At 64.7% G+C, this 50,496-nt stretch overlaps 12 pseudogenes; all 12 read right to left on the bottom strand.

Annotated features, from left to right (window-relative positions):
* Window positions 1-1,453: 1,453 nt before the first annotated feature.
* LOC147795202 (large subunit ribosomal RNA) lies at window positions 1,454-2,813 on the bottom strand (annotated as a pseudogene).
* Window positions 2,814-5,712: 2,899 nt separating this feature from the next.
* On the bottom strand, window positions 5,713-7,086 carry LOC147795201 (large subunit ribosomal RNA; annotated as a pseudogene).
* Window positions 7,087-9,998: 2,912 nt separating this feature from the next.
* LOC147795200 (large subunit ribosomal RNA) lies at window positions 9,999-11,356 on the bottom strand (annotated as a pseudogene).
* Window positions 11,357-14,218: 2,862 nt separating this feature from the next.
* On the bottom strand, window positions 14,219-15,584 carry LOC147795199 (large subunit ribosomal RNA; annotated as a pseudogene).
* Window positions 15,585-18,483: 2,899 nt separating this feature from the next.
* On the bottom strand, window positions 18,484-19,844 carry LOC147795198 (large subunit ribosomal RNA; annotated as a pseudogene).
* Window positions 19,845-22,741: 2,897 nt separating this feature from the next.
* Window positions 22,742-24,099, bottom strand: LOC147795197 (large subunit ribosomal RNA; annotated as a pseudogene).
* A 2,894-nt stretch (window positions 24,100-26,993) lies between these two features.
* On the bottom strand, window positions 26,994-28,353 carry LOC147795196 (large subunit ribosomal RNA; annotated as a pseudogene).
* A 2,897-nt stretch (window positions 28,354-31,250) lies between these two features.
* On the bottom strand, window positions 31,251-32,608 carry LOC147795195 (large subunit ribosomal RNA; annotated as a pseudogene).
* Window positions 32,609-35,431: 2,823 nt separating this feature from the next.
* On the bottom strand, window positions 35,432-36,786 carry LOC147795194 (large subunit ribosomal RNA; annotated as a pseudogene).
* A 2,892-nt stretch (window positions 36,787-39,678) lies between these two features.
* On the bottom strand, window positions 39,679-41,035 carry LOC147795193 (large subunit ribosomal RNA; annotated as a pseudogene).
* Window positions 41,036-43,917: 2,882 nt separating this feature from the next.
* Window positions 43,918-44,881, bottom strand: LOC147795192 (large subunit ribosomal RNA; annotated as a pseudogene; the record flags this gene model as incomplete).
* A 2,861-nt stretch (window positions 44,882-47,742) lies between these two features.
* Window positions 47,743-49,099, bottom strand: LOC147795191 (large subunit ribosomal RNA; annotated as a pseudogene).
* Window positions 49,100-50,496: the final 1,397 nt, after the last annotated feature.

Below are 50,496 nucleotides of genomic sequence, written 5' to 3'. Positions count from 1 at the left end.
TTTCTGGCAGCTGGAGCTGAGCTCCAGACCACCCTCCCCCTATAAATAGGCAAACCAGGGAGTGGGGGTTACGGTCCAAAACGCTCTCATTGAAATACGCACGTTTTGGGCCCAACTTGTCCCGGGGCAAAGCCCTCTCAGAGGCCTTGGGTGGGCCGGCGAGCCGATGGACGCCATGCCTGAAGCGCCCGGCCCGCTCTCCGCGGGCAACCCCGGACATCCGAACCTCTCGGACCAGGTTTTCCGAAAAAGGCGATTCACCACGCCGCACAACGCAACCCGCCGGCATGGAGCCGTTTTCGCCCGGGGAAGCATGTCGGAAATGCAGGGCTTTAGAGGGTCCGCGTGCGGCTGCGGCGGGTTTTTTTTTCCCAAGGACGGTAATTCGCCGGGCAGACACCCTCCCCCCTATAAAAAGGCAAACCAGGGAGTGGGGGTTAAGGTTCAAAACGCTCTCATTAAAATACGCACGTTTCGGGCCCAACATACCCCGACGAGAGACTCTCTCGAGAGCCGGGGTGCCTCGCCGACGCGTTTGGAAGTGGGGACGAGTCGGTTTTTGCGCCCGAGTCGGGTCGAAACCGGAGATCCGACCTTTCGTGCACCACCAAGTCCGGGGAAGAAATCTTCAGCGGGCGCCCACGCAATGCCGCCCGTCCGACACCCACAGCGGGACCGGCGCCGCCAGCTGCGAGACTCCGCCCTCGGGCCCGAGGCCCCGGTCCCTACCCGCCCGCTGGCACGTGGCGCCACTCCCATTAGAGCCCTCCTGCGGGGTGCACCTTCGGCCCCGGATTTCAAATCAGGTTTTGGGCGGCCGGATAAGCCTCGCGGCCCGGCAGCGTATCCCCGGCTCTCGCCGGTGGGGCCGAGTCAGTTTTTGCGCCCGAGTCGAAGCGTAACTGGAGATGAGCCCTTTCGCGGTCAAGGAAGTCCGAGGAAGAAATCTTTTGCGGGCACCCTCGTAACGCTCCCCGTCCGGCACCCACGGCGGGACCGACGCCGCCCGCTGCCAGATGCCGCACTTGGGCTGGAAGCCATGGTTCATCCGTGCCGAGCAGCTGATCGCACGATGGCATTGGGACCGACTTGGCAACTTCACGAGAGCCCTCCTGCGGGGTACACTATTAAACGTGGATTTCAAGTCAGTTTGGGGCGGCCGTGTCAGACATGCAGCCCAGCAGCCAATCCTCGGCCACAGGGGAAGCGCTCGTTCACTCTGCCGTCAGTTCCTCTGCCGAGTCCGAGTGCCGCCGGGCCCGCCGGTGGTCCTCCCCGGTCTCCTCCTCCAAGGCCGGTCCGCCCGAGGGCCACCGGGCGGCGCCGGCCGGCCCTCCGCGCTCGACCTCCTCCCCCGCTGCTGGACCCCACCTAGCCTCTCCCAGAAGCCGCTCCCACAGCAGCGACGTCGTCCGACCCTGCCCGCCAGGATAGGCCCGTCTGCGGCGCGGGCAAATCCCTCGGATCGAAAGCTTTAGTTTTAGCAGATCACAGCAAAGCGGCTGCTCTACTGGGCACGACACCCCAATCCATACCCAAGTCGTCTGCAAGTGATCTGGCGTCCCTCTCGAGACGGCGGTTCGGCTTGCGCCGGAGTTCCCGGCCCCCGGGCAGGGGCCGCGGGCGGAGTCGGCCCGGCCCCCCTTCCAGGCAAGAGCGGGTGGGCGCTGACGCGGGCCGCGCACCGGCAGAGATTTCGACTTAGAGGCTTTTAGCCGTAATCTCTCGGGTGGTAGTCTCGCACCACCGGCCTCTCGACCGAGCGCCTGAACCAGGGGTCCGAATCTGCGGTTACTCTCGTACTGAGCAGGATTGCCGTGACGGCGACCTCTCATCAGTAGGGTAAAACTACCTGTCTCACGGCGGTCCAAAGCCAGCTCACGTTCCCCATTGGTGGGTGAACAATCCAACGCTTCGCAATGATAGGAAGAGCCGACATCGAAGGATCAAACAGCAACATCGCTATGAACGCTTGGCTGCCACTACCCAGTTATCACTGTGGTAACATTTCTGATACCTCTCGCTTCAAACTGCGAAGCTCAAAAGGATCGATAGGCCACGCTTTCACGGTCTGTATTCATGCTGAAAATCAGATTCAAACGAGCTTTTGCCCTTTTGCTCCGCGCGAGGTTTCCGTCCTCGCTGAGCTCGCCTTAGGACACCTGCGTTACCCTTTGACAGATGTACCGCCCCAGTCAAAGCCCCCGACTGAAGCTGTCGCCGGAGCGGGTGGCGGCCGGCCGCGTAGCGCCGGAAGACTGGGCCAGCTCCCCGCCTCACCGGCTAAGTAAAGAAACCACGAGAGTAGTGGCATTTCAGCGTCGGGCCTGGGGCCCTCCCACCTATCCCACACCCCTCCGTGTCTCTTCACAAGGTCAGACTAGAGTCAAGCTGATTCTGCCAAGCCCGTTCCCTTGGCTGTGGTTTCGCTAGATAGATAGGGACAGTGGGAATCTCGTTAATCCATTCATGCACGTCATTAATTAGATGACGAGGCATTTGGCTACCTTAAAAGAGTCATAGTTACTCCCGCCGTTTCCCCGCACTTCGCTGAATTTCTTCACTTTGACATTCAGAGCACTGGGCAGAAATCACATCGCGTCAGCGCCCCGGCTGCAGACGTCGCGATGCTCTGTTTTTCATTAGACAGTCGGATTCCCCTGGTCCGTACCAGTTCTGAGCCGGCTGCCGGGCGCCGGCCGAAGCGGCCGCAGCGAGGACTGTCCACGAGGCGGGCCCCACGCCGGTCCGGGCTCGCCCAGCGCCCTAGCTCCGGACCAGCCGATTCCAGGGATCCCGCCCCTTAGCAAGAAAAGGAAACTCTTCCCGGGTCCCCGACCGGCGTCTGGGGGCCGCTTGCTTCGCAGGTCGGACCGCCAAGGAGGGACGGAGGGCTCCACCTGCGGGTTTGGGAATGTTTGACTCGATTCCGTTTCGCCCGGGGGGCGAGGCCCCGGCCCCCGCGAGGAGGGGGGGCGCCCGCCTCCGCTGGGAGCGGACCCTCCCTCGGGCTTAGGCTCGCCTGCCCCATGTACAACTGCTGATCGCATGCAAGCCTTCTCCGCCACTCGAGGATCTCACTCCAATATTTGCTACTACCACCAAGATCTGCGCCCGCGGCGGCTCCACGCGGCCTGGCGGCCGGCGCTTCGACGCCCACCGCGGCGGCCCTCCTACTCGTCGGGGCGTACCAACCGGCCGGCGGTCCCACTCGCTCTCTGCCCCGACGGCCAGGTGTGGGCGGCACTCTCAGTGCCATTCATTTTCAGGGCTAGTCGACTTCCATGGCCACCGGCCTGCTGCCCGTATTAAGCTACGCCTTTTCTGGGCTCTGATGAGCGTCGGCCCCAAATGCGGCGCCCCAACCCGGCGGGTCCTCTCGCCCGACCTGAGGTCGATGGGTTCGCAATAGGCCTCGGCCTCTCACTCTCTCTCTCGCCTCTCAGGGCCCGCCCGGCGCCTCGGCGGCTGCCAGGAAGGAGGGCTTCCCTCCGCGGCCCTCTCTTCTCTCTCTCGGCGCTGAGCGCCCGCTCCCTCTCCGGCGGTCCACTCGGAGATCTGACACGGGGCCGGCGGCACTCGGTCCCCGTTGGCCGGGTCCGGGCCTCCCCTTTTTCTTTCTCGGCCTGCCTGCCTGCCTGGCCTCCTTTCCGGCGCGCTCCCTCGAGGCCGCCTGTGTCTTTCTTGTTCGGTTTGGGGCCACGACCGGCGCTCGTTTGTGGGGCGGATACTCAGCGCCGACCCCCCCCCGGGGAACGACCCGCCCGGCCGGTGCCCCTCGCCTACCTGCCTGCCTTGCCCGCAGATCTCCCGTATCATCCTCGCCAGAGAGCGGGGGGAACCTGCGCCGCAACCTACCAGTCTCTTTGGAGTCCCCTTGTTGCCGCCTGCAGCCAGTGTCCTCGCTGGGGCCTCCCGGCGGGGCGGTGAGCTGCCACTTTTTCCGCACCTCCCGTCCCGGGGCTCTCCGGCAGGGCCGGCCGCGGCCCGGAAGCGGCCTTTCCGACACCTCTGGGCAAGGCCGGGCGGGCCGGCCGACGCTCTTCTGGGCATGAAGGGTCGGGCCGGCCGCGCAGAGAAACGCCGTTAACGGAGCGCCCGGAGGGCTTCCCGGCGGGACGGCGAGCAGCCACTTTCCTTGAGCTGCTCCAGAGCGGGGCTTGTCCAGACCCCAGGGGGAATCGCTCCGGAGGCTTGGGCTCCACCCTGCAGGAATTGCCGTATTGTATGGACAATATATGGCTGTACTGATTTCTGGCAGCTGGAGCTGAGCTCCAGACCACCCTCCCCCTATAAATAGGCAAACCAGGGAGTGGGGGTTACGGTCCAAAACGCTCTCATTGAAATACGCACGTTTTGGGCCCAACTTGTCCCGGGGCAAAGCCCTCTCAGAGGCCTTGGGTGGGCCGGCGAGCCGATGGACGCCATGCCTGAAGCGCCCGGCCCGCTCTCCGCGGGCAACCCCGGACATCCGAACCTCTCGGACCAGGTTTTCCGAAAAAGGCGATTCACCACGCCGCACAACGCAACCCGCCGGCATGGAGCCGTTTTCGCCCGGGGAAGCATGTCGGAAATGCAGGGCTTTAGAGGGTCCGCGTGCGGCTGCGGCGGGTTTTTTTTTCCCAAGGACGGTAATTCGCCGGGCAGACACCCTCCCCCCTATAAAAAGGCAAACCAGGGAGTGGGGGTTAAGGTTCAAAACGCTCTCATTAAAATACGCACGTTTCGGGCCCAACATACCCCGACGAGAGACTCTCTCGAGAGCTGGGGTGCCTCGCCGACGCGTTTGGAAGTGGGGACGAGTCGGTTTTTGCGCCCGAGTCGGTTCGAAACCGGACATCCGACCTTTCGTGCACCACCAAGTCCGGGGAAGAAATCTTCAGCGGGCGCCCACGCAATGCCGCCCGTCCGACACCCACAGCGGGACCGGCGCCGCCAGCTGCGAGACTCCGCCCTCGGGCCCGAGGCCCCGGTCCCTACCCGCCCGCTGGCACGTGGCGCCACTCCCATTAGAGCCCTCCTGCGGGGTGCACCTTCGGCCCCGGATTTCAAATCAGGTTTTGGGCGGCCGGATAAGCCTCGCGGCCCGGCAGCGTATCCCCGGCTCTCGCCGGTGGGGCCGAGTCAGTTTTTGCGCCCGAGTCGAAGCGTAACTGGAGATGAGCCCTTTCGCGGTCAACGAAGTCCGAGGAAGAAATCTTTTGCGGGCACCCTCGTAACGCTCCCCGTCCGGCACCCACGGCGGGACCGACGCCCGCCCGCTGCCAGATGCCGCACTTGGGCTGGAAGCCATGGTTCATCCGTGCCGAGCAGCTGATCGCACGATGGCATTGGGGACCGGACTTGGCAACTTCACGAGAGCCCTCCTGCGGGGTACACTATTAAACGTGGATTTCAAGTCAGTTTTGGGGCGGCCGTGTCAGACATGCAGCCCAGCAGCCAATCCTCGGCCACAGGGGAAGCGCTCGTTCACTCTGCCGTCAGTTCCTCTGCCGAGTCCGAGTGCCGCCGGGCCCGCCGGTGGTCCTCCCCCGGTCTCCTCCTCCAAGGCCGGTCCGCCCGAGGGCCACCGGGCGGCGCCGGCCGGCCCTCCGCGCTCGACCTCCTCCCCCGCTGCTGGACCCCACCCTAAGCTCTCCCAGAAGCCGCTCCCACAGCAGCGACGTCGTCCCGACCCTGCCCGCCAGGATAGGCCCGTCTGCGGGCGCGGGCAAATCCCTCGGATCGAAAGCTTTAGTTTTAGCAGATCACAGCAAAGCGGCTGCTCTACTGGGCACGACACCCCAATCCATACCCAAGTCGTCTGCAAGTGATCTGGCGTCCCTCTCGAGACGGCGGTTCGGCTTGCGCCGGAGTTCCCGGCCCCCGGGCAGGGGCCGCGGGCGGAGTCGGCCCGGCCCCCCTCCAGGCAAGAGCGGGTGGGCGCTGACGCGGGCCGCGCACCGGCAGAGATTTCGACTTAGAGGGCTTTTAGCCGTAATCTCTCGGGTGGTAGTCTCGCACCACCGGCCTCTCGACCGAGCGCCTGAACCAGGGGTCCGAATCTGCGGTTACCTCTCGTACTGAGCAGGATTGCCGTGACGGCGACCTCTCATCAGTAGGGTAAAAACTACCTGTCTCACGGCGGGTCCAAAGCCAGCTCACGTTCCCCCATTGGTGGGTGAACAATCCAACGCTTCGCAATGATAGGAAGAGCCCGACATCGAAGGACCAACCAGCAACATCGGTATGAACGCTTGCCTGCCACTACCCAGTTATCACTGTGGTAACATTTCTGATACCTCTCGCTTCAAACTGCGAAGCTCAAAAGGATCGATAGGCCACGCTTTTACGGTCTGTATTCATGCTGAAAATCAGATTCAACGAGGCTTTTGCCCTTTTGCTCCGCGCGAGGTTTCCGTCCTCGCTGAGCTCGCCTTAGGACACCTGCGTTACCCTTTGACAGATGTACCGCCCCAGTCAAAGCCCCCCGACTGAAGCTGTCGCCGGGAGCGGGTGGCGGCCGGCCCGCGTAGCGCCGGAAGACTGGGCCAGCTCCCCGCCTCACCGGCTAAGTAAAGAAACCACGAGAGTAGTGGCATTTCAGCGTCGGGCCTGGGCCCTCCCCACCTATCCCACACCCCTCCGTGTCTCTTCACAAGGTCAGACTAGAGTCAAGCTGATTCTGCCAAGCCCGTTCCCTTGGCTGTGGTTTCGCTAGATAGATAGGGACAGTGGGAATCTCGTTAATTCCCATTCATGCACGTCATTAATTAGATGACGAGGCATTTGGCTACCTTAAAAGAGTCATAGTTACTCCCGCCGTTTACCCGCACTTCGCTGAATTTCTTCACTTTGACATTCAGAGCACTGGGCAGAAATCACATCGCGTCAGCGCCCCGGCTGCAGACGTCGCGATGCTCTGTTTTTCATTAGACAGTCGGATTCCCCCTGGTCCGTACCAGTTCTGAGCCGGCTGCCGGGCGCCGGCCGAAGCGGCCGCAGCGAGGACTGTCCCACGAGGCGGGGCCCCCAGGCCGGTCCGGGCTCGCCCAGCGCCTTAGCTCCGGACCAGCCGATTCCAGGGATCCCGCCCCTTAGCAAGAAAAGGAAACTCTTCCCGGGTCCCCGACCGGCGTCTGGGGCTCGCTTGCTTCGCAGATCGGACCGCCAAGGAGGACGGAGGGCTCCACCTGCGGGTTTGGGAATATTGACCCGATTCCGTTTCGCCCGGGGGGCGAGGCCCCGGCCCCGCGAGGAGGGGGGCGCCCGCCTCCGCTGGGAGCGGAACCTCCCTGGGGCTTAGGATCGACTGACCCATGTACAACTGCTGATCGCATGCAAGCCTTCTCCGCCACTCGAGGATCTCACTCCAATATTTGCTACTACCACCAAGATCTGCGCCCGCGGCGGCTCCACGCGGCCTGGCAGCCGGCGCTTCGACGCCCACCGCGGCGGCCCTCCTACTCGTCGGGGCGTACCAACCGGCCGGCGGTCCCACTCGCTCTCTGCCCCGACGGCCAGGTGTGGGCGGCACTCTCAGTGCCATTCATTTTCAGGGCTAGTCGACTTCCATGGCCACCGGCCTGCTGCCCGTATTAAGCTACGCCTTTTCTGGGCTCTGATGAGCGTCGGCCCCCAAATGCGGCGCCCAAGCCGGGCGGGTCCTCTCGCCCCACCTGAGGTCGATGGGTTCGCAATAGGCCTCGGCCTCTCACTCTCTCTCTCGCCTCTCAGGGCCCGCCCGGCGCCTCGGCGGCTGCCAGGAAGGAGGGCTTCCCTCCCGCGGCCCTCCTCTTCTCTCTCTCGGCGCTGAGCGCCCGCTCCCTCTCCGGCGGTCCACTCGGAGATTCTGACACGGGGCCGGCGGCACTCGGTCCCCGTTGGCCGGGTCCGGGCCTCCCCTTTTTCTTTCTCGGCCCTGCCTGCCTGCCTGGCCCTCCTTTCCCGGCGCGCTCCCTCGAGGCCGCCTGTGTCTTTCTTGTTCGGTTTGGGGCCACGACCGGCGCTCGTTTGTGGGGCGGAGACTCAGCGCCGACCCCCCCCCGGGGCACGACCCGCCCGCCCGGTGCCCCCCCCCTACCTGCCTGCCTTTGCCCGCAGATCTCCCGTATCATCCTCGCCAGAGAGCGGGGGGAACCTGCGCCGCAACCTACCAGTCTCTTGGAGTCCCCTTGTTGCCGCCTGCAGCCAGTGTCCTCGCTGGGGCCTCCCGGCGGGGCGGTGCGCTGCCACTTTTTCCGCACCTCCCGTCCCGGGGCTCTCCGGCAGGGCCGGCCGCGGCCCGGAAGCGGCCTTTCCGACACCTCTGGGCAAGGCCGGGCGGGCCCGGCCGACGCTCTTCTGGGCATGAAGGGTCGGGCCGGCCCGCGCAGAGAAACGCCGTTAACGGAGCGCCCGGAGGGCTTCCCGGCGGGACGGCGAGCAGCCACTTTCCTTGAGCTGCTCCAGAGCGGGGCTTGTCCAGACCCCAGGGGGAATCGCTCCGGAGGCTTGGGCTCCACCCTGCAGGAATTGGCCGTATTGTATGGACAATATATGGCTGTACTGATTTCTGGCAGCTGGAGCTGAGCTCCAGACCACCCTCCCCCTATAAATAGGCAAACCAGGGAGTGGGGGTTACGGTCCAAAACGCTCTCATTGAAATACGCACGTTTTGGGGCCCAACTTGACCCGGGGCAAAGCCCTCTCAGAGGCCTTGGGTGGGGGCCGGCGAGCCGATGGACGCCATGCCTGAAGCGCCCGGCCCCGCTCTCCCGCGGGCAACCCCGGACATCCGAACCTCTCGGACCAGGTTTTCCGAAAAAGGCGATTCACCGCGCCGCACAACCGCAACCCCGCCGGCATGGAGCCGTTTTCGCCCCGCCCCGGGGAAGCATGTCGGAAATGCACGGCTTTAGAGGGTCCGCGTGCGGCTGCGGCGGGTTTTTTTTCCCAAGGACGGTAATTCCGCCGGGCAGACACCCTCCCCCCTATAAAAAGGCAAACCAGGGAGTGGGGGGTTAAGGTTCAAAACGCTCTCATTAAAATACGCACGTTTCGGGCCCAACATACCCCGACGAGAGACTCTCTCGAGAGCCGGGGTGCCTCGCCGACGCGATTGCAAGTGGGGACGAGTCGGTTTTTGCGCCCGAGTCGGGTCGAAACCGGAGATCCGACCTTTCGCGCACCACCAAGTCCGGGGAAGAAATCTTCAGCGGGCGCCCACGCAACGCCGCCCGTCCGACACCCACAGCGGGACCGGCGCCGCCAGCTGCGAGACTCCGCCCTCGGGCCCGAGGCCCCGGTCCCTACCCGCCCGCTGGCACGTGGCGCCACTCCCATTAGAGCCCTCCTGCGGGGTGCACCTTCGGCCTCGGATTTCAAATCAGGTTTTGGGCGGCCGGATAAGCCTCGCGGCCCGGCAGCGTATCCCCGGCTCTCGCCGGTGGGGCCGAGTCAGTTTTTGCGCCCGAGTCGAAGCATAACTGGAGATGAGCCCTTTCGCGGTCAACGAAGTCCGAGGAAGAAATCTTTTGCGGGCACCCTCGTAACGCTCCCCGTCCGGCACCCACGGCGGGACCGACGCCGCCCGCTGCCAGATGCCGCACTTGGGCTGGAAGCCATGGTTCATCCGTGCCGAGCAGCTGATCGCACGATGGCATTGGGACCGACTTGGCAACTCCCCGAGAGCCCTCCTGCGGGGTACACTATTAAACGTGGATTTCAAGTCAGTTTGGGGCGGCCGTGTCAGACATGCAGCCCAGCAGCCAATCCTCGGCCACAGGGGAAGCGCTCGTTCACTCTGCCGTCAGTTCCTCTGCCGAGTCCGAGTGCCGCCGGGCCCGCCGCTGGTCCTCCCCGGTCTCCTCCTCCAAGGCCGGTCCGCCCGAGGGCCACCGGGCGGCGCCGGCCGGCCCTCCGCGCTCGACCTCCTCCCCCCGCTGCTGGACCCCACCACCCCTCTCCCAGAAGCCGCTCCCGCAGCAGCGACGTCGTCCGACCCTGCCCGCCAGGATCGGCCCGTCTGCGGCGCGGGCAAATCCCTCGGATCGAAAGCTTTAGTTTTAGCAGATCACAGCAAAGCGGCTGCTCTACTGGGCACGACACCCCAATCCATACCCAAGTCGTCTGTAAGTGATCTGGCGTCCCTCTCGAGACGGCGGTTCGGCTTGCGCCGGAGTTCCCGGCCCCCGGGCAGGGGCCGGGGGCGGAGTCGGCCCGGCCCCCCTCCAGGCAAGAGCGGGTGGGCGCTGACGCGGGCCGCGCACCGGCAGAGATTTCGACTTAGAGGCGTTTAGCCGTAATCTCTCGGGTGGTAGTCTCGCACCACCGGCCTGTCGACCGAGCACCTGAACCAGGGGTCCGAATCTGCGGTTCCTCTCGTACTGAGCAGGATTGCCGTGACGGCGACCTCTCATCAGTAGGGTAAAACTACCTGTCTCACGGCGGTCCAAAGCCAGCTCACGTTCCCCATTGGTGGGTGAACAATCCAACGCTTTGCAATGATAGGAAGAGCCGACATCGAAGGATCAAACAGCAACATCGCTATGAACGCTTGGTTGCCACTACCCCGTTATCACTGTGGTAACATTTCTGATACCTCTCGCTTCAAACTGCGAAGCTCAAAGGATCGATAGGCCACGCTTTCACGGTCTGTATTCATGCTGAAAATCAGATTCAAACGAGCTTTTGCCCTTTTGCTCCGCGCGAGGTTTCCGTCCTCGCTGAGCTCGCCTTAGGACACCTGCGTTACCCTTTGACAGATGTACCGCCCCAGTCAAAGTCCCCGACTGAAGCTGTCGCCGGAGCGGGTGGCGGCCGGCCGCGTAGCGCCGGAAGACTGGGCCAGCTCCCCGCCTCACCGGCTAAGTAAAGAAACCACGAGAGTAGTGGCATTTCAGCGTCGGGCCTGGGGCCCTCCCACCTATCCCACACCCCCCCGTGTCTCTTCACAAGGTCAGACTAGAGTCAAGCTGATTCTGCCAAGCCCGTTCCCTTGGCTGTGGTTTCGCTAGATAGATAGGGACAGTGGGAATCTCGTTAATCCATTCATGCACGTCATTAATTAGATGACGAGGCATTTGGCTACCTTAAAAGAGTCATAGTTACTCCCGCCGTTTACCCGCACTTCGCTGAATTTCTGCACTTTGACATTCAGAGCACTGGGCAGAAATCACATCGCGTCAGCGCCCCGGCTGCAGACGTCGCGATGCTCTGTTTTTCATTAGACAGTCGGATTCTCCTGGTCCGTACCAGTTCTGAGCCGGCTGCCGGGCGCCGGCCGAAGCGGCCGCAGCGAGGACTGTCCACGAGGCGGGCCCCACGCCGGTCCGGGCTCGCCCAGCGCCCTAGCTCCGGAACAGCCGATTCCAGGGATCCCGCCCCTTAGCAAGAAAAGGAAACTCTTCCCGGGTCCCCGACCGGCGTCTGGGGCTCGCTTGCTTCGCAGATCGGACCGCCAAGGAGGACGGAGGGCTCCACCTGCGGGTTTGGGAATGTTGACCCGATTCCGTTTCGCCCGGGGGGCGAGGCCCCGGCCCCGCGAGGAGGGGGGCGCCCGCCTCCGCTGGGAGCGGAACCTCCCTGGGGCTTAGGATCGACTGACCCATGTACAACTGCTGATCGCATGCAAGCCTTCTCCGCCACTCGAGGATCTCACTCCAATATTTGCTACTACCACCAAGATCTGCGCCCGCGGCGGCTCCACGCGGCCTGGCAGCCGGCGCTTCGACGCCCACCGCGGCGGCCCTCCTACTCGTCGGGGCGTACCAACCGGCCGGCGGTCCCACTCGCTCTCTGCCCCGACGGCCAGGTGTGGGCGGCACTCTCAGTGCCATTCATTTTCAGGGCTAGTCGACTTCCATGGCCACCGGCCTGCTGCCCGTATTAAGCTACGCCTTTTCTGGGCTCTGATGAGCGTCGGCCCCAAATGCGGCGCCCCAACCCGGCGGGTCCTCTCGCCCGACCTGAGGTCGATGGGTTCGCAATAAGCCTCGGCCTCTCACTCTCTCTCTCGCCTCTCAGGGCCCGCCCGGCGCCTCGGCGGCTGCCAGGAAGGAGGGCTTCCCTCCGCGGCCCTCTCTTCTCTCTCTCGGCGCTGAGCGCCCGCTCCCTCTCCGGCGGTCCACTCGGAGTTCTCCCACGGGGGCCGGCGGCACTCGGTCCCCGTTGGCCGGGTCCGGGCCTCCCCTTTTTCTTTCTCGGCCTGCCTGCCTGCCTGGCCTCCTTTCCGGCGCGCTCCCTCGAGGCCGCCTGTGTCTTTCTTGTTCGGTTTGGGGCCACAACCGGCGCTCGTTTGTGGGGCGGATACTCAGCGCCGACCTCCCCCGGGGAACGACCCGCCCGGCCGGTGCCCCTCGCCTACCTGCCTGCCTTGCCCGCAGATCTCCCGTATCATCCTCGCCAGAGAGCGGGGGGAACCTGCGCCGCAACCTACCAGTCTCTTTGGACTCCCCTTGTTGCCGCCTGCAGCCAGTGTCCTCGCTGGGGCCTCCCGGCGGGGCGGTGAGCTGCCACTTTTTCCGCACCTCCCGTCCCGGGGCTCTCCGGCAGGGCCGGCCGCGGCCCGGAAGCGGCCTTTCCGACACCTCTGGGCAAGGCCGGGCGGGCCGGCCGACGCTCTTCTGGGCATGAAGGGTCGGGCCGGCCGCGCAGAGAAACGCCGTTAACGGAGCGCCCGGAGGGCTTCCCGGCGGGACGGCGAGCAGCCACTTTCCTTGAGCCGCTCCAGAGCGGGGCTTGTCCAGACCCCAGGGGGAATCGCTCCGGAGGCTTGGGCTCCACCCTGCAGGAATTGCCGTATTGTATGGACAATATATGGCTGTACTGATTTCTGGCAGCTGGAGCTGAGCTCCAGACCACCCTCCCCCTATAAATAGGCAAACCAGGGAGTGGGGGTTACGGTCCAAAACGCTCTCATTGAAATACGCACGTTTTGGGCCCAACTTGTCCCGGGGCAAAGCCCTCTCAGAGGCCTTGGGTGGGCCGGCGAGCCGATGGACGCCATGCCTGAAGCGCCCGGCCCGCTCTCCGCGGGCAACCCCGGACATCCGAACCTCTCGGACCAGGTTTTCCGAAAAAGGCGATTCACCGCGCCGCACAACGCAACCCGCCGGCATGGAGCCGTTTTCGCCCGGGGAAGCATGTCGGAAATGCACGGCTTTAGAGGGTCCGCGTGCGGCTGCGGCGGGTTTTTTTTTCCCAAGGACGGTAATTCGCCGGGCAGACACCCTCCCCCCTATAAAAAGGCAAACCAGGGAGTGGGGGTTAAGGTTCAAAACGCTCTCATTAAAATACGCACGTTTCGGGCCCAACATACCCCGACGAGAGACTCTCTCGAGAGCCGGGGTGCCTCGCCGACGCGTTTGCAAGTGGGGACGAGTCGGTTTTTGCGCCCGAGTCGGGTCGAAAACCGGAGATCCGACCCTTTCGCGCACCCCCAAGTCCGGGGAAGAACTCCTCTGCGGCCGCCCACGCACCGCCGCCCGTCCGACACCCCCAGCGGGACCGGCGCCGCCAGCTGCGAGACTCCGCCCTCGGGCCCGAGGCCCCGGTCCCTACCCGCCCGCTGGCACGTGGCCCCACTCCCATTAGAGCCCTCCTGCGGGGTGCACCTTCGCGCCCTCGGATTTCAAATCAGGTTTTGGGCGGCCGGATAAGCCTCGCGGCCCGGCAGCGTATCCCCGGCTCTCGCCGGTGGGGCCGAGTCAGTTTTTGCGCCCGAGTCGAAGCGTAACTGGAAATGAGCCCTTTCGCGGTCAACGAAGTCCGAGGAAGAAATATTTTGCGGGCACCCTCGTAACGCTCCCCGTCCGGCACCCACGGCACTTGGGCTTGAAGCCATGGTTCATCCGTGCCGAGCAGCTGATCGCACGATGGCATTGGGACCGACTTGGCAACTCCCCGAGAGCCCTCCTGCGGGGTACACTATTAACCGTGGATTTCAAGTCAGTTTGGGGCGGCCGTGTCAGACATGCAGCCCAGCAGCCAATCCTCGGCCACAGGGGAAGCGCTCGTTCACTCTGCCGTCAGTTCCTCTGCCGAGTCCGAGTGCCGCCGGGCCCGCCGCTGGTCCTCCCCGGTCTCCTCCTCCAAGGCGGTCCGCCCGAGGGCCACCGGGCGGCGCCGGCCGGCCCTCCGCGCTCGACCTCCTCCCCCCCGCTGCTGGACCCCACCACCCCTCTCCCAGAAGCCGCTCCCGCAGCAGCGACGTCGTCCGACCCCTGCCCGCCAGGATCGGCCCGTCTGCGGCGCGGGCAAATCCCTCGGATCGAAAGCTTTAGTTTTAGCAGATCACAGCAAAGCGGCTGCTCTACTGGGCACGACACCCCAATCCATACCCAAGTCGTCTGTAAGTGATCTGGCGTCCCTCTCGAGACGGCGGTTCGGGCTTGCGCCGGAGTTCCCGGCCCCCCGGGCAGGGGCCGCGGGCGGAGTCAGCCCGGCCCCCCCTCCAGGCAAGAGCGGGTGGGCGCTGACGCGGGCCGCGCACCGGCAGAGATTTCGACTTAGAGGCGTTTAGGCGGAATCTCTCGGGTGGTAGTCTCGCACCACCCGGCCTGTCGACCGAGCACCCTGAACCAGGGTCCGAATCTGCGGTTAATTTCGTACTGAGCGAGGATTGCCGTGACGGCGACCTCTCATCAGTAGGGTAAAACTACCTGTCTCACGGCGGTCCAAAGCCAGCTCACGTTCCCCATTGGTGGGGTGAACAATCCAAACGCTTCGCAATGATAGGAAGAGTCGACATCGAAGGATCAAACAGCAACATCGCTATGAACGCTTGGTTGCCACTACCCCGTTATCACTGTGGTAACATTTCTGATACCTCTCGCTTCAAACTGCGAAGCTCAAAGGATCGATAGGCCACGCTTTCACGGTCTGTATTCATGCTGAAAATCAGATTCAAACGAGCTTTTGCCCTTTTGCTCCGCGCGAGGTTTCCGTCCTCGCTGAGCTCGCCTTAGGACACCTGCGTTCCCCTTTGACAGATGTACCGCCCCAGTCAAAGTCCCCGACTGAAGCTGTCGCCGGAGCGGGGTGGCGGCCGGCCGCGTAGCGCCGGAAGACTGGGCCAGCTCCCCGCCTCACCGGCTAAGTAAAGAAACCACGAGAGTAGTGGCATTTCAGCGTCGGGCCTGGGGCCCTCCCACCTATCCCACACCCCTCCGTGTCTCTTCACAAGGTCAGACTAGAGTCAAGCTGATTCTGCCAAGCCCGTTCCCTTGGCTGTGGTTTCGCTAGATAGATAGGGGCGGTGGGAATCTCGTTAATCCATTCATGCACGTCATTAATTAGATGACGAGGCATTTGGCTACCTTAAAAGAGTCATAGTTACTCCCGCCGTTTACCCGCACTTCGCTGAATTTCTTCACTTTGACATTCAGAGCACTGGGCAGAAATCACATCGCGTCAGCGCCCCGGCTGCAGACGTCGCGATGCTCTGTTTTTCATTAGACAGTCGGATTCCCCTGGTCCGTACCAGTTCTGAGCCGGCTGCTGGGCGCCGGCCGAAGCGGCCGCAGCGAGGACTGTCCACGAGGCGGGCCCCACGCCGGTCCGGGCTCGCTCAGCGCCCTAGCTCCGGACCAGCCGATTCCAGGGATCCCGCCCCTTAGCAAGAAAAGGAAACTCTTCCCGGGTCCCCGACCGGCGTCTGGGGCTCGCTTGCTTCGCAGATCGGACCGCCAAGGAGGACGGAGGGCTCCACCTGCGGGTTTGGGAATGTTGACCCGATTCCGTTTCGCCCGGGGGGCGAGGCCCCGGCCCCGCGAGGAGGGGGGCGCCCGCCTCCGCTGGGAGCGGAACCTCCCTGGGGCTTAGGATCGACTGACCCATGTACAACTGCTGATCGCATGCAAGCCTTCTCCGCCACTCGGCCCTCGAGCATCTCACTCCAATATTTGCTACTACCACCAAGATCTGCGCCCGCGGCGGCTCCACGCGGCCAGGCGGCCGGCGCTTCGACGCGCACCGCGGCGGCCCTCCTACTCGTCGGGGCGTACCACCCGGCCGGCGGTCCCACTCGCTCTCTGCCCCGACGGCCAGGTGTGGGCGGCACTCTCAGTGCGATTCATTTTCAGGGCTAGTCGACTTCCATGGCCACCGGCCTGCTGCCCGTATTAAGCAACGCCTTTTCTGGGCTCTGATGAGCGTCGGCCCCAAATGCGGCGCCCCAACCCGGCGGGTCCACTCGCCCGACCTGAGGTCGATGGGTTCGCAATAGGCCTCGGCCTCTCACTCTCTCTCTCGCCTCTCAGGGCCCGCCCGGCGCCTCGGCGGCTGCCAGGAAGGAGGGCTTCCCTCCGCGGCCCTCTCTTCTCTCTCTCGGCGCTGGGCGCCCGCTCCCTCTCCGGCGGTCCACTCAGAGATCTGCCACGGGGCCGGCGGCACTCGGTCCCCGTTGGCCGGGTCCGGGCCTCCCCTTTTTCTTTCTTGGCCTGCCCTGCCTGCCTGGCCTCCTTTCCGGCGCGCTCCCTCGAGGCTGCCTGTGTCTTTCTTGTTCGGTTTGGGGGCACGACCGGCGCTCGTTTGTGGGGCAGATACTCAGCGCCGACCTCCCCCGGGGAACGACCCGCCCGGCCGGTGCCCCTCGCCTACCTGCCTGCCTTGCCCGCAGATCTCCCATATCATCCTCGCCAGAGAGCGGGGGGAACCCGCGCCGCAACCTACCGGTCTCTTTGCACTCCCCTTGTTGCCGCCTGCAGCCAGTGTCCTCGCTGGGGCCTGACGGCGGGGCGGCGGGCAGCCACTTTTTCCGCACCTCCCGTCCCGGGGCTCTCCGGCAGGGCCGGCCGCGACCCGGGAGCGGCCTTTCCGACACCTCTGGGCAAGGCCGGGCGGGCCGGCCGGCCGACGCTCTTCTGGGCATGAAGGGTCAGGCCGGCCGCGCAGAGAAACGCTGTTAACGGAGCGCCCGGAGGGCCTCCCGGCGGGACGGCGAGCAGCCACTTTCCTTGAGCCGCTCCGGAGCGGGGCTTGTCCAGACCCCAGGGGGAATCGCTCCGGAGGCTTGGGTTCCACCCTGCAGGAATTGCCGTATTGTATGGACAATATATGGCTGTACTGATTTCTGGCAGCTGGAGCTGAGCTCCAGACCACCCTCCCCCTATAAATAGGCAAACCAGGGAGTGGGGGTTAAGGTCCAAAACGCTCTCATTGAAATACGCACGTTTTGGGCCCAACCTGTCCCGGGGCAAAGCCCTCTCAGAGGCCTTGGGTGGGCCGGCGAGCCGATGGACGCCATGCCTGAAGCGCCCGGCCCGCTCTCCGCGGGCAACCCCGGACATCCGAACCTCTCGGTCCAGGTTTTCCGAAAAAGGCGATTCACCGCGCTGCACCACGCAGCCCGCCTGCATGGAGCCGTTTTCGCCCGGGGAAGCGTGTCGGAAATGCACGGCTTTAGAGGGTCCGCGTGCGGCTGCGGCGGGTTTTTTTTTTCCCAAGGACGGCAATTCGCCGCGGAGACACCCTCCCCCCTATAAAAAGGCAAACCAGGGAGTGGGGCTTAAGGTTCAAAACGCTCTTATTGAAATACGCACGTTTCGGGCCCAACACACCCCGACGAGTGACGCTCTCGAGAGCCGGGGTGCCTCGCCGACACGTTGGCAAGTGGGGACGAGTCGGTTTTTGCGCCCGAGTCGGGTCGAAACCGGAGATCCGACCTTTCGTGCACCACCAAGTCCGGGGAAGAAATCTTTAGCGGGCGCCCACGCAACGCCGCCCGTCCGACACCCACAGCGGGACAGGCGCCGCCAGCTGCGAGACTCTGCCCTCGGGCCCGAGGCCCCGGTCCCTACCCGCCCGCTGGCACGTGGCGCCACTCCCATTAGAGCCCTCCTGCGGGGTGCACCTCCGGCCCCGGATTTCAAATCAGGTTTTGGGCGGCCGGATAAGCCTCGCGGCCCGGCAGCGTATCCCCGGCTCTCGCCGGTGGGGCCGAGTCAGTTTTTGCGCCCGAGTCGAAGCGTAACTGGAGATGAGCCCTTTCGCGGTCAAGGAAGTCCGAGCAAGAAATCTTTAGCGGGCACCCACGTAACGCTCCCCGTCCGGCACCCACGGCGGGACCGACGCCGCCCGCTGCCAGATGCCGCACTCGGGCTGGAAGCCATGGTTTTTCCGTGCCGAACAGCTGATCGCGCGATGGCATTGGGACCGACTTGGCAACTCCCGGAGAGCCCCCCTGCGGGGTACACTATTAAACGTGGATTTCAAGTCAGTTTGGGGCGGCCGTGTCAGACATGCAGCCCAGCAGCCAATCCTCGGCCACAGGGGAAGCGCTCGTTCACTCTGCCGTCAGTTCCTCTGCCGAGTCCGAGTGCCGCCGGGCCCGCCGCTGGTACTCCCCGGTCTCCTCCTCCAAGGCCGGTCCGCCCGAGGGCCACCGGGCGGCGCCGGTCGGCCCTCCGCGCTCGACCTCCTCCCCCGCTGCTGGACCCCACCTAGCCTCTCCCAGAAGCCGCTCCCACAGCAGCGACGTCGTCCGACCCTGCCCGCCAGGATAGGCCCGTCTGCGGCGCGGGCAAATCCCTCGGATCGAAAGCTTTAGTTTTAGCAGATCACAGCAAAGCGGCTGCTCTACTGGGCACGACACCCCAATCCATACCCAAGTCGTCTGCAAGTGATCTGGCGTCCCTCTCGAGACGGCGGTTCGGCTTGCGCCGGAGTTCCCGGTCCCCGGGCAGGGGCCGCGGGCGGAGTCGGCCCGGCCCCCCTCCAGGCAAGAGCGGGTGGGCGCTGACGCGGGCCGCGCACCGGCAGAGATTTCGACTTAGAGGCGTTTAGCCGTAATCTCTCGGGTGGGTAGTCTCGCACCACCGGCCTCTCGACCGAGCGCCTGAACCAGGGGTCCGAATCTGCGGTTCCTCTCGTACTGAGCAGGATTGCCGTGACGGCGACCTCTCATCAGTAGGGTAAAAACTACCTGTCTCACGGCGGTCCAAAGCCAGCTCACGTTCCCCATTGGTGGGTGAACAATCCAACGCTTCGCAATGATAGGAAGAGCCGACATCGAAGGATCAAACAGCAACATCGCTATGAACGCTTGGCTGCAACTACCCAGTTATCACTGTGGTAACATTTCTGATACCTCTCGCTTCAAACTGCGAAGCTCAAAAGGATCGATAGGCCACGCTTTCACGGTCTGTATTCATGCTGAAAATCAGATTCAAACGAGCTTTTGCCCTTTTGCTCCGCGCGAGGTTTCCGTCCTCGCTGAGCTCGCCTTAGGACACCTGCGTTACCCTTTGACAGATGTACCGCCCCAGTCAAACCCCCCGACTGAAGCTGTCGCCGGAGCGGGTGGCGGCCGGCCGCGTAGCGCCGGAAGACTGGGCCAGCTCCCCGCCTCACCGGCTAAGTAAAGAAACCACGAGAGTAGTGGCATTTCAGCGTCGGGCCTGGGGCCCTCCCACCTATCCCACACCCCTCCGTGTCTCTTCACAAGGTCAGACTAGAGTCAAGCTGATTCTGCCAAGCCCGTTCCCTTGGCTGTGGTTTCGCTAGATAGATAGGGACAGTGGGAATCTCGTTAATCCATTCATGCACGTCATTAATTAGATGACGAGGCATTTGGCTACCTTAAAAGAGTCATAGTTACTCCCGCCGTTTACCCGCACTTCGCTGAATTTCTTCACTTTGACATTCAGAGCACTGGGCAGAAATCACATCGCGTCAGCGCCCCGGCTGCAGACTTCGCGATGCTCTGTTTTTCATTAGACAGTCGGATTCCCCTGGTCCGTACCAGTTCTGAGCCGGCTGCCGGGCGCCGGCCGAAGCGGCCGCAGCGAGGACTGTCCACGAGGCGGGCCCCACGCCGGTCCGGGCTCGCCCAGGGCCCTAGCTCCGGACCAGCCGATTCCAGGGATCCCGCCCCTTAGCAAGAAAAGGAAACTCTTCCCGGGTCCCCGACCGGCGTCTGGGGCTCGCTTGCTTCGCAGATCGGACCGCCAAGGAGGACGGAGGGCTCCACCTGCGGGTTTGGGAATATTGACCCGATTCCGTTTCGCCCGGGGGGCGAGGCCCCGGCCCCGCGAGGAGGGGGGCGCCCGCCTCCGCTGGGAGCGGAACCTCCCTGGGGCTTAGGATCGACTGACCCATGTACAACTGCTGATCGCATGCAAGCCTTCTCCGCCACTCGGCCCTCGAGCATCTCACTCCAATATTTGCTACTACCACCAAGATCTGCGCCCGCGGCGGCTCCACGCGGCCTGGCGGCCGGCGCTTCGACGCCCACCGCGGCGGCCCTCCTACTCGTCGGGGCGTACCAACCGGCCGGCGGTCCCACTCGCTCTCTGCCCCGACGGCCAGGTGTGGGCGGCACTCTCAGTGCCATTCATTTTCAGGGCTAGTCGACTTCCATGGCCACCGGCCTGCTGCCCGTATTAAGCTACGCCTTTTCTGGGCTCTGATGAGCGTCGGCCCCAAATGCGGCGCCCCAACCCGGCGGGTCCTCTCGCCCGACCTGAGGTCGATGGGTTCGCAATAGGCCTCGGCCTCTCACTCTCTCTCTCGCCTCTCAGGGCCCGCCCGGCGCCTCGGCGGCTGCCAGGAAGGAGGGCTTCCCTCCGCGGCCCTCTCTTCTCTCTCTTGGCGCTGGGCGCCCGCTCCCTCTCCGGCGGTCCACTCGGAGATCTGCCACGGGGCCGGCGGCACTCGGTCCCCGTTGGCCGGGTCCGGGCCTCCCCTTTTTCTTTCTCGGCCTGCCCTGCTTGCCTGGCCTCCTTTCCGGCGCGCTCCCTCGAGGCCGCCTGTGTCTTTCTTGTTCGGTTTGGGGCCACGACCGGCGCTCGTTTGTGGGGCGGATACTCAGCGCCGACCTCCCCCGGGGAACGACCCGCCCGGCCGGTGCCCCTCGCCTACCTGCCTGCCTTGCCCGCAGATCTCCCGTATCATCCTCGCCAGAGACGGGGGGAAACCTGCGCCGCAACCTACCGGTCTCTTTGGACTCCCCTTGTTGCCGCCTGCAGCCAGTGTCATCGCTGGGGCCTCCCGGCGGGGCGGCGGGCTGCCACTTTTTCCGCACCTCCCGTCCCGGGGCTCTCCGGCAGGGCCGGCCGCGGCCCGGGAGCGGCCTTTCCGACACCTCTGGGCAAGGCCGGGCGGGCCGGCCGACGCTCTTCTGGGCATGAAGGGTCGGGCCGGCCACGCAGAGAAACGCCGTTAACGGAGCGCCCGGAGGGCCTCCCGGCGGGACGGCGAGCAGCCACTTTCCTTGAGCCGCTACGGAGCGGGGCTTGTCCAGACCCCAGGGGGAATCGCTCCGGAGGCTTGGGCTCCACCCTGCAGGAATTGCCGTATTGTATGGACAATATATGGCTGTACTGATTTCTGGCAGCTGGAGCTGAGCTCCAGACCACCCTCCCCCTATAAATAGGCAAACCAGGGAGTGGGGGTTAAGGTCCAAAACGCTCTCATTGAAATACGCACGTTTTGGGCCCAACCTGTCCCGGGGCAAAGCCCTCTCAGAGGCCTTGGGTGGGCCGGCGAGCCGATGGACGCCATGCCTGAAGCGCCCGGCCCGCTCTCCGCGGGCAACCCCGGACATCCGAACCTCTCGGACCAGGTTTTCCGAAAAAGGCGATTCACCGCGCCGCACCACGCAACCCGCCGGCATGGAGCCGTTTTCGCCCGGGGAAGCGTGTCGGAAATGCACGGCTTTAGAGGGTCCGCGTGCGGCTGCGGCGGGTTTTTTTTTCCCAAGGACGGCAATTCGCCGCGGAGACACCCTCCCCCCTATAAAAAGGCAAACCAGGGAGTGTGGGGGTTAAGGTTCAAAACGCTCTCATTAAAATAAGCACGTTTCGGGCCCAACAGACCCCGACGAGAGACTCTCTCGAGAGCCGGGGTGCCTCGCCGACGCGTTGGCAAGTGGGGACGAGTCGGTTTTTGCGCCCGAGTCGGGTCGAAACCGGAGATCCGACCTTTCGCGCACCACCAAGTCCGGGGAAGAAATCTTCAGTGGGCGCCCACGCAACGCCGCCCGTCCGACACCCACAGCGGGACCGGCGCCGCCCGCTGCGAGACTCCGCCCTTGGGCCCGAGGCCCCGGTCCCTACCCGCCCGCTGGCACGTGGCGCCACTCCCATTAGAGCCCTCTTGCAGGGTGCACCTCCGGCCCCGGATTTCAAATCAGGTTTTGGGCGGCCGGATAAGCCTCGCGGCCCGGCAGCGTATCCCCGGCTCTCGCCGGTGGGGCCGAGTCAGTTTTTGCGCCCGAGTCGAAGCGTAACTGGAGATGAGCCCTTTCGCGGTCAAGGAAGTCCGAGGAAGAAATCTTTAGCGGGCACCCACGTAACGTTCCCCGTCCGGCACCCACGGCGGGACCGACGCCGCCCGCTGCCAGATGCCGCACTCGGGCTGGAAGCCATGGTTTTTCCGTGCCGAACAGATGATCGCGCGATGGCATTGGGACCGACTTGGCAACTCCCCGAGAGCCCTCCTGCGGGATACACTATTAAACGTGGATTTCAAGTCAGTTTGGGGCGGCCGTGTCAGACATGCAGCCCAGCAGCCAATCCTCGGCCTCAGGGAAAGCGCTCGTTTACTCCGCCGTCAGTTCCTCTGCCGAGTCCGAGTGCCGCCGGGCACGCCGCTGGTACTCCTTGGTCTCCTCCTCCAAGGCCGGTCCGCCCGAGGGCCACCGGGCGGCGCCGGCCGGCTTTCCGCGCTCGACCTCCTCCCCCCGCTGCTGGACCCCACCACCCCTCTCCCAGAAGCCGCTCCCGCAGCAGCGACGTCGTCCGACCCGGCCCGCCAGGATCGGCCCGTCTGCGGCGCGGGCAAATCCCTCGGTTCGAAAGCTTTAGTTTTAGCAGATCACAGCAAAGCGGCTGCTCTACTGGGCACGACACCCCAATCCATACCCAAGTCGTCTGTAAGTGATCTGGCGTCCCTCTCGAGACGGCGGTTCGGCTTGCGCCGGAGTTCCCGGCCCCCGGGCAGGGGCCGCGGGCGGAGTCGGCCCGGCCCCCCTCCAGGCAAGAGCGGGTGGGCGCTGACGCGGGCCGCGCACCGGCAGAGATTTCGACTTAGAGGCGTTTAGCCGTAATCTCTCGGGTGGTAGTCTCGCACCACCGGCCTGTCGACCGAGCACCTGAACCAGGGGTCCGAATCTGCGGTTCCTCTCGTACTGAGCAGGATTGCCGTGACGGCGACCTCTCATCAGTAGGGTAAAACTACCTGTCTCACGGCGGTCCAAAGCCAGCTCACGTTCCCCATTGGTGGGTGAACAATCCAACGCTTCGCAATGATAGGAAGAGTCGACATCGAAGGATCAAACAGCAACATCGCTATGAACGCTTGGTTGCCACTACCCCGTTATCACTGTGGTAACATTTCTGATACCTCTCGCTTCAAACTGCGAAGCTCAAAGGATCGATAGGCCACGCTTTCACGGTCTGTATTCATGCTGAAAATCAGATTCAAACGAGCTTTTGCCCTTTTGCTCCGCGCGAGGTTTCCGTCCTCGCTGAGCTCGCCTTAGGACACCTGCGTTACCCTTTGACAGATGTACCGCCCCAGTCAAAGTCCCCGACTGAAGCTGTCGCCGGAGCGGGTGGCGGCCGGCCGCGTAGCGCCGGAAGACTGGGCCAGCTCCCCGCCTCACCGGCTAAGTAAAGAAACCACGAGAGTAGTGGCATTTCAGCGTCGGGCCTGGGGCCCTCCCACCTATCCCACACCCCTCCGTGTCTCTTCACAAGGTCAGACTAGAGTCAAGCTGATTCTGCCAAGCCCGTTCCCTTGGCTGTGGTTTCGCTAGATAGATAGGGACAGTGGGAATCTCGTTAATCCATTCATGCACGTCATTAATTAGATGACGAGGCATTTGGCTACCTTAAAAGAGTCATAGTTACTCCCGCCGTTTACCCGCACTTCGCTGAATTTCTGCACTTTGACATTCAGAGCACTGGGCAGAAATCACATCGCGTCAGCGCCCCGGCTGCAGACGTCGCGATGCTCTGTTTTTCATTAGACAGTCGGATTCCCCTGGTCCGTACCAGTTCTGAGCCGGCTGCCGGGCGCCGGCCGAAGCGGCCGCAGCGAGGACTGTCCACGAGGCGGGCCCCAGGCCGGTCCGGGCTCGCCCAGCGCCCTAGCTCCGGACCAGCCGATTCCAGGGATCCCGCCCCTTAGCAAGAAAAGGAAACTCTTCCCGGGTCCCCGACCGGCGTCTGGGGCTCGCTTGCTTCGCAGATCGGACCGCCAAGGAGGACGGAGGGCTCCACCTGCGGGTTTGGGAATGTTGACCCGATTCCGTTTCGCCCGGGGGGCGAGGCCCCGGCCCCGCGAGGAGGGGGGCGCCCGCCTCCGCTGGGAGCGGAATCTCCCTGGGGCTTAGGATCGACTGACCCATGTACAACTGCTGATCGCATGCAAGCCTTCTCCGCCACTCGGCCCTCGAGGATCTCACTCCAATATTTGCTACTACCACCAAGATCTGCGCCCGCGGCGGCTCCACGCGGCCAGGCGGCCAGGGCTTCGACGCGCACCGCGGCGGCCCTCCTACTCGTCGGGGCGTACCAACCGGCCGGCGGTCCCACTCGCTCTCTGCCCCGACGGCCAGGTGTGGGCGGCACTCTCAGTGCCATTCATTTTCAGGGCTAGTCGACTTCCATGGCCACCGGCCTGCTGCCCGTATTAAGCAACGCCTTTTCTGGGCTCTGATGAGCGTCGGCCCCAAATGCGGCGCCCCAACCCGGCGGGTCCTCTCGCCCGACCTGAGGTCGATGGGTTCGCAATAGGCCTCGGCCTCTCACTCTCTCTCTCGCCTCTCAGGGCCCGCCCGGCGCCTCGGCGGCTGCCAGGAAGGAGGGCTTCCCTCCGCGGCCCTCTCTTCTCTCTCTCGGCGCTGGGCGCCCGCTCCCTCTCCGGCGGTCCACTCGGAGATCTGCCACGGGGCCGGCGGCACTCGGTCCCCGTTGGCCGGGTCCGGGCCTCCCCTTTTTCTTTCTCGGCCTGCCCTGCCTGCCTGGCCTCCTTTCCGGCGCGCTCCCTCGAGGCCGCCTGTGTCTTTCTTGTTCGGTTTGGGGGCACGACCGGCGCTCGTTTGTGGGGCAGATACTCAGCGCCGACCTCCCCCGGGGAACGACCCGCCCGGCCGGTGCCCCTCGCCTACCTGCCTGCCTTGCCCGCAGATCTCCCATATCATCCTCGCCAGAGAGCGGGGGGAACCCGCGCCGCAACCTACCGGTCTCTTTGCACTCCCCTTGTTGCCGCCTGCAGCCAGTGTCCTCGCTGGGGCCTCCCGGCGGGGCGGCGGGCTGCCACTTTTTCCGCACCTCCCGTCCCGGGGCTCTCCGGCAGGGCCGGCCGCTGCCCGGGAGCGGCCTTTCCGACACCTCTGGGCAAGGCCGGGCGGGCCGGCCGACGCTCTTCTGGGCATGAAGGGTCGGGCCGGCTGCGCAGAGAAACGCCGTTAACGGAGCGCCCGGAGGGCCTCCCAGCGGGACGGCGAGCAGCCACTTTCCTTGAGCCGCTTCGGAGCGGGGCTTGTCCAGACCCCAGGGGGAATCGCTCCGGAGGCTTGGGCTCCACCCTGCTGGAATTGCCGTATTGTATGGACAATATATGGCTGTACTGATTTCTGGCAGCTGGAGCTGAGCTCCAGACCACCCTCCCCCTATAAATAGGCAAACCAGGGAGTGGGGGTTAAGGTCCAAAACGCTCTCATTGAAATACGCACGTTTTGGGCCCAACCTGTCCCGGGGCAAAGCCCTCTCAGAGGCCTTGGGTGGGCCGGCGAGCCGATGGACGCCATGCCTGAAGCGCCCGGCCCGCTCTCCGCGGGCAACCCCGGACATCCGAACCTCTCGGACCAGGTTTTCCGAAAAAGGCGATTCACCGCGCCGCACAACGCAACCCGCCGGCATGGAGCCGTTTTCGCCCGGGGAAGCGTGTCGGAAATGCACGGCTTTAGAGGGTCCGCGTGCGGCTGCGGCGGGTTTTTTTTCCCAAGGACGGCAATTCGCCGCGGAGACACCCTCCCCCCTATAAAAAGGCAAACCAGGGAGTGGGGGTTAAGGTTCAAAACGCTCTCATTAAAATAAGCACGTTTCGGGCCCAACAGACCCCGACGAGAGACTCTCTCGAGAGCCGGGGTGCCTCGCCGACGCGTTGGCAAGTGGGGACGAGTCGGTTTTTGCGCCCGAGTCGGGTCGAAACCGGAGATCCGACCTTTTGCGCACCACCAAGTCCGGGGAAGAAATCTTCAGCGGGCGCCCATGCAACGCCGCCCGTCCGACACCCACAGCGGGACAGGCAACGCCCGCTGCGAGACTCCGCCCTCGGGCCCGAGGCCCCGGTCCCTACCCGCCCGCTGGCACGTGGCGCCACTCCCATTAGAGCCCTCCTGGAGGGTGCACCTCCGGCCCCGGATTTCAAATCAGGTTTTGGGCGGCCGGATAAGCCTCGCGGCCCGGCAGCGTATCCCCGGCTCTCGCCGGTGGGGCCGAGTCAGTTTTTGCGCCCGAGTCGAAGCGTAACTGGAGATGAGCCCTTTCGCGGTCAAGGAAGTCCGCGGAAGAAATCTTTAGCGGGCACTCACGTAACGCTCCCCGTCCGGCACCCACGGCGGGACCGACGCCGCCCGCTGCCAGATGCCGCACTCGGGCTGGAAGCCATGGTTTTTCCGTGCCGAACAGCTGATCGCGCGATGGCATTGGGACCGACTTGGCAACTCCCCGAGAGCCCTCCTGCGGGATACACTATTAAACGTGGATTTCAAGTCAGTTTGGGGCGGCCGTGTCAGACATGCAGCCCAGCAGCCAATCCTCGGCCTCAGGGAAAGCGCTCGTTTACTCCGCCGTCAGTTCCTCTGCCGAGTCCGAGTGCCGCCGGGCACGCCGCTGGTACTCCCCGGTCTCCTCCTCCAAGGCCGGTCCGCCCGAGGGCCACCGGGCGGCGCCGGCCGGCCCTCCGCGCTCGACCTCCTCCCCCCGCTGCTGGACCCCACCACCCCTCTCCCAGAAGCCGCTCCCGCAGCAGCGACGTCGTCCGACCCGGCCCGCCAGGATCGGCCCGTCTGCGGCGCGCGCAAATCCCTCGGATCGAAAGCTTTAGTTTTAGCAGATCACAGCAAAGCGGCTGCTCTACTGGGCACGACACCCCAATCCATACCCAAGTCGTCTGCAAGTGATCTGGCGTCCCTCTCGAGACGGCGGTTCGGCTTGCGCCGGAGTTCCCGGCCCCCGGGCAAGGGGCCGTGGGCGGAGTCGGCCCGGCCCCCCTCCAGGCAAGAGCGGGTGGGCGCTGACGCGGGCCGCGCACCGGCAGAGATTTCGACTTAGAGGCGTTTAGCCGTAATCTCTCGGGTGGTAGTCTCGCACCACCGGCCTCTCGACCGAGCGCCTGAACCAGGGGTCCGAATCTGCGGTTCCTCTCGTACTGAGCAGGATTGCCGTGACGGCGACCTCTCATCAGTAGGGTAAAACTACCTGTCTCACGGCGGTCCAAAGCCAGCTCACGTTCCCCATTGGTGGGTGAACAATCCAACGCTTCGCAATGATAGGAAGAGCCGACATCGAAGGATCAAACAGCAACATCGCTATGAACGCTTGGTTGCCACTACCCCGTTATCACTGTGGTAACATTTCTGATACCTCTCGCTTCAAACTGCGAAGCTCAAAAGGATCGATAGGCCACGCTTTCACGGTCTGTATTCATGCTGAAAATCAGATTCAAACGAGCTTTTGCCCTTTTGCTCCGCGCGAGGTTTCCGTCCTCGCTGAGCTCGCCTTAGGACACCTGCGTTACCCTTTGACAGATGTACCGCCCCAGTCAAAGTCCCCGACTGAAGCTGTCGCCGGAGCGGGTGGCGGCCGGCCGCGTAGCGCCGGAAGACTGGGCCAGCTCCCCGCCTCACCGGCTAAGTAAAGAAACCACGAGAGTAGTGGCATTTCAGCGTCGGGCCTGGGGCCCTCCCACCTATCCCACACCCCTCCGTGTCTCTTCACAAGGTCAGACTAGAGTCAAGCTGATTCTGCCAAGCCCGTTCCCTTGGCTGTGGTTTCGCTAGATAGATAGGGACAGTGGGAATCTCGTTAATCCATTCATGCACGTCATTAATTAGATGACGAGGCATTTGGCTACCTTAAAAGAGTCATAGTTACTCCCGCCGTTTACCCGCACTTCGCTGAATTTCTTCACTTTGACATTCAGAGCACTGGGCAGAAATCACATCGCGTCAGCGCCCCGGCTGCAGACGTCGCGATGCTCTGTTTTTCATTAGACAGTCGGATTCCCCTGGTCCGTACCAGTTCTGAGCCGGCTGCTGGGCGCCGGCCGAAGCGGCCGCAGCGAGGACTGTCCACGAGGCGGGCCCCACGCCGGTCCGGGCTCGCCCAGGGCCCTAGCTCCGGACCAGCCGATTCCAGGGATCCCGCCCCTTAGCAAGAAAAGGAAACTCTTCCCGGGTCCCCGACCGGCGTCTGGGGCTCGCTTGCTTCGCAGATCGGACCGCCAAGGAGGACGTAGGGCTCCGCCTGCGGGTTTGGGAATATTGACCCGATTCCGTTTCGCCCGGGGGGCGAGGCCCCGGCCCCGCGAGGAGGGGGGCGCCCGCCTCCGCTGGGAGCGGAACCTCCCTGGGGCTTAGGATCGACTGACCCATGTACAACTGCTGATCGCATGCAAGCCTTCTCCGCCACTCGGCCCTCGAGGATCTCACTCCAATATTTGCTACTACCACCAAGATCTGCGCCCGCGGCGGCTCCACGCGGCCTGGCGGCCGGCGCTTCGACGCCCACCGCGGCGGCCCTCCTACTCGTCGGGGCGTACCAACCGGCCGGCGGTCCCACTCGCTCTCTGCCCCGACGGCCAGGTGTGGGCGGCACTCTCAGTGCCATTCATTTTCAGGGCTAGTCGACTTCCATGGCCACCGGCCTGCTGCCCGTATTAAGCAACGCCTTTTCTGGGCTCAGATGAGCGTCGGCCCCAAATGCGGCGCCCCAACCCGGCGGGTCCTCTCGCCCGACCTGAGGTCGATGGGTTCGCAATAGGCCTCGGCCTCTCACTCTCTCTCTCGCCTCTCAGGGCCCGCCCGGCGCCTCGGCGGCTGCCAGGAAGGAGGGCTTCACTCCGCGGCCCTCTCTTCTCTCTCTCGGCGCTGAGCGCCCGCTCCCTCTCCGGCGGTCCACTCGGAGATCTGCCACGGGGCCGGCGGCACTCGGTCCCCGTTGGCCGGGTCCGGGCCTCCCCTTTTTCTTTCTCGGCCTGCCCTGCTTGCCTGGCCTCCTTTCCGGCGCGCTCCCTCGAGGCCGCCTGTGTCTTTCTTGTTCGGTTTGGGGCCACGACCGCCGCTCGTTTGTGGGGCGGATACTCAGCGCCGACCTCCCCCGGGGAACGACCCGCCCGGCCGGTGCCCCTCGCCTACCTGCCTGCCTTGCCCGCAGATCTCCCGTATCATCCTCGCCAGAGAGCGGGGGAAACCTGCGCCGCAACCTACCGGTCTCTTTGGACTCCCCTTGTTGCCGCCTGCAGCCAGTGTCATCGCTGGGGCCTCCCGGCGGGGCGGCGGGCTGCCACTTTTTCCGCACCTCCCGTCCCGGGGCTCTCCGGCAGGGCCGGCCGCGGCCCGGGAGCGGCCTTTCCGACACCTCTGGGCAAGGCCGGGCGGGCCGGCCGACGCTCTTCTGGGCATGAAGGGTCGGGCCGGCCACGCAGAGAAACGCCGTTAACGGAGCGCCCGGAGGGCCTCCCGGCGGGACGGCGAGCAGCCACTTTCCTTGAGCCGCTACGGAGCGGGGCTTGTCCAGACCCCAGGGGGAATCGCTCCGGAGGCTTGGGCTCCACCCTGCAGGAATTGCCGTATTGTATGGACAATATATGGCTGTACTGATTTCTGGCAGCTGGAGCTGAGCTCCAGACCACCCTCCCCCTATAAATAGGCAAACCAGGGAGTGGGGGTTAAGGTCCAAAACGCTCTCATTGAAATACGCACGTTTTGGGCCCAACCTGTCCCGGGGCAAAGCCCTCTCAGAGGCCTTGGGTGGGCCGGCGAGCCGATGGACGCCATGCCTGAAGCGCCCGGCCCGCTCTCCGCGGGCAACCCCGGACATCCGAACCTCTCGGACCAGGTTTTCCGAAAAAGGCGATTCACCGCGCCGCACAAACGCAGCCCGCCGGCATGGAGCCGTTTTCGCCCGGGGAAGCGTGTCGGAAATGCACGGCTTTAGAGGGTCCGCGTGCGGCTGCGGCGGGTTTTTTTTCCCCCAAGGACGGCAATTCGCCGCGGAGACACCCTCCCCCCTATAAAAAGGCAAACCAGGGAGTGGGGGTTAAGGTTCAAAACGCTCTCATTAAAATAAGCACGTTTCGGGCCCAACAGACCCCGACGAGAGACTCTCTCGAGAGCCGGGGTGCCTCGCCGACGCGTTGGCAAGTGGGGACGAGTCGGTTTTTGCGCCCGAGTCGGGTCGAAACCGGAGATCCGACCTTTCGCGCACCACCAAGTCCGGGGAAGAAATCTTCAGTGGGCGCCCACGCAACGCCGCCCGTCCGACACCCACAGCGGGACCGGCGCCGCCCGCTGCGAGACTCCGCCCTTGGGCCCGAGGCCCCGGTCCCTACCCGCCCGCTGGCACGTGGCGCCACTCCCATTAGAGCCCTCTTGCAGGGTGCACCTCCGGCCCCTGATTTCAAATCAGGTTTTGGGCGGCCGGATAAGCCTCGCGGCCCGGCAGCGTATCCCCGGCTCTCGCCGGTGGGGCCGAGTCAGTTTTTGCGCCCGAGTCGAAGCGTAACTGGAGATGAGCCCTTTCGCGGTCAACGAAGTCCGAGGAAGAAATCTTTAGCGGGCACCCACGTAACGCTCCCCGTCCGGCACCCACGGCGGGACCGACGCCGCCCGCTGCCAGATGCCGCACTTGGGCTGGAAGCCATGGTTTTTCCGTGCCGAACAGCTGATCGCGCGATGGCATTGGGACCGACTTGGCAACTCCCCGAGAGCCCTCCTGCGGGATACACTATTAAACGTGGATTTCAAGTCAGTTTGGGGCGGCCGTGTCAGACATGCAGCCCAGCAGCCAATCCTCGGCCTCAGGGAAAGCGCTCGTTTACTCCGCCGTCAGTTCCTCTGCCGAGTCCGAGTGCCGCCGGGCCCGCCGCTGGTACTCCCCGGTCTCCTCCTCCAAGGCCGGTCCGCCCGAGGGCCACCGGGCGGCGCCGGCCGGCCCTCCGCGCTCGACCTCCTCCCCCCGCTGCTGGACCCCACCACCCCTCTCCCAGAAGCCGCTCCCGCAGCAGCGACGTCGTCCGACCCGGCCCGCCAGGATCGGCCCGTCTGCGGCGCGGGCAAATCCCTCGGATCGAAAGCTTTAGTTTTAGCAGATCACAGCAAGCGGCTGCTCTACTGGGCACGACACCCCAATCCATACCCAAGTCGTCTGTAAGTGATCTGGCGTCCCTCTAGAGACGGCGGTTCGGCTTGCGCCGGAGTTCCCGGCCCCCGGGCAGGGGCCGCGGGCGGAGTCGGCCCGGCCCCCCTCCAGGCAAGAGCGGGTGGGCGCTGACGCGGGCCGCGCACCGGCAGAGATTTCGACTTAGAGGCGTTTAGCCGTAATCTCTCGGGTGGTAGTCTCGCACCACCGGCCTCTCGACCGAGCGCCTGAACCAGGGGTCCGAATCTGCGGTTACTCTCGTACTGAGCAGGATTGCCGTGACGGCGACCTCTCATCAGTAGGGTAAAACTACCTGTCTCACGGCGGTCCAAAGCCAGCTCACGTTCCCCATTGGTGGGTGAACAATCCAACGCTTCGCAATGATAGGAAGAGCCGACATCGAAGGATCAAACAGCAACATCGCTATGAACGCTTGGCTGCCACTACCCAGTTATCACTGTGGTAACATTTCTGATACCTCTCGCTTCAAACTGCGAAGCTCAAAAGGATCGATAGGCCACGCTTTCACGGTCTGTATTCATGCTGAAAATCAGATTCAAACGAGCTTTTGCCCTTTTGCTCCGCGCGAGGTTTCCGTCCTCGCTGAGCTCGCCTTAGGACACCTGCGTTACCCTTTGACAGATGTACCGCCCCAGTCAAAGTCCCCGACTGAAGCTGTCGCCGGAGCGGGTGGCGGCCGGCCGCGTAGCGCCGGAAGACTGGGCCAGCTCCCCGCCTCACCGGCTAAGTAAAGAAACCACGAGAGTAGTGGCATTTCAGCGTCGGGCCTGGGGCCCTCCCACCTATCCCACACCCCTCCGTGTCTCTTCACAAGGTCAGACTAGAGTCAAGCTGATTCTGCTAAGCCCGTTCCCTTGGCTGTGGTTTCGCTAGATAGATAGGGACAGTGGGAATCTCGTTAATCCATTCATGCACGTCATTAATTAGATGACGAGGCATTTGGCTACCTTAAAAGAGTCATAGTTACTCCCGCCGTTTACCCGCACTTCGCTGAATTTCTTCACTTTGACATTCAGAGCACTGGGCAGAAATCACATCGCGTCAGCGCCCCGGCTGCAGACGTCGCGATGCTCTGTTTTTCATTAGACAGTCGGATTCCCCTGGTCCGTACCAGTTCTGAGCCGGCTGCCGGGCGCCGGCCGAAGCGGCCGCAGCGAGGACTGTCCACGAGGCGGGCCCCACGCCGGTCCGGGCTCGCCCAGCGCCCTAGCTCCGGACCAGCCGATTCCAGGGATCCCGCCCCTTAGCAAGAAAAGGAAACTCTTCCCGGGTCCCCGACCGGCGTCTGGGGCTCGCTTGCTTCGCAGATCGGACCGCCAAGGAGGACGTAGGGCTCCGCCTGCGGGTTTGGGAATATTGACCCGATTCCGTTTCGCCCGGGGGGCGAGGCCCCGGCCCCGCGAGGTGGGGGGCGCCCGCCTCCGCTGGGAGCGGAACCTCCCTGGGGCTTAGGATCGACTGACCCATGTACAACTGCTGATCGCATGCAAGCCTTCTCCGCCACTCGGCCCTCGAGGATCTCACTCCAATATTTGCTACTACCACCAAGATCTGCGCCCGCGGCGGCTCCACGCGGCCTGGCGGCCGGCGCTTCGACGCCCACCGCGGCGGCCCTCCTACTCGTCGGGGCGTACCAACCGGCCGGCGGTCCCACTCACTCTCTGCCCCGACGGCCAGGTGTGGGCGGCACTCTCAGTGCCATTCATTTTCAGGGCTAGTCGACTTCCATGGCCACCGGCCTGCTGCCCGTATTAAGCAACGCCTTTTCTGGGCTCTGATGAGCGTCGGCCCCAAATGCGGCGCCCCAACCCGGCGGGTCCTCTCGCCCGACCTGAGGTCGATGGGTTCGCAATAGGCCTCGGCCTCTCACTCTCTCTCTCGCCTCTCAGGGCCCGCCCGGCGCCTCGGCGGCTGCCAGGAAGGAGGGCTTCCCTCCGCAGCCCTCTCTTCTCTCTCTCTCGGCGCTGGGCGCCCGCTCCCTCTCCGGCGGTCCACTCGGAGATCTGCCACGGGGCCGGCGGCACTCGGTCCCCGTTGGCCGGGTCCGGGCCTCCCCTTTTTCTTTCTCGGCCTGCCCTGCCTGCCTGGCCTCCTTTCCGGCGCGCTCCCTCGAGGCCGCCTGTGTCTTTCTTGTTCGGTTTGGGGGCACGACCGGCGCTCGTTTGTGGGGCGGATACTCAGCGCCGACCTCCCCCGGGGAACGACCCGCCCGGCCGGTCCCCCTCGCCTACCTGCCTGCCTTGCCCGCAGATCTCCCGTATCATCCTCGCCAGAGAGCGGGGGAAACCCGCGCCGCAACCTACCGGTCTCTTTGGACTCCCCTTGTTGCCGCCTGCAGCCAGTGTCCTCGCTGGGGCCTCCCGGCGAGGCGGCGGGCTGCCACTTTTTCCGCACCTCCCGTCCCGGGGCTCTCCGGCAGGGCCGGCCGCGGCCCGGGAGCGGCCTTTCCGACACCTCTGGGCAAGGCTGGGCGGGCCGGCCGACGCTCTTCTGGGCATGAAGGGTCGGGCCGGCCACTTTCCTTGAGCCGCTTCGGAGCGGGGCTTGTCCAGACCCCAGGGGGAATCGCTCCGGAGGCTTGGGCTCCACCCTGCAGGAATTGCCGTATTGTATGGACAATATATGGCTGTACTGATTTCTGGCAGCTGGAGCTGAGCTCCAGACCACCCTCCCCCTATAAATAGGCAAACCAGGGAGTGGGGGTTAAGGTCCAAAACGCTCTCATTGAAATACGCACGTTTTGGGCCCAACCTGTCCCGGGGCAAAGCCCTCTCAGAGGCCTTGGGTGGGCCGGCGAGCCGATGGACGCCATGCCTGAAGCGCCCGGCCCGCTCTCCGCGGGCAACCCCGGACATCCGAACCTCTCGGACCAGGTTTTCCGAAAAAGGCGATTCACCGCGCCGCACCACGCAACCCGCCGGCATGGAGCCGTTTTCGCCCGGGGAAGCATGTCGGAAATGCACGGCTTTAGAGGGTCCGCGTGCGGCTGCGGCGGGTTTTTTTTCCCGAGGACGGCAATTCGCCGCGGAGACACCCTCCCCCCTATAAAAAGGCAAACCAGGGAGTGGGGGTTAAGGTTCAAAACGCTCTCATTAAAATACGCACGTTTCGGGCCCAACAGACCCCGACGAGAGACGCTCTCGAGAGCCGGGGTGCCTCGCCGACGGGTTGGCAAGTGGGGACGAGTCGGTTTTTGCGCCCGAGTCGGGTCGAAACCGGAGATCCGACCTTTCGCGCACCACCAAGTCCGGGGAAGAAATCTTCAGCGGGCGCCCACGCAACGCCGCCCGTCCGACACCCACAGCGGGACCGGCGCCGCCCGCTGCGAGACTCCGCCCTTGGGCCCGAGGCCCCGGTCCCTACCCGCCCGCTGGCACGTGGCGCCACTCCCATTAGAGCCCTCTTGCAGGGTGCACCTCCGGCCCCGGATTTCAAATCAGGTTTGGGCGGCCGGATAAGCCTCGCAGCCCGGCAGCGTATCCCCGGCTCTCGCCGGTGGGGCCGAGTCAGTTTTTGCACCCGAGTCGAAGCGTAACTGGAGATGAGCCATTTCGCGGTCAAGGAAGTCCGAGGAAGAAATCTTTAGCGGGCACCCACGTAACGCTCCCCGTCCGGCACCCACGGCGGGACCGACGCCGCCCGCTGCCAGATGCCGCACTCGGGCTGGAAGCCATGGTTTTTCCGTGCCGAACAGCTGATCGCGCGATGGCATTGGCAACTCCCCGAGAGCCCTCCTGCGGGACACACTATTAAACGTGGATTTCAAGTCAGTTTGGGGCGGCCGTGTCAGACATGCAGCCCAGCAGCCAATCCTCGGCCTCAGGGAAAGCGCTCGTTTACTCCGCCGTCAGTTCCTCTGCCGAGTCCGAGTGCCGCCGGGCCCGCCGCTGGTCCTCCCAGGTCTCCTCCTCCAAGGCCGGTCCGCCCGAGGGCCACCGGGCGGCGCCGGCCGGCCCTCCGCGCTCGACCTCCTCCCCCCGCTGCTGGACCCCACCACCCCTCTCCCAGAAGCCGCTCCCGCAGCAGCGACGTCGTCCGACCCTGCCCGCCAGGATCGGCCCGTCTGCGGCGCGGGCAAATCCCTCAGATCGAAAGCTTTAGTTTTAGCAGATCACAGCAAAGCGGCTGCTCTACTGGGCACGACACCCCAATCCATACCCAAGTCGTCTGTAAGTGATCTGGCGTCCCTCTCGAGACGGCGGTTCGGCTTGCGCCGGAGTTCCCGGCCCCCGGGCAGGGGCCGCGGGCGGAGTCGGCCCGGCCCCCCTCCAGGCAAGAGCGGGTGGGCGCTGACGCGGGCCGCGCACCGGCAGAGATTTCGACTTAGAGGCGTTTAGCCGTAATCTCTCGGGTGGTAGTCTCGCACCACCGGCCTCTCGACCGAGCGCCTGAACCAGGGGTCCGAATCTGCGGTTCCTCTCGTACTGAGCAGGATTGCCGTGACGGCGACCTCTCATCAGTAGGGTAAAACTACCTGTCTCACGGCGGTCCAAAGCCAGCTCACGTTCCCCATTGGTGGGTGAACAATCCAACGCTTCGCAATGATAGGAAGAGCCGACATCGAAGGATCAAACAGCAACATCGCTATGAACGCTTGGCTGCCACTACCCCGTTATCACTGTGGTAACATTTCTGATACCTCTCGCTTCAAACTGCGAAGCTCAAAAGGATCGATAGGCCACGCTTTCACGGTCTGTATTCATGCTGAAAATCAGATTCAAACGAGCTTTTGCCCTTTTGCTCCGCGCGAGGATTCTGTCCTCGCTGAGCTCGCCTTAGGACACCTGCGTTACCCTTTGACAGATGTACCGCCCAGTTAAAGTCCCCGACTGAAGCTGTCGCCGGAGCGGGTGGCGGCCGGCCGCGTAGCGCCGGAAGACTGGGCCCGCACCCCGCCTCACCGGCTAAGTAAAGAAACCACGAGAGTAGTGGCATTTCAGCGTCGGGCCTAGGGCCCTCCCACCTATCCCACACCCCTCCGTGTCTCTTCACAAGGTCAGACTAGAGTCAAGCTGATTCTGCCAAGCCCGTTCCCTTGGCTGTGGTTTCGCTAGATAAATAGGGACAGTGGGAATCTCGTTAATCCATTCATGCGCGTCATTAATTAGATGACGAGGCATTTGGCTACCTTAAGAGAGTCATAGTTACTCCCGCCGTTTACCCGCACTTCGCTGAATTTCTTCACTTTGACATTCAGAGCACTGGGCAGAAATCACATCGCGGCAGCGCCCCGGCTGCAGACGTCGCGATGCTCTGTTTTTCATTAGACAGTCGGATTCCCCTGGTCCGTACCAGTTCTGAGCCGGCTGCTGGGCGCCGGCCGAAGCGGCCGCAGCGAGGACTGTCCACGAGGCGGGCCCCAGGCCGGTCCGGGCTCGCCCAGCGCCCTAGCTCCGGACCAGCCGATTCCAGGGATCCCGCACCTTAGCAAGAAAAGGAAACTCTTCCCGGGTCCCCGACCGGCGTCTGGGGCTCGCTTGCTTCGCAGATCGGACCGCCAAGGAGGACGGAGGGCTCCGCCTGCGGGTTTGGGAATATTGACCCGATTCCGTTTCGCCCGGGGGGCGAGGCCCCGGCCCCGCGAGGAGGGGGGCGCCCGCCTCCGCTGGGAGCGGAACCTCCCTGGGGCTTAGGATCGACTGACCCATGTACAACTGCTGATCGCATGCAAGCCTTCTCCGCCACTCGGCCCTCGAGCATCTCACTCCAATATTTGCTACTACCACCAAGATCTGCGCCCGCGGCGGCTCCACGCGGCCTGGCGGCCGGCGCTTCGACGCGCACCGCGGCGGCCCTCCTACTCGTCGGGGCGTACCACCCGGCCGGCGGTCCCACTAGCTCTCTGCCCCGACGGCCAGGTGTGGGCGGCACTCTCAGTGCCATTCATTTTCAGGGCTAGTCGACTTCCATGGCCACCGGCCTGCTGCCCGTATTAAGCAACGCCTTTTCTGGGCTCTGATGAGCGTCGGCCCCAAATGCGGCGCCCCAACCCGGCGGGTCCTCTCGCCCGACCTGAGGTCGATGGGTTCGCAATAGGCCTCGGCCTCTCACTCTCTCTCTCGCCTCTCAGGGCCCGCCCGGCGCCTCGGCGGCTGCCAGGAAGGAGGGCTTCCCTCCGCGGCCTTCTCTTCTCTCTCTCGGCGCTGGGCGCCCGCTCCCTCTCCGGCGGTCCACTCGGAGATCTGCCACGGGGCCGGCGGCACTCGGTCCCCGTTGGCCGGGTCCGGGCCTCCCCTTTTTCTTTCTCGGCCTGCCCTGCCTGCCTGGCCTCCTTTCCGGCGCGCTCCCTCGAGGCCGCCTGTGTCTTTCTTGTTCGGTTTGGGGGCACGACCGGCGCTCGTTTGTGGGGCGGATACTCAGCGCCGACCTCCCCCGGGGAACGATTCGCCCGGCCGGTGCCCCTCGTCTACCTGCCTGCCTTGCCCGCAGATCTCCCATATCATCCTCGCCAGAGAGCGGGGGGAACCCGCGCCGCAACCTACCGGTCTCTTTGCACTCCCCTTGTTGCCGCCTGCAGCCAGTGTCCTCGCTGGGGCCTCCCGGCGGGGCGGCGGGCAGCCACTTTTTCCGCACCTCCCGTCCCGGGGCTCTCCGGCAGGGCCGGCCGCGGCCCGGGAGCGGCCTTTCCGACACCTCTGGGCAAGGCCGGGCGGGCCGGCCGACGCTCTTCTGGGCATGAAGGGTCAGGCCGGCCGCGCAGAGAAACGCCGTTAATGGAGCGCCCGGAGGGCCTCCCGGCGGGACGGCGAGCAGCCACTTTCCTTGAGCCGCTCCGGAGCGGGGCTTGTCCAGACCCCAGGGGGAATCGCTCCGGAGGCTTGGGTTCACCCTGCAGGAATTGCCGTATTGTATGGACAATATATGGCTGTACTGATTTCTGGCAGCTGGAGCTGAGCTCCAGACCACCCTCCCCCTATAAATAGGCAAACCAGGGAGTGGGGGTTAAGGTCCAAAACGCTCTCATTGAAATACGCACGTTTTGGGCCAACCTGTCCCGGGGCAAGCCCTCTCAGAGGCCTTGGGTGAGCCGGCGAGCCGATGGACGCCATGCCTGAAGCGCCCGGCCCGCTCTCCGCGGGCAACCCCGGACATCCGAACCTCTCGGACCAGGTTTTCCGAAAAAGGCGATTCACCGCGCCGCACAACGCAACCCGCCGGCATGGAGCCGTTTTCGCCCGGGGAAGCATGTCGGAAATGCACGGCTTTAGAGGGTCCGCGTGCGGCTGCGGCGGGTTTTTTTCCCCAGGACGGTAATTCGCCGCGCAGACACCCTCCCCCCTATAAAAAGGCAAACCAGGGAGTGGGGGTTAAGGTTCAAAACGCTCTCATTAAAATACGCACGTTTCGGGCCAAACAGACCCCGACGAGAGACGCTCTCGAGAGCCGGGGTGCCTCGCCGACGCGTTTGCAAATGGGGACGAGTCGGTTTTTGCGCCCGAGTCGGGTTGAAACCGGAGATCCGACCTTTCGCGCACCACCAAGTCCGGGGAAGAAATCTTCAGCGGGCGCCCACGCAACGCCGCCCGTCCGACACCCACAGCGGGACCGGCGCCGCCCGCTGCGAGACTCCGCCCTTGGGCCCGAGGCCCCGGTCCCTACCCGCCCGCTGGCACGTGGCGCCACTCCCATTAGAGCCCTCCTGGAGGGTGCACCTCCGGCCCCGGATTTCAAATCAGGTTTTGGGCGGCCGGATAAGCCTCGCAGCCCGGCAGCGTATCCCCGGCTCTCGCCGGTGGGGCCGAGTCAGTTTTTGCGCCCGAGTCGAAGCGTAACTGGAGATGAGCCCTTTCGCGGTCAAGGAAGTCCGAGCAAGAAATCTTTAGCGGGCACCCACGTAACGCTCCCCGTCCGGCACCCACGGCGGGACCGACGCCGCCCGCTGCCAGATGCCGCACTCGGGCTGGAAGCCATGGTTTTCCGTGCCGAACAGCTGATCGCGCGATGGCATTGGGACCGACTTGGCAACTCCCCGAGAGCCCTCCTGCGGGACACACTATTAAACGTGGATTTCAAGTCAGTTTGGGGCGGCCGTGTCAGACATGCAGCCCAGCAGCCAATCCTCGGCCTCAGGGAAAGCGCTCGTTTACTCCGCCGTCAGTTCCTCTGCCGAGTCCGAGTGCCGCCGGGCCCGCCGCTGGTACTCCCCGGTCTCCTCCTCCAAGGCCGGTCCGCCCGAGGGCCACCGGGCGGCGCCGGCCGGCCCTCCGCGCTCGACCTCCTCCCCCCGCTGCTGGACCCCACCACCCCTCTCCCAGAAGCCGCTCCCGCAGCAGCGACGTCGTCCGACCCGGCCCGCCAGGATCGGCCCGTCTGCGGCGCGCGCAAATCCCTCGGATCGAAAGCTTTAGTTTTAGCAGATCACAGCAAGCGGCTGCTCTACTGGGCACGACACCCCAATCCATACCCAAGTCGTCTGCAAGTGATCTGGCGTCCCTCTCGAGACGGCGGTTCGGCTTGCGCCGGAGTTCCCGGCCCCCGGGCAAGGGGCCGTGGGCGGAGTCGGCCCGGCCCCCCTCCAGGCAAGAGCGGGTGGGCGCTGACGCGGGCCGCGCACCGGCAGAGATATCGACTTAGAGGCGTTTAGCCGTAATCTCTCGGGTGGTAGTCTCGCACCACCGGCCTCTCGACCGAGCGCCTGAACCAGGGGTCCGAATCTGCGGTTCCTCTCGTACTGAGCAGGATTGCCGTGACGGCGACCTCTCATCAGTAGGGTAAAACTACCTGTCTCACGGCGGTCCAAAGCCAGCTCACGTTCCCCATTGGTGGGTGAACAATCCAACGCTTCGCAATGATAGGAAGAGCCGACATCGAAGGATCAAACAGCAACATCGCTATGAACGCTTGGCTGCAACTACCCAGTTATCACTGTGGTAACATTTCTGATACCTCTCGCTTCAAACTGCGAAGCTCAAAAGGATCGATAGACCACGCTTTCACGGTCTGTATTCATGCTGAAAATCAGATTCAAACGAGCTTTTGCCCTTTTGCTCCGCGCGAGGTTTCTGTCCTCGCTGAGCTCGCCTTAGGACACCTGCGTTACCCTTTGACAGATGTACCGCCCAGTTAAACTCCCCGACTGAAGCTGTCGCCGGAGCGGGTGGCGGCCGGCCGCGTAGCGCCAGAAGACTGGGCCAGCTCCCCGCCTCACCGGCTAAGTAAAGAAACCACGAGAGTAGTGGCATTTCAGCGTCGGGCCTGGGGCCCTCCCACCTATCCCACACCCCCCGTGTCTCTTCACAAGGTCAGACTAGAGTCAAGCTGATTCTGCCAAGCCCGTTCCCTTGGCTGTGGTTTCGCTAGATAGATAGGGACAGTGGGAATCTCGTTAATCCATTCATGCGCGTCATTAATTAGATGACGAGGCATTTGGCTACCTTAAGAGAGTCATAGTTACTCCCGCCGTTTACCCGCACTTCGCTGAATTTCTTCACTTTGACATTCAGAGCACTGGGCAGAAATCACATCGCGTCAGCGCCCCGGCTGCAGACGTCGCGATGCTCTGTTTTTCATTAGACAGTCGGATTCCCCTGGTCCGTACCAGTTCTGAGCCGGCTGCTGGGCGCCGGCCGAAGCGGCCGCAGCGAGGACTGTCCACAAGGCGGGCCCCAGGCCGGTCCGGGCTCGCCCAGCGCCCTAGCTCCGGACCAGCCGATTCCAGGGATCCCGCCCCTTAGCAAGAAAAGGAAACTCTTCCCGGGTCCCCGACCGGCGTCTGGGGTTCGCCTGCTTCGCAGATCGGACCGCCAAGGAGGACGGGGGGCTCCGCCTGCGGGTTTGGGAATATTGACCCGATTCCGTTTCGCCCGGGGGGCGAGGCCACGGCCCCGCAAGGAGGGGGGCGCCCGCCTCCGCTGGGAGCGGAACCTCCCTGGGGCTTAGGATCGACTGACCCATGTACAACTGCTGATCGCATGCAAGCCTTCTCCGCCACTCGGCCCTCGAGCATCTCACTCCAATATTTGCTACTACCACAAAGATCTGCGCCCGCGGCGGCTCCACGCGGCCTGGCGGCCGGCGCTTCGACGCGCACCGCGGCGGCCCTCCTACTCGTCGGGGCGTACCACCCGGCCGGCGGTCCCACTCGCTCTCTGCCCCGACGGCCAGGTGTGGGCGGCACTCTCAGTGCCATTCATTTTCAGGGCTAGTCGACTTCCATGGCCACCGGCCTGCTGCCCGTATTAAGCAACGCCTTTTCTGGGCTCTGATGAGCGTCGGCCCCAAATGCGGCGCCCCAACCCGGCGGGTCCTCTCGCCCGACCTGAGGTCGATGGGTTCGCAATAGGCCTCGGCCTCTCACTCTCTCTCTCGCCTCTCAGGGCCCGCCCGGCGCCTCGGCGGCTGCCAGGAAGGAGGGCTTCCCTCCGCAGCCTTCTCTTCTCTCTCTCGGCGCTGAGCGCCCGCTCCCTCTCGGCGGTCCACTCGGAGATCTGCCACGGGGGCCGGCGGCACTCGGTCCCCGTTGGCCGGGTCCCGGCCCTCCCCTTTTTCTTTCTCGGCTGACCTGCCTGCCTGGCCTCCTTTCCGGCGCGCTCCCTCGAGGCCGCCTGTGTCTTTCTTGTTCGGTTTGGGGCCACGACCGGCGCTCGTTTGTGGGGCGGATACTCAGCGCCGACCTCCCCCGGGGAACGACCCGCCCGGCCGGTGCCCCTCGCCTACCTGCCTGCCTTGCCCGCAGATCTCCCGTATCATCCTCGCCAGAGAGCGGGGGAAACTCGCGCCGCAACCTACCGGTCTCTTTGGACTCCCCTTGTTGCCGCCTGCAGCCAGTGTCCTCGCTGGGGCCTCCCGGCGGGGCGGCGGGCTGCCACTTTTTCCGCACCTCCCGTCCCGGGGCTCTCCGGCAGGGCCGGCCGCGGCCCGGGAGCGGCCTTTCCGACACCTTAGGGCAAGGCCGGGCGGGCCGGCCGACGCTCTTCTGGGCATGAAGGGTCGGGCCGGCCGCGCAGAGAAACGCCGTTAACGGAGCGCCCGGAGGGCCTCCCAGCGGGACGGCGAGCAGCCACTTTCCTTGAGCCGCTACGGAGCGGGGCTTGTCCAGACCCCAGGGGGAATCGCTCCGGAGGCTTGGGCTCCACCCTGCAGGAATTGCCGTATTGTATGGACAATATATGGCTGTACTGATTTCTGGCAGCTGGAGCTGAGCTCCAGACCACCCTCCCCCTATAAATAGGCAAACCAGGGAGTGGGGGATTAAGGTCCATAACGCTCTCATTGAACTACGCACGTTTTGGGCCCAACCTGTCCCGGGGCAAACCCCTCTCAGAGGCCTTGGGTGGGCCGGCGAGCCGATGGACGCCATGCCTGAAGCGCCCGGCCCGCTCTCCGCGGGCAACCCCCGGACATCCGAACCTCTCGGACAGGTTTTCCGAAAAAGGCGATTCACCGCGCCGCACAACGCAACCCGCCGGCATGGAGCCGTTTTCGCCCGGGGAAGCATGTCGGAAATGCACGGCTTTAGAGGGTCCGCGTGCGGCTGCGGCGGGTTTTTTTTCCCCAGGACGGCAATTCGCCGCGGAGACACCCTCCCCCCAATAAAAAGGCAAACCAGGGAGTGGGGGTTAAGGTTCAAAACGCTCTCATTAAAATACGCACGTTTCGGGCCCAACAGACCCCGACGAGAGACGCTCTCGAGAGCCGGGGTGCCTCGCCGACGCGTTTGCAAATGGGGACGAGTCGGTTTTTGCGCCCGAGTCGGGTCGAAACCGGAGATCCGACCTTTCGCGCACCACCAAGTCCGGGGAAGAAATCTTCAGCGGGCGCCCACGCAACGCCGCCCGTCCGACACCCACAGCGGGACCGGCGCCGCCCGTTGCGAGACTCCGCCCTTGGGCCCGAGGCCCCGGTCCCTACCCGCCCGCTGGCACGTGGCGCCACTCCCATTAGAGCCCTCCTGGAGGGTGCACCTCCGGCCCCGGATTTCAAATCAGGTTTTGGGCGGCCGGATAAGCCTCGCGGCCCGGCAGCGTATCCCCGGCTCTCGCCGGTGGGGCCGAGTCAGTTTTTGCGCCCGAGTCGAAGCGTAACTGGAGATGAGCCCTTTCGCGGTCAAGGAAGTCCGAGGAAGAAATCTTTAGCGGGCACCCACGTAACGCTCCCCGTCCGGCACCCACGGCGGGACCGACGCCGCCCGATGCCAGATGCCGCACTCGGGCTGGAAGCCATGGTTTTTCCGTGCCGAACAGCTGATCGCGCGATGGCATTGGCAACTCCCCGAGAGCCCTCCTGCGGGACACACTATTAAACGTAGATTTCAAGTCAGTTTGGGGCGGCCGTGTCAGACATGCAGCCCAGCAGCCAATCCTCGGCCTCAGGGAAAGCGCTCGTTTACTCCGCCGTCAGTTCCTCTGCCGAGTCCGAGTGCCGCCGGGCCCGCCGCTGGTCCTCCCAGGTCTCCTCCTCCAAGGCCGGTCCGCCCGAGGGCCACCGGGCGGCGCCGGCCGGCCCTCCGCGCTCGACCTCCTCCCCCCGCTGCTGGACCCCACCACCCCTCTCCCAGAAGCCGCTCCCGCAGCAGCGACGTCGTCCGACCCTGCCCGCCAGGATCGGCCCGTCTGCGGCGCGCAAATCCCTCAGATCGAAAGCTTTAGTTTTAGCAGATCACAGCAAAGCGGCTGCTCTACTGGGCACGACACCCCAATCCATACCCAAGTCGTCTGCAAGTGATCTGGCGTCCCTCTCGAGACGGCGGTTCGGCTTGCGCCGGAGTTCCCGGCCCCCGGGCAGGGGCCGTGGGCGGAGTCGGCCCGGCCCCCCTCCAGGCAAGAGCGGGTGGGCGCTGACGCGGGCCGCGCACCGGCAGAGATTTCGACTTAGAGGCGTTTAGCCGTAATCTCTCGGTTGGTAGTCTCGCACCACCGGCCTCTCGACCGAGCGCCTGAACCAGGGGTCCGAATCTGCGGTTCCTCTCGTACTGAGCAGGATTGCCGTGACGGCGACCTCTCATCAGTAGGGGTAAAACTACCTGTCTCACGGCGGTCCAAAGCCAGCTCACGTTCCCCATTGGTGGGTGAACAATCCAACGCTTCGCAATGATAGGAAGAGCCGACATCGAAGGATCAAACAGCAACATCGCTATGAACGCTTGGCTGCAACTACCCAGTTATCACTGTGGTAACATTTCTGATACCTCTCGCTTCAAACTGCGAAGCTCAAAAGGATCGATAGACCACGCTTTCACGGTCTGTATTCATGCTAAAAATCAGATTCAAACGAGCTTTTGCCCTTTTGCTCCGCGCGAGGTTTCCGTCCTCGCTGAGCTCGCCTTAGGACACCTGCGTTACCCTTTGACAGATGTACCGCCCCAGTCAAACCCCCCGACTGAAGCTGTCGCCGGAGCGGGTGGCGGCCGGCCGCGTAGCGCCAGAAGACTGGGCCCGCTCCCCGCCTCACCGGCTAAGTAAAGAAACCACGAGAGTAGTGGCATTTCAGCGTCGGGCCTGGGGCCCTCCCACCTATCCCACACCCCTCCGTGTCTCTTCACAAGGTCAGCAAGAAAAGGAAACTCTTCCCGGGTCCCCGACCGGCGTCTGGGGCTCGCTTGCTTCGCAGATCGGACCGCCAAGGAGGACGGAGGGCTCCGCCTGCGGGTTTGGGAATATTGACCCGATTCCGTTTCGCCCGGGGGGCGAGGCCCCGGCCCCGCGAGGAGGGGGGCGCCCGCCTCCGCTGGGAGCGGAACCTCCCTGGGGCTTAGGATCGACTGACCCATGTACAACTGCTGATCGCATGCAAGCCTTCTCCGCCACTCGGCCCTCGAGGATCTCACTACAATATTTGCTACTACCACCAAGATCTGCGCCCGCGGCGGCTCCACGCGGCCTGGCGGCCGGCGCTTCGACGCCCACCGCGGCGGCCCTCCTACTCGTCGGGGCGTACCAACCGGCCGGCGGTCCCACTCGCTCTCTGCCCCGACGGCCAGGTGTGGGCGGCACTCTCAGTGCCATTCATTTTCAGGGCTAGTCGACTTCCATGGCCACCGGCCTGCTGCCCGTATTAAGCTACGCCTTTTCTGGGCTCTGATGAGCGTCGGCCCCAAATGCGGCGCCCCAACCCGGCGGGTCCTCTCGCCCGACCTGAGGTCGATGGGTTCGCAATAGGCCTCGGCCTCTCACTCTCTCTCTCGCCTCTCAGGGCCCGCCCGGCGCCTCGGCGGCTGCCAGGAAGGAGGGCTTCCCTCCGCGGCCCTCTCTTCTCTCTCTCGGCGCTGAGCGCCCGCTCCCTCTCCGGCGGTCCACTCGGAGATCTGCCACGGGGCCGGCGGCCCTCGGTCCCCGTTGGCCGGGTCCGGGCCTCCCCTTTTTCTTTCTCGGCCTGCCCTGCTTGCCTGGCCTCCTTTCCGGCGCGCTCCCTCGAGGCCGCCTGTGTCTTTCTTGTTCGGTTTGGGGCCACGACCGGCGCTCGTTTGTGGGGCGGATACTCAGCGCCGACCTCCCCCGGGGAACGACCCGCCCGGCCGGTGCCCCTCGCCTACCTGCCTGCCTTGCCCGCAGATCTCCCATTTCATCTTCGCCAGAGAGCGGGGGGAACCCGCGCCGCAACCTACCGGTCTCTTTGCACTCCCCTTGTTGCCGCCTGCAGCCAGTGTCCTCGCTGGGGCCTCCCGGCGGGGCGGCGGGCAGCCACTTTTTCCGCACCTCCCGTCCCGGGGCTCTCCGGCAGGGCCGGCCGCGGCCCGGGAGCGGCCTTTCCGACACCTCTGGGCAAGGCCGGGCGGGCCGGCCGACGCTCTTCTGGGCATGAAGGGTCAGGCCGGCCCCGCAGAGAAACGCCGTTAACGGAGCGCCCGGAGGGCCTCCCGGCGGGACGGCGAGCAGCCACTTTCCTTGAGCCGCTCCGGAGCGGGGCTTGTCCAGACCCCCAGGGGGAATCGCTCCGGAGGCTTGGGTTCACCCTGCAGGAATTGCCGTATTGTATGGACAATATATGGCTGTACTGATTTCTGGCAGCTGGAGCTGAGCTCCAGACCACCCTCCCCCTATAAATAGGCAAACCAGGGAGTGGGGGTTAAGGTCCAAAACGCTCTCATTGAAATACGCACGTTTTGGGCCCAACCTGTCCCGGGGCAAAGCCCTCTCAGAGGCCTTGGGTGAGCCGGCGAGCCGATGGACGCCATGCCTGAAGCGCCCGGCCCGCTCTCCGCGGGCAACCCCGGACATCCGAACCTCTCGGACCAGGTTTTCCGAAAAAGGCGATTCACCGCGCCGCACAACGCAACCCGCCGGCATGGAGCCGTTTTCGCCCGGGGAAGCATGTCGGAAATGCACGGCTTTAGAGGGTCTGCGTGCGGCTGCGGCGGGTTTTTTTCCCCAGGACGGTAATTCGCCGCGCAGACACCCTCCCCCCTATAAAAAGGCAAACCAGGGAGTGGGGGTTAAGGTTCAAAACGCTCTCATTAAAATACGCACGTTTTGGGCCCAACAGACCCCGACGAGAGACGCTCTCGAGAGCCGGGGTGCCTCGCCGACGCGTTTGCAAATGGGGACGAGTCGGTTTTTGCGCCCGAGTCGGGTCGAAACCGGAGATCCGACCTTTCGCGCACCACCAAGTCCGGGGAAGAAATCTTCAGCGGGCGCCCACGCAACGCCGCCCGTCCGACACCCACAGCGGGACCGGCGCCGCCCGCTGCGAGACTCCGCCCTTGGGCCCGAGGCCCCGGTCCCTACCCGCCCGCTGGCACGTGGCGCCACTCCCATTAGAGCCCTCCTGGAGGGTGCACCTCCGGCCCCGGATTTCAAATCAGGTTTTGGGCGGCCGGATAAGCCTCGCGGCCCGGCAGCGTATCCCCGGCTCTCGCCGGTGGGGCCGAGTCAGTTTTTGCGCCCGAGTCGAAGCGTAACTGGAGATGAGCCCTTTCGCGGTCAAGGAAGTCCGAGGAAGAAATCTTTAGCGGGCACCCACGTAACGCTCCCCGTCCGGCACCCACGGCGGGACCGACGCCGCCCGATGCCAGATGCCGCACTCGGGCTGGAAGCCCATGGTTTTTCCGTGCCGAACAGCTGATCGCGCGATGGCAATTGGGACCGACTTGGCAACTCCCCGAGAGCCCTCCTGCGGGATACACTATAAACGTGGATTTCAAGTCAGTTTGGGGCGGCCGTGTCAGACATGCAGCCCAGCAGCCAATCCTCGGCCTCAGGGAAAGCGCTCGTTTACTCCGCCGTCAGTTCCTCTGCGAGTCCGAGTGCCGCCGGGCCCGCCGCTGGTACTCCCCGGTCTCCTCCTCCAAGGCCGGTCCGCCCGAGGGCCACCGGGCGGCGCCTGCCGGCCCTCCGCGCTCGACCTCTTCCCCCCGCTGCTGGACCCCACCACCCCTCTCCCAGAAGCCGCTCCCGCAGCAGCGACGTCGTCCGACCCGGCCCGCCAGGATCGGCCCGTCTGCGGCGCGCGCAAATCCCTCGGATCGAAAGCTTTAGTTTTAGCAGATCACAGCAAGCGGCTGCTCTACTGGGCACGACACCCCAATCCATACCCAAGTCGTCTGCAAGTGATCTGGCGTCCCTCTCGAGACGGCGGTTCGGCTTGCGCCGGAGTTCCCGGCCCCCGGGCAGGGGCCGTGGGCGGAGTCGGCCCGGCCCCCCTCCAGGCAAGAGCGGGTGGGCGCTGACGCGGGCCACGCACCGGCAGAGATTTCGACTTAGAGGCGTTTAGCCGTAATCTCTCGGGTGGTAGTCTCGCACCACCGGCCTCTCGACCGAGCGCCTGAACCAGGGGTCCGAATCTGCGGTTCCTCTCGTACTGAGCAGGATTGCCGTGACGGCGACCTCTCATCAGTAGGGTAAAACTACCTGTCTCACGGCGGTCCAAAGCCAGCTCACGTTCCCCATTGGTGGGTGAACAATCCAACGCTTCGCAATGATAGGAAGAGCCGACATCGAAGGATCAAACAGCAACATCGCTATGAACGCTTGGCTGCCACTACCCAGTTATCACTGTGGTAACATTTCTGATTCCTCTCGCTTCAAACTGCGAAGCTCAAAAGGATCGATAGGCCACGCTTTCACGGTCTGTATTCATGCTGAAAATCAGATTCAAACGAGCTTTTGCCCTTTTGCTCCGCGCGAGGATTCCGTCCTCGCTGAGCTCGCCTTAGGACACCTGCGTTACCCTTTGACAGATGTACCGCCCAGTTAAAGTCCCCGACTGAAGCTGTCGCCGGAGCGGGTGGCGGCCGGCCGCGTAGCGCCGGAAGACTGGGCCCGCTCCCCGCCTCACCGGCTAAGTAAAGAAACCACGAGAGTAGTGGCATTTCAGCGTCGGGCCTAGGGCCCTCCCACCTATCCCACACCCCTCCGTGTCTCTTCACAAGGTCAGACTAGAGTCAAGCTGATTCTGCCAAGCCCGTTCCCTTGGCTGTGGTTTCGCTAGATAGATAGGGACAGTGGGAATCTCGTTAATCCATTCATGCGCGTCATTAATTAGATGACGAGGCATTTGGCTACCTTAAGAGAGTCATAGTTACTCCCGCCGTTTACCCGCACTTCGCTGAATTTCTTCACTTTGACATTCAGAGCACTGGGCAGAAATCACATCGCGACAGCGCCCCGGCTGCAGACTTGGCGATGCTCTGTTTTTCATTAGACAATCGGATTCCCCTGGTCCGTACCAGTTCTGAGCCGGCTGCTGGGCGCCGGCCGAAGCGGCCGCAGCGAGGACTGTCCACAAGGCGGGCCCCAGGCCGGTCCGGGCTCGCCCAGCGCCCTAGCTCCGGACCAGCCGATTCCAGGGATCCCGCCCCTTAGCAAGAAAAGGAAACTCTTCCCGGGTCCCCGACCGGCGTCTGGGGTTCGCCTGCTTCGCAGATCGGACCGCCAAGGAGGACGGGGGGCTCCGCCTGCGGGTTTGGGAATATTGACCCGATTCCGTTTCGCCCGGGGGGCGAGGCCACGGCCCCGCAAGGAGGGGGGCGCCCGCCTCCGCTGGGAGCGGAACCTCCCTGGGGCTTAGGATCGACTGACCCATGTACAACTGCTGATCGCATGCAAGCCTTCTCCGCCACTCGGCCCTCGAGCATCTCACTCCAATATTTGCTACTACCACAAAGATCTGCGCCCGCGGCGGCTCCACGCGGCCTGGCGGCCGGCGCTTCGACGCGCACCGCGGCGGCCCTCCTACTCGTCGGGGCGTACCACCCGGCCGGCGGTCCCACTCGCTCTCTGCCCCGACGGCCAGGTGTGGGCGGCACTCTCAGTGCCATTCATTTTCAGGGCTAGTCGACTTCCATGGCCACCGGCCTGCTGCCCGTATTAAGCAACGCCTTTTCTGGGCTCTGATGAGCGTCGGCCCCAAATGCGGCGCCCCAACCCGGCGGGTCCTCTCGCCCGACCTGAGGTCGATGGGTTCGCAATAGGCCTCGGCCTCTCACTCTCTCTCTCGCCTCTCAGGGCCCGCCCGGCGCCTCGGCGGCTGCCAGGAAGGAGGGCTTCCCTCCGCAGCCTTCTCTTCTCTCTCTCGGCGCTGAGCGCCCGCTCCCTCTCCGGCGGTCCACTCGGAGATCTGCCACGGGGCCGGCGGCACTCGGTCCCCGTTGGCCGGGTCCCGGCCTCCCCTTTTTCTTTCTCGGCCTGCCCTGCCTGCCTGGCCTCCTTTCCGGCGCGCTCCCTCGAGGCCGCCTGTGTCTTTCTTGTTCGGTTTGGGGCCACGACCGGCGCTCGTTTGTGGGGCGGATACTCAGCGCCGACCTCCCCCGGGGAACGACCCGCCCGGCCGGTGCCCCTCGCCTACCTGCCTGCCTTGCCCGCAGATCTCCCGTATCATCCTCGCCAGAGAGCGGGGGAAACTCGCGCCGCAACCTACCGGTCTCTTTGGACTCCCCTTGTTGCCGCCTGCAGCCAGTGTCCTCGCTGGGGCCTCCCGGCGGGGCGGCGGGCTGCCACTTTTTCCGCACCTCCCGTCCCGGGGCTCTCCGGCAGGGCCGGCCGCGGCCCGGGAGCGGCCTTTCCGACACCTTAGGGCAAGGCCGGGCGGGCCGGCCGACGCTCTTCTGGGCATGAAGGGTCGGGCCGGCCGCGCAGAGAAACGCCGTTAACGGAGCGCCCGGAGGGCCTCCCAGCGGGACGGCGAGCAGCCACTTTCCTTGAGCCGCTACGGAGCGGGGCTTGTCCAGACCCCCAGGGGGAATCGCTCCGGAGGCTTGGGCTCCACC

This window comes from Acanthaster planci, unplaced genomic scaffold (assembly GCF_054643075.1).
Source record: "Acanthaster planci isolate LZ-2023a unplaced genomic scaffold, COTS_SCS Contig131, whole genome shotgun sequence".
Lineage (NCBI taxonomy): Eukaryota > Metazoa > Echinodermata > Asteroidea > Valvatida > Acanthasteridae > Acanthaster > Acanthaster planci.
The sequence above is the reverse complement of the archived record's forward strand: the minus strand, read 5'-3'. Positions and strand labels throughout refer to the sequence as shown.